Genomic DNA, 72,089 nt, shown 5'->3' on the forward strand with positions numbered 1-72,089 from the left:
TAGGACAGATTCACCCATTCAACTGTCTGTTCGATCTCGGTTATATACAACTCGTATGTATTAAGTGATCATAGGAGGGTAGTATCATAACATCAAGTTTTTAAGGCAAACACATCTTCAGCTAGTTTTTCTCATGAATAAAACTACATATCAGTAAACTAAGTATGGTAATTATACTTGTGATTTTCGGTCTTAGAACGATTAAAACTACAAATCAGTTTTATTGAAAATATAGGATGTTCTATGATAAACATCGTTATTTTAAAGGTAAACAATTTTCGATTTAACTTTCTGAAAACAATAACAATTATTACTGAAAACAATATTTTATAATAAAGTAAGTGGAACTAGGAACATATTTACAAAAGGTTCAACACTTATTTATAAATTAGTATAACATAAAGGACCTTTAATGGTTAATTCTATAATTTCTTAGTTTATACATCAGAGTTATATATAAATAATATCTGATAGGCAGTGGAATGTGTGACTTCCGCCTTACTTCATGTTCCTTGTTTGGTTGTGGGCTTAGGGCATATTCACACATTCAACTGTCCGTTCGATATTAGGTTATATATAGTTAGTATAAACTAAGTAATTATAGAAGGGACTATTATGGTTACCATTTTACCAAGAAAATATAGGATTTTCTGAAGGAAACACATTCATTATATCTTAAAGAATCATTAATGTTAATTTTGTGATTACTTGGTGAATAAACTAGAGTTATATGTAATGAAGATCCGGCAGACACTGGAATGTGTGACTTCTGCCTCATTTCCTGTTCCTGGTTTGGTTGTGGGCTTAGGGCAGATCCACGCATTCAACTGTCTATTCGATATGTATTATATATAATTTGTATTCACTAAATGATCATAGAAGAAACGAGTACGGTCATATTACTCATTAAGAAAATATAGGATTTTTTGGAGGAACATGCGAACTTTTCCAAAGAACAAAGTGTATACTTTTATAACAAAAATACTTATGAAATCACCAACTTTAGTGTTGACACTTTTTCAAACCACTTGTATTCTCAGGAACATTAGTAGACGGGTACCCTCTCAGGCGTTGCGAAGACGGTGTTTTACGTCTTAACTTTTGTTATAGTTTTAATGTAAATCATGAAATGTTTTGAACATAGTGTAAACTTTATATTATTAATACGATGGTTATTGTTACTTTGATTACCATGATGCATGTGTTGTGATATTTAACATGACGTCCTCCGCCCCCAAACATTTCCGCCGTTCCGGTTTGGGGGTGTGACAATTGTTATAGCAAACAATCTTGAATTCCTCCTTGAAAAAACTCTTGGAAGCAAGCACCATAAGTGTCGTTCCTCTAATGGTTCACACCTAAACCCTAGCAACCAAGGAGATTGAAGAGAGAGAGAGAGAGAGGAAGGAGAGAAGTGCAAATTTCATCCCTAAGCTTCTAAAGGAATGTCATGGCCTAAGTCATCCACCCCCATTCTCGTCCTTATACAAGGGCTTGGACGAAGTTCCTTGGGCTTGCCCAAGTGATTTTCGTCCACCTCATCCAGCGAGGTCCATGGGTGTCACACCCCCAAACCGGAGCGGCGGAAACGTCTAGGGGTGGATGACTTCATGTTATGTATCATAACACATGTATCATAGTAATCAAAGTACAACAACCATTGTATTAATAAAGTAAAAATTTTACATATGTTTTCAAGTCATTGTATATATGACATCAAAAGTATTATAACAAAAGATAGAAGACATGACTCTAAACTGCTTCGTCTTCTCAAAAATCCCGGGAATGTACTTGTTTACTGGTTCCCTGAGAATAAAAGTATTTTGAAAAGAGAGTATCAACATTTAAGTTGAGTGAGTGCATAAGTATTTATGTTTAAAAGTTTATTGTTTGTTTCTTGAAATAGTAATCATGTTTATTGTTCCAGAAAATCCAATATTTTCTAATATAACTGAAAAGTAGTTATAATACCATAAAACCATAAAAAGAATGTTTTCTGTATTGTTTATGTTTTTTTTCCAAGTTTTGTAATTGTACTCTATGAAAATCCTGTAAAAATGAATATGCCTGGCTCCACCAACTGTAATTGTAATTACTGTAAATCGTATTATTGTAAAACCAATACTTTGTATTCGTACTCTTTGGTTTAATTAATTATATACTAATCGTGTTTGTTCATATCTTTTTGATGAGTTATTATAACCATACTATGACTAGATGACCTGAAACGACGCTTTGTAGGCGTCAGAACTGTTGACGACATTTGTCACTCATAGGCATGCCTGCCCAACTGTAGCTAACAGTCTGAGTGCGGGATTGTCAAGCCCATATAGATCTATACAAATTTGTCTCGCTCTCTGTCTGGAGATTATGGTTATAATATCAGGACTTTAACTGTATTGCCTAAATAAATAAGCAATTAAACATTGTCTCACAAAAAGCATATTGACGATTACGTATATATATAACGAATGATAAAAAGTCATTTTTAAACAAATGATAAACTGATAGTATGATCTTTCTCTAGTATACTTGAATGTAAAGTATTTGTATAAGAGTAATATGTTAAACTTTGTATAACTTGTTCGTGAAAATAGTTTGAAAGTTTCATAAATTATACCTATTATAATATATATGTTTTCTGTTTGATATGTAATATTCATGAAAGTATCCCCTTTACTCGACATGTTACAAAGGGTATATGAATCTGATTGAATTGACGTTTATATATATATATATATATATATATATATATATATATATATATATATATATATATATATATATATGTATATATAATTAAAATTGAAACGACATTCGGACAAATAATTCTACCCTGAGCCCACATCCAAACAAGGAAAAGGGAAATAAAGCGAATTATCAGTACTAAGTCCTTTAAATCTTATATATATATATATATATATATATATATATATATATATATATATATATATATATATATATATATATATATATATATATATATGATTTTGGTAAAATATAAATTAAAAAGAGTTTATAACACATTTAAAGCCATTTTAAAAATATTTAGAAATCATTTATTTGTAAACACAATATTTTTGTGTTAGACTTGTATTCCCCCCTAAAACAGTGAAAAATAGTAAAAACGCAGGGGTATGAACTCACCTTGTATGTGTGTTATTGGGTGATAACGAGGTGGTAGTGACGATTTCCGGGTTAGCACACGTGTTTAACAAACGTATCCTAATAATATTATATGCATAATATTGATTAATAATGAGTTATCAAGTGATTTGTTATAACAAAACACTAGTTTCTAAGAAAACACTTACTAAAAGTGAAGAAATATGGATGCAGATGTACGATGTGTTCTTGAGTGTTTGAAATTTAACTGAGTATTTGCTTGATACTTGAGAGCATATAAGTGAGTTATGTTTTACTGAAAGTGTATAATGAATCCCATTTATTCCTTAAGTATAAAGGAAAAAAGGTAAGGCGGTGTATGCTTTGGAAAATGTATCTAAGAGATCACCATTGAGGTTTTCGGCCATTTTATGATTTTATCTTTGAGAATTCGGTCCTATATGACCGAATTTACCTTGTGTTCGGTCTTAAAGTGAATGTAAATGGTAGGAATTCGGTTTCTTGGTCAAACTACAAAGCAGAATTCGGTTATGGTGTCAAAGAACTCAATGAATTTGGTTTCAAGTCAAATGGTTGAAGGAAATCGGTCATGGCTTCTAGAAGGGAAGTGAATTCGGTCCTTGCTTTATTCCTTGATGAAAATTTGGTTTTGAGGTTGGGAAATGATTCCTAAAACCAAATTCTATGCATATTTGAGATATATTACTCCCTTTGTCCCATATTAATAGTCCATGTTTCCTTTTTGGTTTGTCCCCAAATAATTGTCTACTTCTAAAAATAAATATGTATTTTACCATAATACCCCTCATTGTTAGTTAAATTACCATAAATTTAAATGCAACTACCATAGAATTAAATGCAACAGAAGGGTAAGACTGTCATTTTATTTAAAAAGTTAATGGTAATTAATGTTTTCTTAAACTGTGTGTTTTTTGTATGTGGACTATTATTTTGGGACGGAGGGAGTATGATTTTAAATAAATAATACTCCATGCCATGCATATATATATATATATATATATATATATATATATATATATATATATATATATATATATATATATATCTTACATGCATATGTGTAGACTTCTTTGAGTTCTTAGTGTTTTGTAAACTTGTATTAGCTTATTATAATTTAAAATAACATAGATTAATACCACACATACTTAAATAACACCCATAAGTATGGTTCATGAAAGTCATATTTCTATTGCCTCTAATTACATTGGCTCGAAATAACGGGTTGTTACAATGGGCTCCTTTCCTAAACTTTCAATAAATAACCAAACAGACCATGCACTTTTAATTAATCGAATTAATCCCAAAAATTAATTCCAATTAATTTCTGATTAATGATTAATTAAATAATACTATTACCAATTAATATATTATTCTCATAATATATTAAAAAATTATTTATTTGATTTCCAGTTATGTTATTAACCAATATAATAAATTATTCAATCAGTCTTTCTCTCTAAAAGCTATCTTATTCAATTTGTAGGCTTGAGGGCAACCCAAAAGGACTGTGCTACTATCAATTTAAGTATATACCAATTATAGTTATGGGCTTAGACACCTAATCCAATAGTCTCCCACTTGGATAAGTCTAATAACTATAATTGCCAATATAACTTCCAAACTAATCAACAAATTGTAGCTTCCAAAAGCTGCCGTCGAACTCTAACCCAGTCAGTTACGTGTCCTAAGATAAGTGATCAAATATTCCTCCATTCTACAAGATATCGTACCGACATGAGACATGGATTATAATCAATCTCATTTTCCAAGTTTTTGTTTCTCGATTTCTGATTTCTGACGACTGAAATCAAACTACCAATTAAACACATGAATTTAGTCCAGGCTTGGCCAATCACTTCAGATGTCGACATCAAATCATCAAGCGGACCAAAGATATCGCTTTTTCCCGTTAGGGAAAAACGAACGAATAAACATTGACTTATATGCTTGTACTCTTTACTCATCAAATCATACACAACAATATGTTTTATAACATCAAGTTACTGATGCGTTTACGTATTATCAATGCACAACTGACTTGTAAACAACTCATATATCTCCATTTCAAGAATATAAGATATTATCGTCTCAGAATTACTCGTGATAATATCCATGAAGTAATTCTCTGAGCGTGGGTTTATCCAATACTCAAAATCCTCATTTTCTAAGTACACATGCATATTCCAGCAAACATTTGCTATGTCTAATCCCCATAGACAATTTACAATTCAATTCATGACAGTCTTAATTCACTACTTACTTCCAAAAGTATGAGTGACTATGGAATTTCGAATAATCAAATTATTCAGGAAGTAAAACATGCGAAGTGAAACACAATAATAAACTAATTACCTATGGTCTCAAAACTATTAAATATAAATAAAACTCTTATTATTTAATCACCATATTAACTAGAATTTATTCATTGTATAATGTTTTGAGTAATCAACTAAACACTAAACTTAACATCAGTCATGCCATGTTTTAAACATGCATACTATGTCTCTCTATGGTCATTCCTTTGCGAACAGATCGACTGGACACTATTCCAATGATGCTTATTTCACAATTCAAATTTTTTGTCACTACTTAGACTAGAATTTCAACCTTACATGCACTGCCCTTCTGTGATGTCAAGGCTTCAAAGTCACAGAGACTTAGCCAATGATATTACAGAATGTTCCATTGGAGCTTTGTTATGAAAAACAATTCCAAGGTAATAAAGTTTCAACTTCAAGGTACACTCCTTGAACACCTTCCTTGCATTAAAGTCTCTAACTCACATGTAGATTTTAATAATCAACTCCCACTATGTAAACATTTCCATATTCCCATATGACCATCAATTTTGATCAAGAATCTTCTCAATCTAAAACATGTCTTGATGGTCCTCCCAAACAATACAATACTTTCAACTGCTCACAAGCAACCAATCTTTTGGTGTAACCTCAGAATGTTCTTGACAGTAGTTTAACAACGTTAGTCACACAAAGTTCTAGTCCTTTTTCCCTTCAATTCCCAAAGCATTTGAAAAAATCAAAACAAGTGAATATTATAGCATATGAAAGGGATCTTGTATCTGAAGCATATGAGACGCGATTCATAATGTCTTACATAAAGACCAGATATCTGATCAGTCTCTTGCTATAATATTTCCATATATCAAATTTCCTATGTTGAACCATTTCAACACGATATTCATATATGTCCAAGACAAAGTTATTTTAAACCCTTCAATCTAAACTTTTATATTTGAAATGAAGTATGAGTGCCTCTCCCTTAAGCCTTACTATAGCGAAACAATTTCCAAACTTTGCAACTTTGCAAATTGAAAACTTTGTTGCCTACGAATAGTATTGCCAACTTGCAATACTACAATAATTATGCTCCCACTAGCTTTGACATGTACCCAAAAATTAACTGGACTTCTAGAAATCAATGCTATTGACTTTCTTACTAAAGTGCAGAATTCTGATATGTGATGCTTCGACAAGTCTTCAACTAGACTTCTCAAGATTATACACCTTCATTAGATAGCATATATGTGTGTGTTCAAACCTTTTCAGAACTTATAGCTATATGCCCTGAAAGTTCAAACAATTCTTTGCCATTTCTCATAATTCGAACTATGAAAAGGGATGTTGTCACACCCCAAAACTGGAACGGCGGAAACGTTTTGGGTGGAGGACATCATGTACAGTATCATAACAAAGCATAATAGTAAACAAGCAACAACATCCATTGCATTCATAGAATAATTTTAATACAAGCGTGTTCTGTATAGTATGTAAGACACCAAAAATGTATAATCAAAATAAGAGATGAGTCTTGTATATGCTCCATCTTCTCAAAAGCTCCATCGGTACCTGACTACTGATGACCTGAGAATACAAGTTATTTTGAAAGGAGTTTATCAGCATAACGCTGGTGAGTTCATAAGTATTTTTAGTGTCATTGCTTGTAAGAATATGTTTGTAACAACGTAGTATAAATGTTCATAGTTGGTTGTAAATATTTGTAAATAGTTGAACTCCCTAGAAAATCCTATATTTTCTACTGGAATGTAGTCTTCTACCAAGACCCGACTGTTTGCATGTTTGTTCCTTATGTAGTGTAAGAGTTTTCCCCAGTGAAACTATCATTATGAAAATACAGTTTACTTAAATGTGTATGTGACATGATCACAAAGTAAATGTTCTAGGAAAATAATGTTTTACCTCAGCAGTGACACTGCTGGTTATAAAGTGATGAAATACAGACTCCAGGTAGTACTAAATGTACAGTACACCTCGGAGAGTCTAAAGAAAATGAAAATGCAGACTCCAGGTGGTATTAAATGACAATACGCCTCGAAAAGTCTGTTTTGCCTTTAATTCTTAATTAGTTAATTAAAGGTTTGAATGTGAACTCGTATGTAACCATGCTGATCGACGGCTGAATAACTGATGACCCTCCGGTGTCATATGTAGTGAGGTCACATTCTATCACCCCTTGGCCTTAACGGTTGGGACCGTAGCTAGCAGTCGGGGTGTGGGAGTGTCTGTCCCGTATAGATCTATACACACAATGCCCGCTCTCCCTCCAGGAGACTCTGGTTACAAGGTGATACCACAATGAAGTGTCGTATCGAGAAGTAGTATGTCACATTCTATTTATAGTGTTCAAATGTTTGTGTAGTAAACCCTAGTGTAGTGATGCTTTCTCTGTGCTACTATATAGTATATTCCTTTGTATAGCGTATAGTATGGTTTCTCATTATAATGTGTATGTAATGACTCATAACTGTGCTGAATCTCATATATGTCGTTGTAATAGTAATACTGAGTAGTAATCCCTTAACTATACCTATTATAGTTAAATAGAAATGTTGTTGGTATGCCTTTGTTACACAAAGGTACTGAACTGTAGTAAAAGCTTTTATATCCACACATGTATATACGATATATAACTAAGATTTCAACGACATTCGGACAAATAGCAGGGTACCCTAAGTCCACAACCAAACAAGGAACAGGAAATAAGGTGAGCTATCAGTCCTAAGTCCTTCAAACCTTACTTATATAAATATAACTGTATAGATATGAGTTTGGCAAGAATGTAAGTTTAAAAGAATTTGAAAATAGTTTTAGCAGTTAAAAGAGTTTTAATAAAAGGTTTTGAAATGCTTGAAATCCATAAGTTTGATAATAACTTGAAAGTAATAGTAAATCTTTCTGTTGGTTCTAGTCATTAATCATATGTGACTAAAACAATGGCTAGAATGTTTCAACTTGTATTCCCCCCTAAAAGCATTTAAAATCATTTAAAAGGTTGATTAAGGGGTATGAAATCACCTGCAGTGAGTAACTTGAATGCAGTGAGTAACTTGAATGAAAGATCGATATAGGATCGTCGGGTGTCAATTGGAGTCTTGAGCACAAACGAACCCTATTTTACATGTAATAACACGTATATGAATTTACTTAGGGTATATAACCACTAATAGGCACATGGAAACGCCTTAGGGACATGGAAACACTTATAATTAAGTGTTACAAACACCTATGGAAGTCCCTACATAAGTGTAGGGTCTTAGATTTGAGTGTAAGGCCACCAAACTCAACTTTTATGTGTGTGCGGCCAGGTGTGCGGCCAGAGTGTGCGGCCAGGCCTGTGTGCAGCCGTACACTCCCATAGAAGTGTGTCCAAACCAATTTTCCAAGCCTTTGTGAGGATCCTAAGAAGGTGTTTTGGCCATTTCTTAGCCGGATTGGGAGTTTGTTGCTATTTTGGACCCTTAAAAGTGTGTGTGCGGTTACACTTGGTGTGTTCGGCCAAGTGTGTGCGGCCATGGTGTGTGCGGCCGCACACTCCTAGCAAAAATGGTCCAAAACATATTTCTAAGTTCGTATCTTGTTTCCCCTAAGTGTCCTTGATCATGTGCTAGAATACTACTTGAGTTTGAGGCCTTAAAGCACCAAAATAAGGGGTGTACGGCCACATGAAGGTGTGTGGCCGCACACTCCTTTCAGATCGAGTTTTGGGGCTTTTAACAAGGCTCTAATATATCTAAACACATGTAGGAGTAGGGTACTTACAGTGTAGAAGCGTATGGGGGTGTTTGGAGCCCACGGACTTAGTAGGTGTTCTTGGTGTTCTTGAAGAACACTTGAAGATTCACTAAAATGAGGTGATTTCATGGATGAAATCAGTGATTTAAGCTAGATGGAGTAAGAGATAAACGAACCAAAGGGGTAAAAACACTTACCACTCGAAGATCTAGCTGAAATTCGGGAGCCACTTGAGAGAAAAACGAGTTCTTGACTAGGAGGGTGAAAAAAGGTGGAATGAAGGCCAAGACTCTATCATATAGGCATGAGAGTGCTGCCAGGTGAGTGTGTGCTGCCGGAGGAGGGGTGTGCGGCCGCACACCCAAGTGTATGGCCGTACACTCCTTATGTCGGAGCTTTTGGCCCATTTTTGTGTCGGGTGAGTTTACGAGATTCCAATCCAAACTTCTAACTAGCATCTACTAGGTTTAGAACACCCAAATGACTCAAAATAAAGCTAGAAAGTAGTAAAAACGAGTCTAACTTCAATTGATTTTGAATATTAGCACAAGATGAAAGCTTCGGGTTGTCACATCATCCCCCCGTTAGAGGGAATTTCGTCCCGAAATTAGAGTTCAAGCAACTAAGTTATTACAAATAACTAAGTAAAAAGATGAGGATATTTAAGTTTCATTTGATCCTCGCGCTCCCAAGTGAATTCCGGTCCTCGCTTGGCATTCCAGCGAACTTTCACTATCGGGATACGGCTTTGCTTGGTTCGTTTGACCTCTCGGTCCATGATCTCTACTGGTTCTTCCACGAAGTTGAGGCTCTCGTTGATCTCGATCTCGTCGACTGGGATTACAAGAGTCTCGTCGGATAGGCACTTTTTCAAGTTCGAGACGTGGAAAGGAGGATGTACGTTACTAAGCTCGTGGGGAAGGTTGAGTTTGTAAGCTACAGGGCCGATTCTGGCGAGAATCTCGAAAGGCCCTATGTATCTTGGATTTAGCTTTCCACGCTTTCCGAAGCGTATCAAGCCCTTCCAGGGTGAGACTTTCAACAGGACTCGGTCTCCCACCTGGAATTCCAAAGGTTTCCTTCGTTTGTCTGCGTAGCTTTTCTGTCGGTCTCTAGAGGCTTTCAATCGTTCACGAATTTGAACGATCTTCTCTGTCGTTTCCTGAATGATCTCCGGACCTGTGAGAGTGTTGTCAGGAACTCGTCCTTTAGCTAACTGTGTGTCACCCACCTCAGCCCAGCACAGAGGGGATCTGCACTTTCGGCCGTAGAGGGCTTCAAATGGAGCAACCTTTATGCTCGTGTGATAACTGTTGTTGTAGGAAAATTCGACAAGGGGTAAATGAGTATCCCACGCCTTTCCAAAGTCAATCACACAGGCTCGCAACATATCTTCTAAGGTTTGGATAGTTCTCTCACTTTGTCCGTCGGTTTGTGGATGGTAGGCTGTACTCATGTCCAGCCTCGTTCCTAAGGAGTTCTGTAGTGACTGCCAGAACCTCGAAGTGAATCTACTATCTCTATCGGAGATAATAGATATAGGGACACCATGCAGTCGTACTATCTCCCGAATGTATGTTCTTGTGAGCTTTTCCATCTTGTCGGTTTCTTTGATAGGCAGGAAGTGTGCGGATTTGGTCAATCTGTCGACGATGACCCAAATGGTATCAAGTCCACCCGTTGTCTTGGGCAACTTGGTTATGAAGTCCATAGTGATCCGCTCCCACGCCCACTCAGGTATCTCCGGTTGCTGAAGTAGACCTGATGGTTTCTGGTATTCGACCTTGACCTTGGAGCAAGTAAGGCATTTACTTACGAAGGTAGAGATCTCCGCTTTCATGTTAGGCCACCAGTATAACTTTTTAAGATCCGGATACATCTTATCTGAACCTGGGTGGACGGAGTAACGAGTGTTGTGCGCTTCTTTCATGACCAAGTCTCTGAAGCCACTGTGTCTCGGTGTCCAGATCCGGTCCATGAGATATAGGGCTCCGTCACCCTTGACTTCTAAGTTCTTATCCATTCCTCGCAGGGATTCTCCCGCCACATTTTCAGGTTTTACGGCTTCGAGCTGAGCCTCCTTAATTTGTGCGGATAGATGCGAATGGATAGTCATAGTTAATGACTTGACTCTTCGACCAGAATATTCTTTCCGACTTAGGGCGTCCGCTACCACGTTGGCCTTACCCGAATGATAACGAATTTCACATTCATAGTCATTGAGTAGCTCGACCCACCGTCGTTGTCTCATATTGAGCTCCTTCTGGTTGAATATGTGTTGTAGGCTTTTGTGGTCCGTAAAGATAGTGCTCTTCGTACCATACAGATAGTGTCTCCAAATTTTCAGAGCAAATACAACTGCTCCTAGTTCGAGGTCGTGAGTGGTGTAGTTGACGTCGTGTGTCTTCAGCTGTCTTGAGGCATAGGCGATAACCTTACCTCGTTGCATCAGAACACAGCCGAGCCCTTGATTTGACGCATCGCAATAGACCACGAAGTCTTCCGTCCCTTCGGGGAGGGACAGTATCGGTGCGGTGCATAAGGCTCGTTTTAGCGTTTGGAATGCTTTCTCCTGCTTCCCTCCCCAGTCAAAGGCCACGCCTTTCTGGGTCAATGTTGTAAGTGGTTTCGCAATTCGAGAAAAGTTTTGTATGAATCTGCGATAGTAGCCAGCGAGGCCTAGAAATTGACGAATTTCTGTAGGCGTCTTTGGTGCTGACCAGTTTTCAATAGCTTTAATTTTGGATGGGTCCACGTGGATTCCTTCTTCGCTAACAACGTGTCCTAAGAATTCGACTCTTCGGATCCAAAATTCGCATTTAGAGAACTTCTCATAGAGCTTCTCCGATCATAGGGTTCCTAGGACTTGTCACAGATGATCACTATGCTCCTCCTCACTTCGAGAGTAGATAAGTATATCATCGAAGAAGACGATGACGAACTGATCCAAGTAAGGATGGCATACCCTATTCATCAAGTCCATGAATACTGCGGGGGCATTGGTCAATCCGAATGGCATCACCACGAACTCGTAGTGTCTGTAACGAGTTCGGAAGGCTGTCTTCGGAACATCCTCCTCAATCACTCGTAACTAGTGATACCCGGATCTCAGGTCAATCTTGGAGAAGTAGCTCGCCCCTTGCAGCTGGTCGAATAAATCGTCTATGCGAGGTAGAGGGTAACTATTCTTGACTGTAAGCTTGTTGAGTTCTCTATAGTCGATGCACATACGGAACGATCCGTCTTTCTTCTTGACGAACAAGACCGGGGCTCCCCAGGGTGAGAAGCTTGGTCTTATAAAGCCCTTGCTGAGCAGTTCGTTAAGTTGACCTGACAGTTCTTGTATCTCAGTTGGTGCTAGACGATAGGGCGCTTTGGCTATGGGGGTAGCTCCTGGAACTAAGTCGATTCGGAACTCGACTTGACGTTGCGGGGGTAACCCTGAGAGTTCTTCCGGAAAGATGTCAGGAAAATCATGCACTACGGGGAGGTCCTTCAGGTCTTTGGTTTTCTGGTTCGCATCGACTACGTGTGCAAGGAATGCACGATATTCCTTACTCAAGTACTTCTGGGCTTGGATACTCGAGATGATACGAAGGCTCGTACTGGGTTTGTCTCCGTAGATCAACAAAGTTTCGTTATTCGGTAGGTTTAGACGGACTGCCTTCTCGAAGCACAGAATATCTGTACGATGGAGACTCAACCAGTCCATACCCACAATGACATCGAAACTCTGGATTGCTACTGGTATGAGGTCGATTGGAAATGAATGATTATCTAGCGTGAGGGTACAACCTATGTAAATCTCGTTAGAACTCTCTGTCTTTCCGTTGGCCATTTCTACGACGAAGGTTTCTTTTAGTGCTTGCGGTGCTCAATTAAGTAAGTGTTTAAATTTTTGGTTTACGAAGCTCCTCTATGCCCCACTATCAAATAGGATACAAGCATATGAATTATCGAGAAGGAACGTACCCGTGACTACGGTGGGGTCTGCCACGGCTTCATTATGGCCAATAGCAAGTAGTCTTCCTTCTCCTCCCGCATTCCCAGCTTTCGGACAGTTTCTTTTGAAGTGCCCTGCCTCGCCACACCCGTAGCAGGCCTGACTTACTCCTGCGCCCAGGACCTGGATGATCGGTTTGGGTGGTGCTTTGCAAAACCGGGCGGTATGGCCCTTCCGGTCGCAATTGGTGCAGTGCATTTTCCGGCAGGGGCCGTTATGATGGAAATTGCACTTGGTGCACTTGGGTAGGGTCCCTGCATATGGCTTGGCTGGTATAGGGACAGCAGGGGTGGTGGCAGCATGGACAGCCACAGTCTGTTGTTTCTTGGAATGGGGTTGAGTCGATTTGCCCTTCTTTCCGTCCCAGCGTTTTCTCTTGTTACCGGCTGCTTTGGTTGGTGCTAGGGCGGCAGTTGTGGTTGTTGTTTGAGTAGCAGGAACTTCATGATCGATAAGCCTTTGGGCCAACTCCTTGGCACTATCAAAGGTCGCAGGCTTTGATGCTAGAACATTCCCTCGATACGGGGGTACCAAACCCCAGATGTATCTCTCGACCTTCTTGCTTTCAGTGGGGACCAGGTTAGGACATAGAGCCACCAGGTCGCAGAACCTGGTTGTATAAGCCACTATGTCGGAACCCTTCATTTTGAGGTTCCACAGTTCCTCCTCGAGCTTCTGAATTTCGTCCCTCGGGCAGTACTCCCTTGTCATCAGGTCCTTCAATGTATCCCAGCCCATGGCGTTAGCTGCTACCAGTGAGAGTGCTTTGACATGGCCATTCCACCACGTCAGGGTCCTTTTGGTGAAGGTGCAAGCAGCGAACTTTATCTTGCTTCCTTCAGGGCATGAGCACATCTCGAAGATTGCTTCTGTTCTTTCGATCCATTGGGACAGCCCAATGATCCCTCCAGTTCCGTTGAAGTACGTTGGTTTACAGCTGATGAAATCTTTATAGGTACACTCCCATGTACGTGGTTGGATTTCACCATGGCTAGAGTTGGTTCCAGTTCCAGCTCCACTTGCACCACCAGAGTTTACTTGGGCCATGGCTGCGGTCACCGCTGCTTGAAACATCACCGCATCGAACTGCGGAGGGGGTGGTGGTGGTGGAGTTTGATTTGCAGGCCTGCCCCTGGTCGGACGCGGACGAGGCGGCATCTTTTACTGGAAGTTTATAGAGATGATGATAATAGTAAGAATCAATTGTAAGTATGATGAGAGTGTTTCATGGACTAAATCGCCATAGTCCAACTATCAGATAGAGGTATAACAATAGAGTAGGGAAACACAAGGTAAATACTTTCCCATAGATTTAGATAACTGCCAATAGTACTGGTATTATTGATGTAAAATGAGTCTGAGAAAAATGACCTAACAGTAGGTCTTACATCACACCATAAGGGAAAATGTTGGCAGTATTAGAAGTCTAGTTAGAGTACTTTAAAAGTTAGGAATATTTTACAGACAAGTGCTCCATAGAGCACGGAAAAGAAAGGCTATTCTTTTAATAAGAGAAAGGATGAGCAGGTAATCCCCTACTGGCGACGGGCACCCCTTGGGCGAACCCTTAAGTCAGCCAATTGGTGTTCCATGTCGAGAAGGCGCCGCTCGTACACTCGTTGGCGTACGCGATGCTCTATGACTTCAGCCCTAGTCTCAGCTAGTGCCTGAAGTAGAGACTCACGGTCTCCTCGAGCCCTCTCGTTAGCATCTTCCAGATGGCGGATGTTGACATTACTCATCCTGGCGTTGGCGTCTAGTTCCGCTATTCGATTAAGGGCAGTTCTACCCTGAATTTCGTTTCGTGCAATCCTGCGGACCAGAATAGGCAGGACCCTGTCCGCTGTGCTTCCTTCGCTCACGTTGTAGAAACCTTCGTCTCCATTGTATGGGATGGGTTGGTCTTGTTCCTGACTCCAAGTCTCCAAACTCTCCACCCACAGAGGTGTCGGGCCTTGAAAAGCTGGGCGTTGGTTAGGGTTTGGAGCTACTAGGGTAGGTTGTTGACCTCTGGTTCGGGGTCAGAGCCATCCGAAAAGCCTTCTGCACGATGATCATCCAAGGGGATTGGGTGATCCTCTTCTGGCTCATCCTCGAGCCATCCACCATTGCCTTGGTTGGGATAGTACGGATCGCCGGGGAGATGGAAGCCAGCCATGTTATCTACGCGAGAATGGGGGAAAAGAATAGTTAATAGACGTACTAATGAAGATCCTTTTTAGTTTGCACATAAGTAATTATAGTAACACAAAATACTCCTATAGTATTTTAGGTTTATGTTCTGTTCTAATGTTCCCGTTGTAGTAGTGTTGGTAAGTTTTTAGACTTGTTGCAACCCCACAATCATTCTTAGGCACATGCTAGTCACTCCTTGGAAAATATAGTTGATTAGGCTATATCCCCCTAGATTTGACTATATGTCTCTAAGCCTAATTGTGTGGTTCAACAATCGTAATACTTTTGTTATGTTCTAGTATGATACTGACCCTAGTATGAATAGATGTATATATACTTAGTTAAATATTTTATTATTTAAAAGTATAAATTCTTGGTCAGAGTGTTTTAATCCCGATGTGTTTATAGTTTGTATATCTTTTATGGGTTGATATACTTGGTTCACTATAAACCATGCTCTGATACCAATCTGTCACACCCCAAAACCGGAACGGCGGAAACGTTCTGGGGTGGAGGACGTCATAGTATCATAACAAAGCATAATAGTAAACAAGCAACAACATCCATTGCATTCATAGAATAATTTTAATACAAGCGTGTTCTGTATAGTATGTAAGACACCAAAAATGTATAATCAAAATAAGAGATGAGTCTTGTATATGCTCCATCTTCTCAAAAGCTCCATCGGTACCTGACTACTGATGACCTGAGAATACAAGTTATTTTGAAAGGAGTTTATCAGCATAACGCTAGTGAGTTCATAAGTATTTTTAGTGTCATTACTTGTAAGAATATGTTTGTAACAACGTATTATAAATGTTCATAGTTGGTTGTAAATATTTGTAAATAGTTGAACTCCCTAGAAAATCCTATATTTTCTACTGGAATGTAGTCTTCTACCAAGACCCGACTGTTTGCATGTTTGTTCCTTATGTAGTGTAAGAGTTTTCCCCAGTGAAACTATCATTATGAAAATATAGTTTACTTAAATGTGTATGTGACATGATCACAAAGTAAATGTTCTAGGAAAATAATGTTTTACCTCAGCAGTGACACTGCTGGTTATAAAGTGATGAAATACAGACTCCAGGTAGTACTAAATGTACAGTACACCTCGGAGAGTCTAAAGAAAATGAAAATGTAGACTCCAGGTGGTATTAAATGACAATACGCCTCGAAAAGTCTGTTTTGCCTTTAATTCTTAATTGGTTAATTAAAGGTTTGAATGTGAACTCGTATGTAACCATGCTGATCGACGGCTGAATAACTGATGACCCTCCGGTGTCATATGTAGTGAGGTAACATTCTGTCACCCCTTGGCCTTAACGGCTGGGACCGTAGCTAGCAGTCAGGGTGTGGGAGTGTCTGTCCTGTAGAGATCTATACACACAATGCCCGCTCTCCCTCCAGGAGACTCTGGTTACAAGGTGATACCACAATGAAGTGTCGTATCGAGAAGTAGTATGTCACATTCTATTTATAGTGTTCACATGTTTGTGTAGTAAACCCTAGTGTAGTGATGCTTTCTTTGTGCTAGTATATAGTATATTCCTTTGTATAGCGTATAGTATGGTTTCTCATTATAATGTGTATGTAATGACTCATAACTGTGCTGAATCTCATATATGTCCTTGTAATAGTAATACTGAGTAGTAATCCCTTAACTATACCTATTATAGTTAAATAGAAATGTTGTTGGTATGCCTTTGTTACACAAATGTACTGAACTGTAGTAAAAGCTTTTATATCCACACATGTATATACGATATATAACTAAGATTTCAACGACATTCGGACAAATAGCAGGGTACCCTAAGTCCACAACCAAACAAGGAACAGGAAATAAGGTGAGCTATCAGTCCTAAGTCCTTCAAACCTTACTTATATAAATATAACTGTATAGATATGAGTTTGGCAAGAATGTAAGCTTAAAAGAATTTGAAAACAGTTTTAGCAGTTAAAAGAGTTTTAATAAAAGGTTTTGAAACGCTTGAAATCCATAAGTTTGATAATAACTTGAAAGTAATAGTAAATATTTCTGTTGGTTCTAGTCATTAATCATATGTGACTAAAATAATGACTAGAATGTTTCAACTTGTATTCCCCCTAAAAGCATTTAAAATCATTTAAAAGGTTGATTAAGGGGTATGAACTAACCTGCAGTGAGTAACTTGAATGAAAGATCGATATAGGAGCGTCAGGTGTCAATTGGAGTCTTGAGCACAAACGAACCCTATTTTACATGTAATAACACGTATATGAATTTAGTTAGGGTATATAACCACTAATAGGCACATGGACACGCCTTAGGGACATGGAAACACTTAGAATTAAGTGTTACAAACACCTATGGAAGTCCCTACATGAGTGTAGGGTCTTAGATTTGAGTGTAAGGCCACCAAACTCAACTTTTATGTGTATGCGGCCAGGCCTGTGTGCGGCCGTACACTCCCATAGAAGTGTGTCCAAACCGATTTTCCAAGCCTTTGTGAGGATCCTAAGAAGGTGTTTTGGCCATTTCTTAGCCGGATTGGGAGTTTGTTGCTATTTTGGACCCTTAAAAGTGTGTGTGCGATTACACTTGGTGTGTGTGGCCAAGTATGTGCGGCCATGGTGTGTGCGGACGCACACTCCTAGCAAAAATGGTCCAAAACATATTTCTAAGTTCGTATCTTGTTCCCCCTAAGTGTCCTTGATCATGTGCTAGAATACTACTTGAGTTTGAGGCCTTAAAGCACCAAAATAAGGGGTGTACGGCCACATGAAGGTGTGCGGCCTCACACTCCTTTCAGATCGAGTTTTGAGGCTTTTAACAAGGCTCTAATATATCTAAACACATGTAGGAGTAGGTTACTTACAGTGTAGAAGCGTATGGGGGTGTTTGGAGCCCAAGAACTTAGTAGGTGTTCTTGGTGTTCTTGAAGAACACTTGAAGATTCACTAAAATGAGGTGATTTCATGGATGAAATCAGTGATTTAAGCTACATGGAGTAAGAGATAAACGAACCAAAGGGGTAAAAACACTTACCACTCGAAGATCTAGCTGAAAGTCGGGAGCCACTTGAGAGAAAAACGAGTTCTTGACTAGGAGGGTGAAAAAAGGTGGAATGAAGGCCAAGACTCTATCATATAGGCATGAGAGTGCTGCCAGGTGAGTGTGTGCTGCCGGAGGAGGGGTGTGCGGCCGCACACCCAAGTGTACGGCTGTACACTCCTTATGTCGGAGCGTTTGGCCAAATTTTGTGTCGGGTGAGTTTACGGGATTTCAATCCAAACTTCTAACTAGCATCTACTATGTTTAGAACACCCAAATGACTCAAAATAAAGCTAGAAAGTAGTAAAAACGAGTCTAACTTCAATTGATTTTGAATATTAGCACAAGATGAAAGCTTCGGGTTGTCACAGATGTCGTAATCATATTGCGAAATTGAGAATGCAATTATCACAACTACTGTCACAACTAGAAAATTTTAGATCAAGCAAGGTCTAAACCTTAACCGAGTACAAGTGAAACTACATTGCAATCCTTGTTGCATTGTATGATCTATAGCCTTAGGGGCATGTTTATAAGCTAGTAACTAAGTATGGATTGAAACCCATATTGATTTAAGTTATTATAAGTCAACACAAGTCAATATGTTAGAGTTTAAACCATAAAATAATGCACCACATTAGGGTTTTCGGTTCAAAGAAGCTAGATCAAAGAGATTTCGATTAGGGAATCAAAGTCAAAAGGGGGTTTTCGGTTTTGTGTATGACCGAAATCTCAAAGTTGTTCACTATGATCGAAATCTCTATCTTAATCCCATTAAGGCCGAAAATATCATAAGCTAAGGACCGAAAACTACTTCATTTTGGGCCCATTAGGACCGAAATCAACTTCTATATATATATATATGCTCAACCGCAAACTCAATTCATTTCTCAATTTCCAAACTGTAAACACCTCAAATTTGCTCTCAAAACTCATCCAGAATCCTCTCAACTATCATGCGAAATCATCATATCTTCAAGTGACTTTACCCAGATTCCTTCATATCTTCATAAAGTTATCAAGAACATTCATAAGGATCTTCAAATCTCCTTATTTTCACCCAAGAACACCAAGAACACTTCAAACAATTTTAAGAATTGTTTTTGTAAGTATTTCTTACATAATTTAGTGTTGTCTAACACTTTAAATTATTATTTCGTTAATTTAAATACAATATCGTGCATAATTATTATTAGGATACGACAACTTTCACGTCTTCTAACGCGAGGATCATTCGCAATCACTTCGTATTCAAACAAACACACGCACTCGAGGTGAGTTCATACCCCTACATTTTCACTATTTTTCAATGTTTTAAGGGGGGGGGGATACAAGTACAACACAAGGAATTTTTGTGTTAACATTCGAACGATTTCTAATTATTTCAAGCTATTTCAACTGATTCAAACCGTTTCTAACTACTTTAATTATTTCAATATTGTTTATACAAAATGTTATATTACAAAAGTTTTCATTACATAAAGAACAAACATATAAACTATAATAGGTATAGTTTGGGAAACTTACATACTATTTTACTAAGGCAGATAACAATACAAGAACAAACATATAAACTATAATAGGTATAGTTTATGAAACACACATACAGTTTATTCAGTACAAAGTTACATTTTCATTTACTAAAGAGTATTACATTTCATTTACTAAAGGGTATAACATTTCATTTACTAAAGAGTATTACATTTCATTTACTAAAGGGTATCACATTTCATTTACAAAAACGGTTTTCAGTTTATTACTCGTAAATTAGTTGAAGCAATTTGTGAGACACCTTCAAGTACTTATTTAAGAGCCCACGAAAGTCTTGACTTATAACCAGAGTCTCTTGTAGGGAGAGCGAGATATTTGTGTATAGATCTATTCGGGACTGACAATCCCGCACCTCAACTGTTAGCTACAGTTAGGCCGGCAGGCCTGGGGTGACAAATGTCGTTAACGTTTCCGACGCCTGAAGAACGTCGTGTTTATGTCATCTTAGTTCATAGTATGGTTATAAGAACTCACATGGAGAGAACAACGACACATTTACGGAGTAATATATTTTCAGACAGTTTCATTGAACATTAACTTTACATGTGATTTACGGGACAAACATACTTTCAGATAGTTTACATTACACGATTTCTCAGTACAACAAGGGTTACATTTCTAGAAACATACGTTTAAAGGGATTACATACTAGTATAACTACAGTGTACTATTTTCCTAGTACAGTGCAACTTACATTTCAAAAAGGGCTATTATTGTTTACTCTATGATGACTTAGCGTATACGTTATGGTTATATAAAATGAGGATCCGATAGGCATTCAAATGTGTGATTTCTGCCTTATTTCTTGTTCCTTGTTTGGTTGTGGGCTTAGGGCAGATCCACTCATTCGATTGTCCGTTCGATCTTAATTATATATAACTTGTATACTCTAAGTGATCATAGGGGAAACACTATGGGTCATATCATTTACATGAATTAGAACTTCGAATTACATATTATCAACACAAGGAACTTATATATTTTGGTCTTAAGGTATTAAGACTACGATACATTTACAACGGAAAATATAGGATTTTCTGGGCGAACACACTTACGTTTTCAAGAAACAAAGAACATACTTTTATATACGAAATGCTTATGAACTCACCAACTTAAATGTTGATACACTTTCAAAATCACTTGTATTCTCAGGAAATTAGTAGACGGGTACCCTCACCGGTGTCACAAAAACGGAGCATAGTAGCATCACGTCTTAACTTTTGTTAATTTTGATACTATACATGACGTCCTCCGCCCCCGAACGTTTCCGTCGTTCCGGTTTGGGGTGTGACAACTACTAACCATAATGATATTTATCAGATCTTTAAAATCTACTAGCGAAAGTGTTTCCTCATAATCATTCTCATGAATTAGAGTGAAACTTTGCCACTTAGATTTTATGGTGTATACGTCCCCATCCATGTGAATCCATCATTTCCAACCTACAATCATAAGATAATGTTTAGGACAAAACCAAACTCAAATTTAGTTTTCCTTTCATGGAATGAACTTTGTTTATTCTTAATTTCTTGCCCTCTGGTAGCACAAGGGCCTACCAGTGCTTCCGTGTTGTTAAGCAGCTCGCCCATATTGATCAATGTACTTCCACTGACTAGCGTGCTCTGCCTTTTGCAGTCAATTGAGAACCATAGATCTCATAAGTATAGCCAACTCAACTGGAAGGTGCAGAGAAACAGGAATGTGTCAACTTAACACGATAGGTTATCAACATCATGTCGTGTGCTAGTGATAACTAAAAGGTTTATTCTTAATTGACTCCTGAAACTTTCAAGATCAATAAGACTCCCACTGACTTCTTGACATATAAGTTTTTCTCTCAAGGAACATTCCTTGACAAGCTAAAACAAATATTCAAAAGTTAGTATGGATTCCCGACACGAAACACTTCATGAATTGGTCTTAGTTTATCCTTTGTTTTAACAAAAAAAAACATCACAACTACCAATTCCAAATGTGCTTGAGTAAGAAAACATTATTACTCCACATTTCATGAGGTGTTGTAAACCTCCTTAGTATAAAATAAGTTTCAAGATACGATGTATAGTAACTAAAGCATTACTCTAAAACTTGATTAGAAACGAAGTATGACTCATCTCTCGATTGAACCATTTCAACAATATCCGATTCCTCTTCTGAGTCATACAATTGCACCAAGATGTTCTTCGAGGATCAATTGTGATATAGTTCCATAATCATTAAGAGGATCATAAAACATGATACTAAAGTGCTCTCCTTTCCTTTTAGATTGGAGAAACTTTTATCTTTCTGCCTAATAGATTCTTCATATTCTTTCTGCTACACTTTGAAACTTTTCAAAGTATTAGAATTATGTTTAACCTTATAAGCACAACCATTTTTACTGAAACATCAGTAAATCATAACAAATAAAGTTACCATCCTTTGTGGTGGACCTGAATAGTCCATATCAACATGTACTAGATCCATTAGTCCTTCACTTGACTCACATAAACGTGTGATTAAAGAAGTAGTCACAATCTTCCAACGATCAAGATTCTCATACATCACGCAATTCAAATTGCATGACTCCCACTTTCTATCCAATTGAAACTTGGGTGATGAGAATTCTTTATCACTTAGTCAATTATGACATTACCACAAGCGATATTACAAGAATCAAATCCACAATTAATATTGCTAATAGTAGAAATGTAACCAACTCTTTCATAAATGCCATTCTAAGGAAATATAAAGTAAACCAATTATATAAACCAAAATTTCACTTTTATTGATAATAAACGAAAAATTAGAACTTGTACTTACAATGCATAAATGAAAACAATGTTTCTAAACATTTCTTAAGCAAGCTATTAAATTATTATAACTCCTAAGTAGTAGCTTCCAAAATCTGATCATCGAACCATGCAACCGAAATTCTTATCTCACGATCAGATTCAGCTCACTCTTCTTAAGCTTCCTTCTTCCTCTTAGATCCTGCAATGCCATCAAAATGTGATCATCACATCATGTATTAAGAATCTATGAATATGAACTTGTTAAGATAAAAGAGTTAGATAATGGATGTACCAGAAGTAGAGCCACATGACTTGACTTTACCATCTCTAAGATCTTTCAGGTAGTCTAGGCATCTTCGTAACCAATGTCCCTTCAATTGGCAATAGAAACATATGGACATTTTAGTATTAGCACATGGAACTATCTCAGAACTAGCTTTTCTCTTTGACATACGATCAAATGGTTTGACCTTGGCCGATCCCTTTCCATTGGGAAGAGAAATGTTTTCTAGACCACCATTGTCAATGTCCATGGAAATTTTGGAATTAGAACATTCAAACACTTTTTCTTCACTTGTGCTCTTAAGCATTTCTGCTACAACAACAATGAACATATGTGTCAGATCAATTAGGGTCACGTCGTGGTCGCTCATATAAAAGTTCTCAATGAACTAACTATATGACTTAGGAAGCAAAAGGAGAACCAAACTAATGGCTTGCTCTCGTGGGAAAACGACACCCAACCTATCCAATTTGTCAATGTACGATTTCATTTCCATAACATGCGTACACACATAATTTCCATCTCGATGTTTACATACCAATAGGGCTTGAGTAACTTTGTATCTTTCGACTCATGGAATCGTGACGTAGGGAGAGTCACTGGAGGAGGAGGAGGAGGAGGAAGAGTTGGAGAAGCATGACGTCCATTTCCACCATTGCTCGAAGAAAGGAACACACTTTCACCTTGATCAGAATGTGGAAGATCATCTTCAGATGGTAGAGGAAAACCATTTCCAAAAGAATTAGGAAGACCATTGTTGTCTTGACTTGACATCTATAATAGGAGAAAAGAGAATTCAAGTTAGTTGATTTTAATCCTTAATTATTAACCCCTTAAATTTAAACTAAGGCTAGGATCCATATTTTCGATTTGAACTTTGAAGAGGGATGTCGTAATCAAATTAGAATCTATTTTAGGTAGGTAAGGCTTTTACCAGTTCAATCTTATGAAACTCCTAGATCATTTGAGATTCATTGAATCTAATCAATGGCATGTTTAATCTTAGATTATGCTCTCACTTTTGTGACTGAGATGCCGAGGATCACAAACGAGATGTGAATAACCATGCAAATTAGCTTGACACTCTCAATATCATTTATCATCTCGTTTTAATGTGCTGGTTAGCCACACGCGCTCCATTAATCAATGATAATTTTCGAGACGCCCACTACCACCCTTTATTTGTCCCCTATTAGTGTGTCGGTTAACCACACACGCTCCACTAACGAATTATAATGTGTAGTGTACAATTTCATCTATTATCATACAAATTCACATTTTTTCTAAAGTAACTAAGAGTGAGATTTTAAAAAATAGTTTAGTTACTTTTTAATCGCATTTTTCCTAAAGTAACCAAGCAGCCCATTCCCTTCCATATACAAGGGCTTGGACGAAATTCATTGGGCTTGCCCAAGTCATTTTCGTCCACCTCATCCAATGAGGTCCATGGTCTCCTTTCCTCAACTTTCAGTAAATAACCAAACAGACCCTGCACTTTTAATTAATCCAATTAATCCCAAAAATTAATTCCAATTAATTTCTGATTAATGATTAATTAAATAATATTATTTCCAATTAATATATTATTCTCATAGTAAATTAACAAATTATTTATTTGATTTCCAATTAATTTATTAACCAATATAATAAATTAATCAATCAATCTCTCTCTCCAAAAGGTATCTTATTCAATTGCTAGGTTTGAGGCAACCCAAAAGGACTGTGTTGATATCAATTCAAGTATATATTTATTTTTTGTGTTGTATAAATATTTAAGAATGTATTACGTTTTATAATAATTTTGCATTAAACTTTGAATAAGTGAATTAGTTGGTTTATTAAATTGTGAATATATTATTTCAGCTCATAATTAATGATTTTATACATAGATCGGATTTGGAAGGAATGATGATTGCGACGGTGGCAAATTTGGTTGGTGGTGGTGGTGCTACAGTTTCAGTTTGACTTCTTTAAATAGGTGAATTAGTGTAGAATAGATTGTATTATGTTATGTTGTGATTTTTTTTAATACCATTTAGTTGTGTCGATAAAAGATTATGGGATACCGACTATTATTTTTAAATTTATATTTGATTTTTGTCTTAATTTTATAACTATACTTCTTTTATGCCGTATTATTGACGACCCGTTAACCCAAACTTTTTAGATGATTTAACTTTGTTACTGTGATTAAACTTGACAAACGTGACTTTGAATCTTGGATTCGCAACTTATTAAACTGTGAATAATAGTATTAAGTTGTAAATTTTATGTATTAAACTGTGAATTGACTGTATTAAGAGTTTTAAATTGATAATATGGTTGTGAATACATATTTTTATTGACTAAACTGTGATTTTATTGTATTAAGATTTGAATTTTGTGTATTAAGATATGGTTTTTGTGTTTTTAACTATGAACTAATTGCATTAAGTTGTGAATTTAATGTTTAAACTGTGAATTGATTGTATTAAGTTATGAATTTTTAATGAATTTTGAGTTAAAATATGAGTGATTTATGTACGAATGTTTGTACTAATTTTCTTATGAATATATTTATTTTTTGTGTTGTATAAATATTTAAGAATATATTACTTTTTATAATAATTTTGCATTAAACTTTGAATAAGTGAATTAACTGGTTTATTAGATTGTGAATATAGTATTTAAGCTCATAATTAATGATTTTACACATAGATCTGATTTGGAAGGAATGATGATTGCGACGATGACACATTTAGTGGTGGCATGTAGTAGTTGATGGTGGTGGTGCTACAGTTTGAGTTTGACTTCTTTGAATAGGTGAACTAGTGTAGATAGGATTGTATTATGTTATGTTGTGAAGTTTATATGCGAGCATTCTAGGAAATAAATAAAGTTTGACCCTAAGTAGATAGCAAATCCTCCTGTGGAACGTCGATCGATCGGGCAACCAGCCCAATCAAAATCAAAGAAGACGTTAATTTTTGAGCCATTTGTACGATGCCAGCCAACATCAATGAAGGCTTGAAGAGAAGAGTTTGAATTGTGACAAAGAAAAAGGCCAAAGTTAGTTGTGCCTTTGAGATACCGCAAGATCCTTTTGACAGCAAACCAGTGGTTCTTAATGGGAGCAAGCATGAATTGACAAACCTTGTCGATAAGCAGCAGGGAATTGGAGAGGTATGGGCTATCATCAGTTGTCAAGACATGGGTAGTACTCATGGGGGAGGATACCGGTTTGCAATCGGTTAGGCCGAAGCGCTGAAGTATGTCCAAGATGTACTTGCGTTAGGACAAAAGGATGTCATGGCCATGGGAAACGACTTCAATACCCAAAAATTCTATTGTTATGTTGGGTTTGGTAAGTGTTGAATGGGATGTTGACTGGGCTCTTGTAGGCCGGTGGGATAATGGTCATGTGCCTATAGTTCACTGGGTGCTGGTCGTGAGTCGTCATGCTTTTGGTGGGATGATGGCGAGGACGGTCTGGAACCGTGAGCTTCTCGTTCCAATGGTTGGATGGTGTCACGGCATATCGTGAACCATCGTGGAATTCACTTATGTGGGTTAGGCCCGACAGGTGTGTTGGAAGACCCGTGTGTTGGTTCCTTAGTTGTTTGGTATAGTCGGTGTTTAAGCGGTATACAATACTACTGGTGACTCAGTAGTCGACATGTTTGAGTCAAGCTTTGGTAGGATGTTGATTGTTGGAAAAGTCATAATTGGGGTCCATGTGTTATATGAGAATCATATGTCTGGGTTACATTGCCAGTAATAGAGTTTGTAGTAGGCCCTTTGATGATATATCAAATGATTGTGCACCTGAGCTGTTATGGGATGGTACATACCACACGAGATTTCTCTTAGATTGATCATTGTTGCGCTCTTAGGAACGGTGGACAAGTGATGACTTGTCAGGAGGTCAAGTGTGCATTTGGGAACTTTTAGGCATAATTTCTGAATTTAGGTTGGGTTGAAATTCATGATTGGATTGGCTTGAGTGTTCATATTTCACGGTCTGGTGGTGTTCCTAGTCATGGACTAGAGGTAGCTACGATGAAGGGATGGTCATCAGTAATTAAGTATAGTTTCTGGAGTTTTTAAGTTGTTCGGATTCTGATTTTGTGAAGTATATTGATGGAGTTGGTTAGTAGGTTCACTTTTAATAGTTTTTCCCAATTTGAGTGGTTATGCTATAATGGGGTCATATCGTTTGGGAGAAAGAGGTAGTTGTTGCAGTCGAATGTTTTCCAGTGATGGGGTTGTTGGCATCAATTAGGTTCTGAATGGTTTCACAAGTTTTCGATTTGGATGCTTCGATTTTATGAATTGGTTGGAGGGAGCTTATGGATGGTGTTAGTTTAGGTTCCAAAAATTCTAATCGAGTAAGATTTCGAGGACGAAATCCAGTTTAAGTGGGAGAGAATTGTAATGCCCGTTTAGATTTAACGATTTCTAAATAGAGCCAATAAATAATAATGAATAATTATATAATTAAAGATTAAACTGAAAGTTCGGCAATTGAGTTAATTAATTGAAAATGCTTTATATACATGTATTAGGGGTTATAATAATAATAGTAATAATAGGCATAATAATAATAATTAAAATAAATATAAAAGTTTAAAGTAAATGATTTTATGAAATACAAATAAGTTTTATAAGTTTAGGGGTTTTATGTTAATTCTGGAAATTTGTTTTGTAAAGGAATTGGTGATTAGGATCGAAACTGTCATTATGCCAAGCCCTATGGACCCCATCTACCAAATTGTGAAACTAGTTTGTCTCATTCTTCGTGAATCAGGCCTGTACGCGAGCATGTGTTCCATTCTAGTTTTGGATGAACAATCTTGATTTCCTTCAAAATTATATCGATCCATACCATGTAATAATACACAACCCATTCACCTCTTAAGCAAATCACACTTCTTTGGAGTCCTGAAAATGAAGGAAAAATGAGGTTTAGAGGGAGAAAGAGATCGGAGGGTGACTGTCGGCACCACCAGTCATCTTCTCCGGTGAAACTCGATTAATGTGGCAATCTCTGAAGTGAAGGAGGCAAATCTTAATAATGTTCAGGAGCCCTGGTGCAGGCAGAGTTTTATGGAAGATGTAGTGTTTTCTCGTGTGTGTGTGTGTGTGCGAGTTGTAATTCTTGGCAGCGGTTCCGGTGGAGAGAAGGCGCAGAAAGGGAGAATCGAAGATGAAGCTTTGTCTGGTTAGTTTCGTGTACCTTAGGTTGATCTTTGGGTGTCACCAGAGGGGAGCAATGTTGTCGGAATGGGTAGTGACGCCGGCAAAGGGGGGGGGGGGGGGGGGGGGGGGGGGGGGAGGTGGGACGAAGATGGTCATGGTTTGTCACCGATATTAAGAGGTACCAATATTATTTGTAATAAATATTTTTGTATGGGATTTAATCGAACACCTTAAGCTTTTAATTTGCAGCGCCTACATGTGTTAGTTTTTCCACTAAAGAAAGTAAGACAATTGAGTAATGGATAACAATTCATTTAATCGAACAACCAAAATGTGTCTTTAAGACGTTTCATAGAATACCATTATATACCAAAATGTCAAATGAAAGCATAACCTTTTTTCAACACCAACACTACTAGAAAAAATACCTTTAATGACCCACGCAAATTTATGACTTGCAAAATTGTGAGTCATAAAAAAAAGAGTCGTATTTCTTTAAAATCTGAAAGGTTTATGACTCGCAAAAATGCGAGTCATAAATATCGGTCATATTCTATTAAATTTACAACTCACAATTTTGCGAGTCATATTCTAGAGTCATAATAAGAAAAAATAGAAAACACGGGAGACATTTTCATTTTTCTGAGTCATGTATTAAAATAATATTTAGTCGTCTTATATCCGACCATGTTATTTGTTCCGCTCAAAACTCCACCATATTACCCCTCTTTTCGCTATCTCGATCATTTCCATTTCAAAATCCACATACCATATCGATATGCAATCTTAGGCTAGGTTTTCAAATCTCCCATTTCATCTCTCCGACTCTTGATCTGTTGTGCTCAGGAATGAAGAGAAGGGAGATGCGATGCAGAAGACATTAAACAAAAGGAAGTAACCAAGTGTTTGAAAAATACTTTACGGAAACAAAACACATGCAAGTTACAACCTGTAAGATACACCAATGGACAATATATTTCTTTGTTTTCTCTGTTTGCTCATTTGTTTTTGAATCGAGTCCTTCTTGGAGAAAGATGCACGGTAGAAGGTTGCGTTTTGCCACGCTTCTTCTTACTGACAGCATTCTTCTTACTGACAGCATTCGAAGGTTCCTCCACCACATGTTCCTCTCTCCTATGTGAATCCTCCAAATGTCTGCCACTCTGATCAAGGCAAAATGAACACAGTGTAATCTGGAAAAAAAGGAAAAGTGATAATTAAATGGATTTATTCAAAATAAACAAATTAAAGACAATGTAAACTTAAATTGTCTTCCAGATTACTTACATCAGCGAAAGCGAGATTACGTAACTTGTCCTCCACATCCGACCACATCCTTTTTGTGCTATACCTTTCAACTGGGAGAGCCTTTTCCTTCCATACACCAGGCCGCACCTTTTCTATACGCCCAAATACAATAACCTAACACACAGTATTAAGAAAAAAACGATGTAAAATTACGAATGGAACTAACAGTCTTGCGAAAAGAATTGTTCATTACCTCAAAAACAGGAGCAACACCTTTGAAAGTATGTTGACCTCGACCGCCTTTCTCCAGCCAATCTTTCGCATCCTTTATAGAGGATATCACTGGTCATTTATCGCTTCGGGTCATTTGACGCGTTCACATTCTTTAAGATTGGTGACCAAACTCCACATTGAATGGCGCAAATTGGTGTCACCGCCACAAAGAAGCTCTTCCTCAATCAGAAAGTAGGTCATCATCTGTTTAAACATGCTCTTTCTTTCTTCAGTATTTACACTGAAGTCTTTTAAAACTTTCTTCAAATATTTAGCTTTGGGCTGAAAATCAGGAAATTCTTCTCTTATCTGCTGTTGAAAATCAGTAAATGTTGAGGATCCCAGGCATCCTTTTTTATAATCATAATAGCTGATATCACCTTATTTCATGCCAAAAACATCCGCAGCCTCTTTCCAACAAAATCTGAAACGAGTCTCGTCGTTCAGCTTAAAAACACCCTCATAAGGATCATATAACTTGCAGAAGGCTGCAACAAAGCTTTGCTGACGACTCCTTGTTGTTGGATACAGATGAAAGTCTACCAAAAATGGAGCTCTTCATCAAATCTAGCTTCTCCTTCCCCAATTTCAGTTCAGCAATTTTGTTCACGTTTGACATGAGTTTGATTGGTTGTTTATTTGCTTTTGTTTTTTGCTGAAAAATGTAAAAGTAAGGATTAAAAAGGCACATAGACAATAATAAAAAAAATAATTTTCTTATAGTAAGATATAATGAAATATTTTATTTTATCCATATAAAATATTTGTCACTCTGCTGACTCCAACTATTAATATCAATATGAAATATTTTATATTGGAAGGATCTGAAACCATTACCGTAATATGTTTCCAGGTTTAATGTGCATAGGTCGAAAAATCTGAATCAGGAACATCCCATGACTTATCGCCAGCTAGACCACCAGGTGCAGTAGATGAGAATAACTTTTGCATCAAGTCATCCACTTTCAAAGACCAATAAAAAAAGTAAATAAATAATATACATCCACAAGAAAATGTATATGGAAATTGCAGTCTAATAATAATCTGCGAAAAGAATCTCATGCATACCTGGTCTACAAAATTTTCTTGGTCGGATTCAAAGTTAGTCGGTACAACAACTTTAACCTGTTTACTCAAGCAATAAGTTCTTATATGATTCAAAGGCATATAAGTGTTGGAAAGTGCTGGAAGCATTGGCAACCAAAGACCCAGAGAAATGTGTAATTAGGTTTTCTATTGAAGACATGTTGAAAGGGCGATTTGTTAGAAGAGATGCGGGATTGTAGGCGATTGAGGAGATAGACAACAGTTTCAAAAGCGAAATGCCAAAAACATTGTGGAAGGTTTGCTTGAGCAAGAAGAGTGAGACCGGTTTCTACAATGTGACGATGGTGACGCTCAACAATGTCATTTTGTTCACTAGTGTAAGGACATGAACATCGATAATTAATTCCAAGAGATGTGAAAAAAGAAGATAGGTTGCGCAGAATTTTGTTGATTTGGACATTAATAGGGTAGGTGGTCAATACATTGTGTTTTGAGTAGAAGCCCAAGCAAATTGTCTAGAACCAGTACCATTGTTGCCATTATCACGCACCTGATTTTGGTTTTGAGATTGGTTGCATGAGTAACTGTTGCAGGTGTTGCCACGTCGATTGTCTCGATTGTTGTTGGGTGGACGTGAGGCATAAAAAACTTGCGGAGAAGATTGTTAGGAGGCGATAGGATTTAGTTGAAAACCTAATTGAGATGCCAATTGTTGAAGAGTTTGAATGGCGTTTCCGGTAAAGGCGGCAAAAAATGTGTGGTCATGTAGTTACTATAACAGAGATGGGTTTGTTGATCATGTGGTCATGTAGTTACTATAACAGAGATGGGTTTGTTGATCATGTAGTCATGATCACCTAGAAGACAATGTAACTTGTTGAATCTGATTGGTGGATGACGAGCCAAAAGAGTCGACTTCAAACCGTTGTATTCCTCCCTGAGTCCCGAGATTGCGAGCATGAGGAGATCTTTATCCTTAATTGGTTCACCGAGGTTGGCTAGAGCCGTGGCATACTCTTGAGCCCTGCTTAGATAGCCTTGTGGAGATTCATCGTCTTTCATAGTGATTTTAAGAAGCTGGGTTTTTAGAGTGTATTCACGAGAAGCGGTGTTTGGCAAGTATGCCCGTTTTAGGTTAAGCCATAGTTCTCTAAAGATTGTCCCTTGAATGTGTTGAAACGAAGCTTCAGAGATGGTGTATATGATAATCATCCGGACATTAGCATCATTAGCTATCCATCGAGGATGACTAGGTTTGTCCACAACTTTAACCTGTTCACTCAAACAATATTTTTTTAAAAATGAAAGTATAATGGTTTATTTGGGTCGAATTTGAAAGAAAGATGAAAATGCAACGTTATATAACATTGATTATAACATAATGAAAGTAGATAGCTATGTTTGGATAGAATTTTAAAAAAAAAGATTGAAATGCATTCGTGTAAAAGAGTAGTTTTTTAAAAAATTTAAAATAAAATGCTATGTTTGGATAGAATTCAAAAAAGTTGAAAATGCAATGGTATTTAATGATATGTTTGGGTAGATTTTGAAAAATGATAAAATTGCAATGGTATATAATGAAAGTATAATGGTTTATTTAGATCAAATTTAAAAAAAAAATACGAAAATGCAATGTTATATAAAATAGATTTTAACATAATGAAAGTAGAATGTTATGTTTGGATAGAATTTGAAAAATGATTGAAATGCATTGGTGTAAAAGAGAAGTTTTTCAAAAATTTAAAATAAAATGCTATGTTTGGGTAGACTTTGATAAAAAAAATGCAACAGTGTATCTTTAAAAAAATAATAAATAATAAAAAAAATTAAAAAAAAAGGTAGAATGCTATGTTTTGATAGAATTCGAAAAAGTTGAAAACGCAATGGTATTTAATGATAGTTTTTTTCAAAAAAATTTAGAATGATATGTTTGGGTAGAATTAAAAAAAAAAAAAGATAAAATTGCAATGGTATATAATGAAAGTATAATAGTTTATTTAGGTCGAATTTGAAAAAAAAGATGAAAATGCAATGTTATATAACATAGATTTTAACATAATGAAAGTAGAATGCTATGTTTGGATAGAATTTGAAAAAAGATTGAAATGCATTCGTGTAAAAGAGTAGTTTTTCAAAAATTTAAAGTAGAATGCTATGTTTGGGTAGAATTAGAAAAAATATATAATTACATTGGTATGTAATGAAAGTTTAATGGTTTATTTATGTCGAATTTGAAAAAAAGATGAAAATGCAATGTCATATAAGGGTAGATTTTGACGAAATAAATTACGAATAAAGATAGTTTTAAAACAAACTAACGTAGAAGGCTATATGTGAGTTTAGATTTAAAAAGAGAAAAAAAAATGCAATGGTATATCAAGGTAGTTTTAAAAAGAAAAAAGAAAAAAGTTAAAGTAGAATGTTATGTTTGGGTAGATTATGAACAAGTTGAACATGCAATGATATAAATTTGTAGTTTAAAAACAAAAAAACAAAGTAGAATGTTATGGAATGTTTGGATGGAATATGAAAAAGTTGAAAATGCAATGGTATTTAATTATAGTTTTTTTTTTAAAAAACGAAGTAGAATGCTACGCTTGGGTAGAACTTGAAAAATGATCAAAATGATGGTTTATATGGGTAGATTTTGACAAAATGAACATAGAATGCTATGTTTGGATAGAATTTTTTTTGAAAAAATGAAAATATAATGCTATGTTTAGGTAGATGTTGAAAAAAGATGAAAATGCAAGTATGTATGTATCAAGGTAGTTTAGAACAAATTGACAGTAGAATGTTATGTTTGGATAGAAAATAAAAAACATCAAAATGCAAGGGTATATAATAATAGTTTTTAGACAAAATGAAAGTAGAAGGCTATGTTTGGATATATTTTTCAAAAGAAATGAAAATGCAATGATAAATCAGGGTAGTAATAAAAGACATAAATGTTTAATGTTATATTCGGAGAGATTTTGAAAAAAAAAATTGAAAATACAATGCAATTTTAGGGGTAGTTTTTAAAAAAAATAAAAATAGACTGGTATGTTGGGTAGAAATTGAAAAGAATGAAATTGCAATGGTAAATAATGGTAGTTTAAAAAAAAGTAGAATGTTATATAAGGGTAGTTTCAAAATACATGAAATTTCAATTCTGATAGATTTTCGAAAAAGATCAAATGCAATGCTATAAAAGGTTATTTTTTTTTTTAAAATAAAATGTTATGTTTAGGTGGACTCTGAAAAGAGATGAAAATGAAAATACAATGAGGGTAATTTTTGAAAAAATTAAAGCACAATGCTATGTATTGGTATGATTTGAAAATGCAAATGCAAAAGTATATCAGGGTAATTTTTGAAAAAATTAAAGCACAATGCTATGTATGGGTATGATTTGAAAAAAAAAACATGAAAATGCAATGTTATAAAAGGTTAGTTTTTAAAAAAAAAAATGAAGATAGGATGCTATGTTTGGGTAGACTTTGAAAAAAAGATGAAAACGAAATGCAATAAGAGGGCAGTTTTAAAAAAGATGAAAGTTCAACAGAATGTTTGTGTAGATTTTATAAAAAGATGAAAAGGAAAAGGTATATCAGGGTTATTTTTTCAAAAATAAAGTGCAATGCTCTGTTTTGGGCATGATACGAAAAAAAATGTAAATGCATTGGTATATCAATGTAGTTTTGAAAATGATTAGAATAGAATATTAGGCTTGAGTAGATTTGGAAAAAATATGAAAATGCAATGCTATATCGTAAGTTCTTTTTTTGAAAATGCAATGGTACAATGGAAGTTTTAATTAAAAAAAGATAGTAGAATGCTATGTTTGGGTAGAATTTGAAAAAAAAAAGAAAATGCAATGGTGTATCTTAAAAATAAAATGAAAGTAGAATGCTATGTTTAGGTAGAATATGAAAAAGTTGAAAATGCAATGGGATTTAATGACAGTTATATTTATAAAAGAAAAAGTAGAATGCTATGTTTGGGTAGAATTTAAAAAAAAAAGATAAATTTGCAATGGTATATGATGGTATTTTTTAAAATGAAAGTATAATGATTTATTTGGGTCGAATTTGAAAAAAAGATGAAAAATGCAATGTTATATAACATAGATTTTAACATAATGAAAGTAGAATGCTATGTTTGGATAGAATTTGAAAAAATATTGAAACGCATCCGTGTATAAGAGTAGTTTTTCAAAACTTTAAAAGACAATGCTATGTTTGGGTCGATATTGATAAAAAAAATAAATAAAAGTAGAATGCTATGTTTGGGTAGAATTTGATTAAAAAAAAAGGAAAATGCAATGGTGTATCTTTAAAAAAATAATCAAAAGTAGAATGCTATGTTTGAATAGAATTCGAAAAAGTTGAAAATGCAATGGTATTTAATGATAGTTTTTTTTCAAAAAAAAAAATAGAATGCTATGTTTGGGTAGAGTTTGAAAAAAGATCAAAATGCAAAAATAAATAATTGTAGATTTTGACAAAGTTAAAGTGGAATGTTATGTTTGGGTGGAATATGAAAAAGTTGAAACTACAATGGTATTTAATTGTAGCTTTTTTTAAAAAAACGAAGTAGAATGCTACGCTTGGGTAGAATTTGAAAAATGATCAAAATATAATGGTTTATATGGGTAGATTTTGACAAAATGAACATAGAATGCTATGTTTGGATAGAATTTAAAAAAAAAAGTAAATAAATAAATGCATTGGTATAAAAGGGTTTTTTTTTTAAATCATGAAAGTATAATGCTATGTTTAGATAGATGTTGAAAAAAGATGAAAATGCAACTATGTATCAAGGTAGTTTAGAACAAACTGACAGTAGAATGCTATGTTTGGGTAGAAATTAAAAAAAACATCAAAATGCAATGGTATATAATAGTAGTTTTTAAACAAAATGAAAGTAGAATGCTATGTTTGGATATCTTTTTCAAAAGAGATGAAAATGCAATGATAAATCAGGGTAGTGTTAAAAGACATAAAAGCGTAATGCTATATTCAGAGAGCTTATGAAAAAAAATTGAAAATACAATGCGATTTCGAGGGTAGTTTTAAAAAAAAAAAATGAAAGTAGAATGTTATGTTTGGGTAAAGTTCAAAAAGAGATGAAAATGCAATTATGAATATAGATAGTTTTAAAAATGATGAAAGTAGACTATTCGGTTTGAGTAGATTTGGAAAAAAAGATAAAAATACAATGCTATAATGGTAATTAAAAAAAAAAAAAAAAAAAAAAAAGATAGTAGAATGCTACGTTTGCGTAGAATTGGAAAAAATATGAAAATGCAATAGTTTAACTTTAAAAAAATGAAAGTAGCTAGCTATGTTCGGGTGGAATTTGCAATGGTATATAAGGTTGTTTTTAATAAAATGGAAAGTAGAATGTTATTTCTGGGTAAATTTTGAAAAAGTAAAAATACAATGGTAGTTTTTATTTTTCAAAAAAGAAGTAGAATGGTATGTTTGGGTAGAATTTGAAAAGAATGAAAACGCAATGGTATATAATGGTAGTTTTTTAAAAAAAATAAATAAAAACTAGATTAGAATGCTATATAAGGGTAGTTTCAAAATACAGGAAATTTCAATTCTGAAAGATTTTCGAAAAAGATGAAAATGCAATGCTATAAATAGTTAATTTTTTTTAAAATAGAATGCTATGTTTAGGTGGATTTTGAAAAGAAATGAAAATGAAAATACAATGAGGGTAATTTAAAAAAAAATGAATGTTCAATGCTATGTTTGTGTAGATATTAAAAAATATGAAAATGCAAATGCAAAAGTATACGAGGGTAATTTTTGAAAAAAAATAAAGCCCAATGCTATGCAATGTTTGGGTAGACTTTGAAAAAAAGATAAAAACGAAATGCTATATGAGGGTAGTTTTAAAAAAGATGAAAGTTTAACAATATGTTTGTGTAGATTTTAGAAAAAGATGAAAAGGCAAAGGTATATCAGAGTAATTTTTTCAAAAATAAAGTGCAATGCTCTTTTTTGGGTATGATACGAAAAAAAATGAAAATGCAATGGTACAGTGGAAGTTTTAATTTAAAAAGATAGTAGAAAGCTATGGGATTTTTTAAAAATGAAAGTATAATGGTTTACTTGGGTCGAATTTGAAAGAAAGATGAAAATGCAATGTTATATAACATAGATTTTAACATAATGAAAGTAGAATGCTATGTTTGGATAGATTTAAAAAAAATGAAAATGCAATATTGCGTCTTTAGTTAGAGAAAAAAGCAAAAGTAAAATGCTATGTTTGGTAGATTTGGAAAAAGATAAAAATGCAATTGAGTAACAAGCTAGTTTTAATAAAAACAAAGTAGAATGCAATGTTTGGGTAGAATTTGAAAAAAAGACAACATTGAAAAAGCATAAAAGGGGAGTATTTAAAAAAATATATTGATAAGAGATGAAAATACAATTAAGAACATACTTAAAAAAAACCACTAAGGTAAAAGGCTATATTTGGGTTTATTTATAAAAAGAGAAGAAAATGCAATGCTATATCATGGTAGTTTAAAAAAAGGTTAAAGTAGAATGTTATGTTTGGGTAGATTATGAAAAAGTTGAACATGCAATGGTATAAAATTGTAGTTTAAAAAAAAAACAAAGTAGAATGCTATGTTTGGGTAGGATTTGAAAAAAGATAAAATTGCAATGGTATATATAATGAAAGTATAATGGTTTATTTAGGTCGAATTTGAAAAAAAGATGAAAATGCAATGTTATATAAAATAGATTTTTAGCATAATGAAAATAGAATGCTATGTTTGGATAGAATTTGAAGAATGATTGAAATGCATTGGAGTAAAAGAGTAGTTTTTCAAAAATTTAAAGTAGAATGCTATGTTTGGTTAGAATTTGAAATAAGACAACATTGAAAAAGCATAAAAGGGTAAAAAACATATATTGATAAGAGATGAAAATACAATTAAGAATAAGGATACTTAAAAAATAAAATAAAAAAAACACTAAGGTAAAAGGCTATATTTGGGTTTATTTTTAAAAAGAGAAGAAAATGCAATGCTATATCATGGTAGTTTATAAAAAAAGTTAAAGTAGAATGTTATGTTTGGGTAGATTATGAAAAAGTTGAAAATGGCAATGGTATAAAATTGTAGTTTAAAAAAAAAATAAATAAATAAATAAGTAGAATGTTATGCTTGGGTAGAATTAGACAAAAGATCAAAATGCAAAGGTATATAACGGTATATTTTTGACAAAATAAATTAAGAATAAAGATAGTTTTAAGAAAAAAAAACTAACGTAGAAGGCTATATTTGGGTTTAATTTTATATTGGAAAAAAATGCAATGGTATATCAAGGTAGTTTAAAAAAAAAAGTTAAAGTAGAATGTTATGTTTGGGTAGATTATGAAAAAGTTGAACATGCAATGGTATAAAATTGTAGTTTAAAAAAAACAAAGTAGAATGCTATGCTTGGGTAGAATTTGAAAAAAGATCAAAATGCAATGGTATATAAAGGAATATTTTGACAAAGTTAAAGTAGAATGTTATGTTTTAGTGGAATATAAAAAAGTTGAAAATGCAATGGTATTTAATTGTAATTAAAAAAAAACAAAGTAGAATGCTACGCTTGGGTAGAAGTTGAAAAATGATCAAAATACGATGGTTTATATGGGTAGATTTTGACAAAATGAACATAGAATGCTATGTTTGGATAGAATTTTTTTTTAAAGTAAATAAATAAATGCATTGGTATAAAATGGTATCTTTTAACAAAAATGAAAGTATAATGCAATGTTCAGGTAGATGTTGAAAAAATATGAAAATGCAGCTATGTATGTATCAAGGTAGTTTAGAACAAATTGACAGTAGAATGCTATGTTTGGGTAGAAATTAAAAAACATCAAAATGCAAGGGTATATAATAGTAGTTTTTAAACAAAATGAAAAAAGAATGCTATGTTTGGATATATTTTTCAAAAGAGATGAAAATGCAATGATAAATCATGGTAGTGTTAGAAGACTTACAAGTTTAACGCTATATTCGGAGAGCTTTTGAAAAAAAAATTGAAAATACAATGCAATTTTAGGGGTAGTTTTTAAAAAAATAAAAATAGAATGGTATGTTGGGTAGAATTTGAAAAGAATGAAATTGCAATGGTAAATAATGGTAGTTTTAAAAAAAAAAAAAAAAAAAAAAAAAAAAAAAAAAAAAACTAAAGTAGAATGCTATATAAGGGTAGTTTCAAAATACATGAAATTTCAATTCTGATAGATTTTCAAAAAGATGAAAATGCAATGCTATAAAAGGTTAACTTTTTTTAAAAAATAAAATGATATGTTTAGGTGGACTTTGAAAAGAAATGAAAATGAAAATACAATGAGGGTAATTTTAAAAAAAAAATGAATGTTCAATGCTATGTTTGTGTAGATATTAAAAAATATGAAAATGCAAATGCAAAAGTATATCAGGGTAATTTTTGAAAAACTTAAAGCACAATGTTATGTATGGGTATTATTTGAAAAAAAAAAACATGAAAATGCAATGCTATAAAAGGTTAGTTTTTTAAAAAATAAATGAGGATAGGATGTTATGTTTGGGTAGACTTTGAAAAAAAAGATGAAAACGAAATGCAATAAGAGGGCAGTTTTAAAAAAGATGAAAGTTTAACGCTATGTTTGTGTAGATTATGTAAAAAGATGAAAAGGCAAAGGTATATCAGGGTAATGTTTTCAAAAATAAAGTGCAATGCCCTGTTTTGGGTATGATACGAAAAAAAATGAAAATGCAATGGTATATCTTTAAAAAAAAAGTAGAATGTTATAATTGGATAGATTTGGAAAAAAGATTGAAATGCATTGGTGTAAAAGAGTAGTTTTTCAAAAATTTAAAGTAGAATGCTATGTTTGGGTAGAATTTGATAAAAAAAAAAAAAGGAAAATGCAATGGTGTATTTTTAAAAAAATAAATAAAAGTAGAATGCTATTTTTGGGTAGAATTCAAAAAGGTTGAAAATGCAATGGTATTTAATGATAGTTTTTTTTTTTCAAAAAAATTAGAGTGCTTTGTTTGGGTAGAATTTGAAAAAAGATTAAATTGCAATGGTATATAATGAAAGGGTAATGGTTTATTTAGGTCGAATTTGAAAAAAAAAGATGAAAAAGGCAATGTTATATAACATAGATTCTAACATAATGAAAGTAGAATGCTATGTTTGGATAGAATTTGAAAAAGATTGAAATGCATTGTAGTTCAAAAAAAAAAAACAAAGTAGAATGCTATGCTTGGGTAGAATTTGAAAAAAGATCAAAATGCAAAGGTATATAAAAGTAGATTTTGATAAAGTTAAAGTAGAATGTTATATTTGGGTGGAATATGAAAAAGTTGAAAATGCAATTGTATTTAATTGTAGTTTTTTTAAAAAAAATTAAGTGTAATGCTACGCTTGGGTAGAATTTGAAAAATGATCAAAATACGATGGTTTATATGGGTAGATTTTGACAAAATGAACATAGAATGTTATGTTTGGATAGAATTTTTTTTAAAAAAAACAGTAAATAAATAAATGCATTGGTATAAAAGGGTATTTTTTTAAGAAAAATGAAAGTATAATGCTATGTTTAGATAGATGTTGAAAAAAGATGAAAATGCAACTATGTATCAAGGTAGTTTAGAACAAATTGACAGTAGAATGTTATGTTTGGGTAGAAATTAAAAAACATCAAAATGCAATGATATATAATAGTTTGGATAGAATTTGAAAAAAGATTGAAATGCATTGGTATAAAAGAGTAGTTCTTCAAAAATTTAAAGTAGAATGCTATGTTTGGGTAGGATTTGATAAAAAAAAATGCGATAGTGTATCTTTAAAAGAATAAATAAAAGTAGAATGCTATGTTTGGGTAGAATTCGAAAAAGTTGAAAATGCAATGGTATTTAATGATAGTTTTTTTTTTTCAAAAAAAATTAGAATGCTATGTTTAGGTAGAATTTGAAAAAAGAAAAAATTACAATGGTATATAATGAAAGTATAATGGTTTATTTAGGTCAAATTTGGAAAAAAAGATGAAAGTGCAATGTTATATAGCATAGATTTTAACATAATGAAAGTAGAATGCTATGTTTGGATAGAATTTGATAAAAGATTGGAATGCATTGGTATAAAAGAGTAATTTTTCAAAAATTTAAAGTAGAATGGTATGTTTGAGTAGAATTTGTTAAAAAAAATGAAAATGCAATGGTGTATCTTTAAAAAATAAATAAAAATAGAATGCTATGTTTGGATAGAATTTGAAAAAAGATTGAAATGCGTTGGTGTAAAATGCAATTGTGTATCAAGGTAGTTTTATTAAAAATGACATTTTTTCTATGTTCTGATAGAATTTGAAAAAAAAAAAAAAAAAAAAAAAAAAAAAAACAGAGGGAAATGCAATGGTACATAAGGGTAGTTTTAAAAAAAAAATGAAAGTTGAATGACATGTTTGGGTAAATTTTGAAAAAAGATGATACTGCAATTATGTATCTAGTTTTACAAAAATGAATGTAGAATGCTATATTTGGGTATACTTTTCAAAAGAAATGAAAATGCAATGATATATCAGGGTAGTTTTAAAAAACATGAAAGTTCAATGCTAAATTCGGGTAGATTTAAAAAAAAAATGCAATGCTATATCATTGGTAGTTTTTTAAAAACTGAAAATAGAATGTTATGTTTTGGTAGAATTTGATAAAACATAGAATTACAAGATACCAACTTATGAGACAAAATGGCTTTTTCATTAATACCCTATCAGACATATTGTATGTATATCAAGTAATGAGCAGAGTAAAGTTTTTGGTTTTGTACCTTATCAGAGGTGAGTGACTTGGTAGGCTTTTTAGGTTTTCTTAAGTGTTTTTCTAAGCAGCATTGTTAGCTTCTTCTTCCAGTTGTTTCTGCATTTGGGTTCAAAGAAAACCAAAAGAATGTCATTTTAGAAAACCAAATCAAGAATGAAGAAATGTGACACCAAATTACCGAAATCTAACACAAATATAAAATGAAGACTCAAAATTTTGAAATCTAAACCAGTTTGCAACTGATCAAAACCAAGTATTTGCAGATTTTAAACATTAATTTTTCAGTCAGTGGATAATCTGATGAACAAACTCACTAAACACCATTTTTTCAAATGAAAAAAACTCACTAGATCTCAAATTAGAGAGGAATTCTCCCAAAACAACATAGGAACGACTATATTTCAAACAGATTCAGCAGAAATCTCATGAAAAAAAACGTATCTCAAGTATTAAAAGGTAGCTGTTACTTATAAAATTGCAAAAAGCCACATTTGATAATCAAAACAACAAACTGAAATTGATCGATTTGAGTTTCAAAACCAAACATGTCAAAACTATTTAAAAATAATAATAATAATAAAAAAAAGTCCAACCCTACATCTGGTGCAGTTAGTTAAACTGACAAAATCAGGGTTTACAGAAAAACCCTCCAACGAAAAGATGAAGAAGAAGGCAGAGTAGTACTAGAAACCCCAACGAGAAGCAAGAGAATCTAAACAAATTAAAAATAGGAATTAACCTTCGATTCGTTCTTACACAAACATCAATTTCAGCTTTACAAGGAAATTGCAATATCTTAATCACAAAAGAACCATGGAGAAAACTTACAACGATCTTCATAATTTCTTGGACTAGAGAGATGAATGAGAGTCTCCTGCGAAGGTTGGAGGCGTTTAAGTCTCCGGCGGCGGAGTTGCATAGATTGCAATGGGTCTAGGGGGTGTTTGAGTTTGTTGATAGATGAAGAAGAAGGCAGAGTAGTACTACGAAGCAATCCTTTCAAACTCGAGGGTTTCTTAGATCTCCAGCGAAGGAAGGTGGTGCTTTGGTCGCCAAGGAGCGGAGGAGTTGCTGGAATCACCATGGGTATCTGGGGATGTTTTGGGATCTGTTGGGAGTGGGATAACTGAAGCTGATAGAACGTATATATTGCGGGAATATTAAGCAAGCCCTTTCGACTTAACGGTTAATTATTACCACGTACAAAAGCTTTCCAAAATTAAGATTTTCTAAATTATGGCTTAAAAAAAAAAAAAAAAAAAAAAAAAAAAAAAAAAAAACTGACATATTCAATCTTAAACTTACAAGAGTACCCAATAACTCTAAGAATTAACTTATTGGTTACCCTTGTAATTAAGTGGTTTGATATATTACTTAGATAATTATTAATGGGTTAATTACATAAAAAAAACTTATATATTAGGCTTTTTCCAAATTAAACTTCAGCTTTATTTTTTTTAAAAACTCTTAATTTTTTTTCCTAAAAAACTCTCACATTTTGCAAACTTTTTTGTTTTGACTCATAATTCATTTGTTTTTCATGTAGTTGTTTATAATGTTTTTGATCATTTTCAATATTAACATTTGACGGACACGTTTGATTTTTTTAAAACAAAGAGAAAATATGTCATGTTCAATTGTGTTGGCAAAATGAATATCAAAATTTATTTACATGACACTCAGATATCGTAGCATGTAAAGAACATCAGTCTAAGTTGTTTCGATATCTTATGTTACAACGCTTGGAGTTGAATGTTGTCTTTCTGTTTGATACTTAACATAAGCTAAGATGTCAAGCTAGCTTAGAGTGCTACTCTTCAACTCTATAATGTCTGAACATCTCATAAAATAGAAAATTTATATGCATTTTGCCTATATGAACCGAAAATGGTAATTATTATGGATCAAATCACTTTTAAAATTGAATATGGTTCTAACAGGGAAAACATAAAAGTTGTAATTAGATTCTAAGAAAAGATAGGAGTTCTGAAAATTATTATTAAGAAAAAGAGAAATTACTAAAAGGTAACTACACCTAAGATAATGTAGAAGTTAGTTAGGGTTGACTTTATTATCACATATAACCCAAAAAACCAGCATTACGCCATGAAAACAATGCACCCACAACCTTCAAAAACAAATAGCCCTAATTTTCATGCAACTCTCACATGGTTTTGTGTAGAGAAAGATGCATATCACGGTTGGAAATTTTAGTGTGTGTGTGTGTGTGTATATATATATATATATATATACATTGACGGAGCTTATATAGGGCCAAGGGGGGTTGTGGCCCCCCTATTTATTTTTTTTATAATTAGTCCATAAGTATTAAAAAGGTTACATATTATGTCCAAAACAACAAAATTTGACTTTGCCCCCCCCCCCATGTTCTTCAATTTTTATACTTATTCTATTTTCGGCCCCCCAAATCAAAACTTCAAGCTCTGTCACTATATATATATATATATATATATATATATATATATATATATATATATATATATATATATATATATATATACTAACTTTGGACATATATAAATATATATACATATGTTGTATATATAATTAACTTTAAGTGGGTTTGTGCTCTTCTCTGTGAGAGCTTCGAAATAATATATTGCATGTCCAAAATGGAGTATAAATGAATGAGATACTGATACTTAAAGTTGGGTATTTGAGAATAGAAGTTCGCAATAGAGATGGTGTGGGAATGAGTCCCACATTGGTAGAAACACCATATGCAAGTGAGTTTATAAGCTTGAATGTATGATAGGCTTACAAATTTGTATCTATGGTTTTACTCCAACTCCTACACGCACACAGGGGATGAAAATCTTGAATTTCGTAGGCAAAATTCACCGAACTTGTGCGTAGGCGCGCCCTGCGGCCACGAACGCAGCTCCGAAAACTCGGGCTCGCCACTCAATGACATTTATTGGCACAATCAATTCCTTGATGACGAATTTATTTCTTGTTGTTCCATAAACCAGTATAAAGCAGATCTCTACTGCCTCATTTGACACAGATGCAAATACTCATCTTCTTCCTCCTTTTCTCTGCAACTATTTTTGGTGATACTTTCAGGCAAGTAGCCATATCCGGCAGTACACATTGTTACGATTGTTGTACCCTGGGAACAGACGACGAATTTGTTTAAGGTAATCGAGTCCAATTCGAGCCTCAGCCACTGCGTTTATTTCTAACATTTTTTGCAGGTTATTTGATTTAGAAACGGAGCCCATAACTAATAATCTTAAACAGAATTTCGTTTCTTTCTGTTCTGAATCGAGTGTGTGTTGATTTCGTACTCTAATTTTACTGTAATCAATTTAACTATGATTTCGATTCTTTCAGAATATCTGGAACTCCTGGTGCTACTGGTACCCTGTTGTGAACTCAATTGCTACCACACTTGTGCCAAACATCATGGTTATTCATGCTGAGCGACCTGAAAAATTTTCTGGTCAGAACTTCAAGAGGTGGCAGCAGAAGATGTTATTCTACTTGACCACTTTAAACTTGGTTTGGTTCCAAACAGAAATTGTTCCCGTAATTGTTGAGGGACAATTATGGCCAACCAAGTCACACAGCTTCAGAGTACTTGCAGCCCAAACGGGAGAACAGTCAACAAAACATTATGACTGATGACATGGAGTTGGTGGCCATGATAACTGATCTCACGACTATGGTCTCGGAGTTGAATTTCATGAATACCAATTCAAAGGAGTGGTGGATTGACACGGGGGCTACTCGCCATGTGTGTCATGACAAGAGAATTTTCAACACCTATAAGGAAGTTGAAGATGGTGAGAAGCTCTACACGGTAAATAGAGCTACCGCGGATATCAAAGGTATTGGTGATGTTGTTCTCAAAATGACATCGCAGAAATATGTGATACTTAGGGATGTTTTGTATGTTCCAGAACTTCATAAGAATCTAGTGTTAGGTGGTTTGTTAAATAAGTTTAGCTTTAAGCTTGTGTTTGAGTTGGACAAGTTTGTTTTGTCCAAGAATGGTATGTTTGTGGGGAAAGAATATGCCTTGAATGACATGTTCAAAATAAATGTAATGGTGACAAATGAAAGAAATAAAGCAAGCTCTGGTTCTGCTTATATGCTTGAGTGTTCAAATGTTTGGCATGGTCGTTTAGGACATGTAAATTACAATTTTATTAAACATTTAATTAAACTAGACTACATACCAAAAATTGATATTGACTCAAATCACAAATGTCCCACATGTGTTGAAGCCAACAAACTAGATTATCTTTCCAAACAATCAAAAGAAACAATGAACCTCTTGATTTAATTCACGCTGATGTGTGTGATTTAAAATCAATTCCTACTCAAGGTGGGAACAAATACTTCATTATGTTCATCGATGATAGCAAAAAATATTGCTACATATATTTACTTAAGAGTAAAGATGAAGCAATGAACAAGTTTGTCTTGTACAAAAAGGAAGTTGAGAATCAACTCAAAAAGAAAATCAAAGCAGTTAGAAGTGATATGGGTGTAGAATATGTTTCTCCGTATTTTGAATTTTGTACGCAAAATAGATTTGTAATGAATTAACATCACCCTATTCACCTCAATCTAATGGCATTGCTGAAAGAAAGAACCGTACCTTGAAAGAGATGGTTAATGTCATGCTAATCAGTTATGGTGTAAACCACTCAATGTGGGGGGAAGCTATTTTGTCGGCTAACTATCTTTTAAATAAGATACATTGCAAAGAAAATGATGAAACACCGTATGAACTTCTGATGGGAAGAAATCCGCCATATAAGTACTTACAAGTTTGGGGTGCCTAGCCAAAGTTGTTGTACCCTCGCCTAAGGTACAAAAGTTAGGTCCTAAACAGTGGATTGTGTATTCATTGGATATGCACAAAATAGTAGTATGTATCAGTTTCTTGTCCATGATTCTAAGAATCTTGGGATACACAAGAATACAATAATGGAATCAATGAATGCTGCATTCTTTGAAGATGTATTTCCTTGTTTAAACAACGAGGTTGAAAGCTCGTCTTTACCGAATAGCAAAGTTGTTTGAGAGGACGAACAAGCTCAATTCGGGGAATAAGAGATGGAACTCATAAAAAGTACGATGGCTAGAGTTGAAAAATCATTTGGTGACGATTTTTACACCTATGTGGTGGAAAGTGAACCAAAAACCTACCAAGAGGCGGTTACTTCTTCTAATAGACCTCAATGGATAGAAGCCATAAAAAATAAGGTAGAATCTATCTTACAAAATCATACGTGGGAGCTAGTGGATCTACCTCTAGGTAGCAAGCCACTTGGTTATTGTTGGATCTTTAAGAGAAAGATGAAATACAATGGTACTATTGATAAATATAAGGCAAGGTTGGTAATCAAAGGGTATAGACAAAAGGAAGGTCTAGATTACTTTGATACGTATTCGCCAGTAACACGATAACATCCATTAGACTAGTGTTTGCCATTGCAGCTATTAGAAACATGCAAGTTCATCAAATGTATGTGAAAACTTCTTTTCTAAATGGGAAGTTGGAAGAAGAAATTTATATGGATCAACCTGAGGGATTTATTGCCTCGGGACAAGAGAACAAGGTTTGTAAACTTGTTAAGTCTCTATATGGATTAAAATAACCTCCAAAACAATGACATCAAAAGTTTGATCAAGTCATGATGGAAAGTGGTTTTAGAATCAATGAGTGTGATAAGTGTATCTATGTGAAAAACACTACTCATGGTTATGTCATCTTGTGTTTACATGTTGATGATATACTTATCATTGACAGTGATGACAAGATGATAAGATCCACAAAATATATGTTGAAATCCATGTTCGACATGAAAGATATAGGTTTAACGGATGTGATTCTTGGAGTCAAGATCACAAGAACCCATAATGGTTTGATTTTAAGTCAAATACACTACATGGATAAGATTCTTGAAAATTTTGCTAAGGGAGATACTAGCATAGCTAGAACTCCATTTGACACTAGTCAACATCTACGTAAAAACAGAGGTGGTAGTGTTAATCAAGTGGAATATTCAAGAATCATTGGCGGCCTGATGTATCTAATGAGTTGTACATGGGCGTGGGCGCGACCTGCGGACACGAATGCAGCTCCGAAAACTCGGGCTCTCGCAACCTTGATTTTTGTTAAATGTAACTGTTTTGTTCCTTGGTTTCATTTTTGTAACTGATGCACTTATTGTGTAATTAATGGCATTTATTGGCACACTCAATTCCTTAATGACGAATGTATTTCTTGCTATTACATAAACCATTATAAAGCATACCTCTACTGCCTCATTTGACACAGATGCAAATACTCATCTTCTTCCTCCTTTTCTCTGCAACTATTTTCGGTTATTCTTTTAGGCAGTACCCTAGGAACATACGGCGAATCTGTTTAAGGATATCGAGTCCAACTCGATCCTCAGCTACTGCGTTTATTACAACTGTTTTTCTTGCAGATTATTCAATCAAGAAACGGAGCCCATAACTAACAATCACAAAACCATAGAAATTACCAACGTAACTGTGACACTAGTCAAATTTAGGTCAAAAATAAATTGATCAATAATCGTGATTGGGATGAACCAAGTGGTAGATATTGTAACAAGGTTTCCAAAAATATAAATAACACTGAAATCCGAGTTATAACGAAGAAGTTATGACCAATCGAAGATCCGCGACAAAACCGGCAAAACAATGTTCAGTGTAAAATGTGAATTTTCGATGAAAGGCTTTTTAGCCTTAACAATCTAAATGAAAGTTGTAGAATATGTTAAACCGAGAACTTTCATAAAAAGAACGTAAAAATCTGACTTCGTATGAGGAAGTTATGATTTTTCTAAGTTTCGGTTTAGCAGTAGACAGCTAAAAATTCGAAATATAAATCGATCGATATTTAGCCGACACAATTTAAACGAGAATCGAAGGTCTCGTAAAAAGTAGTACAACAGTAAAAAGACAGACGAAAACGGACGTCGGATGACGAAGTTATGAATTTTTAACGGATTTCATGTCCCGGTCTGTTAAAAATAATAAAATTAAAAATCAATTCAAAATTAGCCGACGAAGTCTAAACGAAAGTCGTAGAGTATAATTTTACATACGCGTGCATATAAAGAACGTCAAAAACGGAGCTCGTATGCAAAAGTTATGAATTTCGCAAGTTTTTGGCACGAAAATCGGAAAATGTTGAAAGCCGGGAAAAATCGCATGGACACCCTTCGGCCACGTCACCTCGCATGCAAGGCTTCCCCGTGTCCGACGCGTGTCACCTGCTGATTGGACCGAAGTTGTTGTGGCAGCTCCTGATTGGACCGAAGTTCGTTCCTCTCCTGGTCCGACGCGCATCCGAGACCGCCTCCAGCTTCGCTTCTCCTTCTGACGCGTGGCTGCTGACTCCCCCTCGCCCTCGCCACCTGTCCGAACCGAAGCCACCTGTCCGATGACTCATCCCCTCGGTCGAACCCTCGCACCTATATAAAGGGTGCGAGAGTCTCCGGTTCTTAAGCCCTTTTTACACCGTTTTTGCTCCTTTTTCACCCCTTGCACTTCCATAAACTCACAAACAACCCCCAAGGCCCCGATATCGTATCTAAAACCCAAAGCAAGCCCTGAAGCCCCGAAATTCTCGAGAAGCTAACCTCTTTCCAGTCGAAGTGCTGCCCGCATAAAGCCCGATTTCCTTATGTGAGTTCATACCCCTATAATCTACCAAGTGAGTTCACTTGGTAGATTAACACAATATAAATTGTGTTAATAATTGTATGTGATAATAATCACACAAACGGTTTCCTTATGTTTTTAAGGATTACCAAATACTTCCAAAATGACTTAAAGTCATGTTAAATCTTTAAAGTCATGTAAACTCCGTTAAATTCTTTGAAAAAGGTTTTATAAACTATTTCAAATTATAATTGCCAAAATCATGTTTATATATGTATAAATATATAAATAAGATTTGAAGGGCTTAGGACTAATGAATTATCTTATTTCCTTTTCCTTGTTTGGATGTGGATATAAGGTGGTGTTATTTGTCCGAAGGTCGTTTCCTTCTTAATTATATATATATATATATATATATATATATATATATATATTATACATATATGAATATAAAAAGTTACTTCATTCGGTATCATTACCTTTGTATCATGCTGAGCAAAGGTGTTCATCCATGAGAAATCATGCTAATCAGATAGAACATATAAATTATAATAGGTATAATTTATGATTCAAAACTAAATATACAAGTATGATTCACGATTGTATACTTTCCAAGGAAATTACCAACAATTCATTTATCTATATCAGGATATGTATAATACTTTTAGTATAAGGATAATATATTAAAGAAGTAATAATACATCATACCGGGTTTGCATTAACAAGGGTACAAACATACCATTGTTAGCAATCACGAGGTAATAATACATCATATCGGGTTTGCATTAACAAGGGTACAATACAACGTACCAGGGTTAGCAATCACGGGGTAATAATACATCATACCGGGTTTGCATTAACAAGGGTACAATACAACGTACCAGGGTTAGCAATCACGGGGTAATAATACATCATACCGGATTTGCATTAACAGGGGTAGAAATACAACGTACCAGGGTTAGCAATCACGGGGTAATAATACATCGTAAATCTCGTTGAAACAATAAATTTGTGAGACTCTTCATGGTGTACTTATCTAAGTACGACCTTAAGTCCTGACTTATTAACCAGAATCTCCTGTAGGGAGAGCGTGAATTTGTGTATAGATCTATATGGGACTGACAATCCCGCACCTTCACTGTTCGCTACAGTTTGGCCGGCAGGCCTAGGGTGTCAAATGTCATACGTTTCCGACGCCTGAAGAACGTCACATCAGGCACATCAGTCATATTAGTATGGTTAATAGAACTCACATGGATAAAACAACGAGTAAATTTCTTCGTAATATACTTCTCTTAAAACAGTAAGAAAAGATAATTACATCCTAGTTTACTGACCAAATATACCTTCTGTTAGTTTTTACTTATAGTAAAAACTACGTATCATGAAATCAAGTATGGCAAATATACTTGTACTTCTAGTTTTCGAACATTTAAAACCACAAAGCAGTATTATGGATAATATAATATTTTCCAGGATTAATACTAATGTTTTACTGTAGAACGGATATAACTAAGAATAGTTTTACAAATGAAACGGTTTATGGAATTAAACTACTTTTACAAATGAAACGGTTTATGGGATTAAACTACTTTTACAAATGAAACGGTTTATGGGATTAAACTACTTTTACAAATGAAACGGTTTATGGGATTAAACTACTTTTACAAATGGAACGGTTTTATGAGGATTTAAAACTACTATTCAGAAACGGTTTTATGGGATTTAAAACCACTTATCAAATGGAACTTAGTCATTCACTCTCTGTAAACTAGTATAACATAAAGGACCTTTAGTGGTTAATTCTATAATTCCTTAGTTTTTACATCAGAGTTATACATAAGTAATATCCGATTGACAGTGAAATGTGTGACTTCCGCCTTACTTCCTGTTCCTTGTTTGGTTGTGGGCTTAGGACAGATACACCTATTTAACTGTCCATTCGATATTAGGTTATATATAATTAGTATAAACTAAGTAATTGCAGAGGGAACTATTGAGGTTATCAATTTATCACCTCAGGAAATATAGGGTTTTCTGGAGGAACCAACGAACTTTTCCAAGAACTTAGAGTATACTTTATAGAACTAAAATACTTATGAACTCACCAGCTTAAATGCTGATCTACTCTTTCAAAATAACTTGTATTCTCAGGAATCCAGTAGACAGGTACACTCCCGAAGCTTTTGAGAAGACTACCTAGTACCGTACTGCGACTCTTGTCTTCTACTGTACCTACTTTGGTGTTTGAATATGTAATGTTTAAACACTTATGTAAAACTTATACTTATTAATGCAATGGTTGTTTGTACTTTGATTACTATATTGCATGTGTTGTGATACTTACATGAAGTCTTCCGCCCCCGAACGTTTCCGCCGTTCTGGTTTGAGGGTGTGACAGTAACTATGACCCAAAAGAATCTACGAATCCAAATTAATCCCCAAGTAACCCCCTAAAGTCAAATAAGAGTATGTCTTAAACTCAAATAGCATAAATGTCACCTTAGAGCTTCAGTATAGCAAATAGTCATCGCCTAGATTACACTGATGCCATACCTTGTGAAACAAAGTTGGTAAATATTGAAATGAGTGGAAATAAATATTGGAAAATCTCTACTTCAAATACCATTTGACTCCGTTTCTTAATGCGTTGCATCTAAGTACCTTTTCGGTATAATATGAAAACAACCCTAAAACTAAAGCAAGTCCAAGATAATCACCACAATCCTAACGATTTCGGACTCAAATGTGTTATGGTGAAAATGAAATCATTATTTTTAATGAATAAAATAAGGATCTCCATATCCTAAATATTCACTACCAGAATTGGAATGAAACAATATGCAGCGGGTTCAAAAAACACACACATACTTCGAGCAACTACCAACCAAATAATCAACCATTATCACTACACAAACAACATACAAAACAATAACCCAAAGATAAAGAACATACATTAAAAATACTTTCGTCCCAAGGTTACTTGGGTTTTCCTACAACATCTTTCACAATCAACACATATTAGGATTTTTCGATAGTGATTTATGACAAGCACAAACGTCGATGGTCAACTTTGTTCAACATGCTATTAATGAATTAAGGACGACAAACATGAAGAAAACTAAAACTTTATTTTTGATTATGATCATAGAAATAACTATGTCGCGGATAAGATGGAAATGAATGACAATCAGTATCGCATATAGAATTGGATTTTCAACAAACCTAAGCATGTAAGAACAGATCAAAGAATGGAGATAATAAGGTGATCCTTACTTTTTAAAAAATGGAAAAATTGTTAGTATCAGTGTATGTTACAATCTTCCCAACTATTTAGATATTTAAGAACTTTGGAAGGTGTGAACAATATGTTATGGTATCATATGTCTGGCAAATGTTTTGCATTTTTTAAGTCTATGAGATTGGACGATCGATAAAAATTGACCCAAATTTTGAAATTTCAACCTCTTTGATAATGGGGATCAGTTTAATAAAGATGAAGGCGGAAACAAGGTGGGTGAAATTTGAAGTCAATACCTAATACAAGTTGGTGCAAATATAAATAGAGGACACGGCATGTATGCATGTTAATTCTTATGTTATAGCCGTGGGTAATGGAATTGGAAAGAAAATGAATGATTCAAAAAAAATGTTATAATTGACATAAACAACTTGATTGTGGTTCCGGACTAGTAAGGTGTTGTAGTGGGAAAACCTTAAGATGTTAAGTTGATTGAGAATCTTCGTGTGGAATGCAAGAAAGAAGGATTTCAAGATGTTGGAGTACAAAACATTGGTGGTTTGTGGGTGTGACTTAAAGACTCCAGATTCTTGTCTCAAATTAAAAAAAAATGATGATATGAACTGGTACTTTAAGACATTAAACCCAATCAAAGAACTTTGTAGTGGAGGAAAGTATGGTATGGTTTGAGATTGATGCTTTATCGTTTAATGCTTGGATGCAAAATATGTTGAAAAAGAAAGTTGGATGTTGGCGAAGAGGTGATATTTTTGGATGAGGAACAACGTGATGTGATTTTGTGTAAAACAATATATGTCAAAATGAAAAGTAAAGGTCTTATTTCAGATATGGTAGAGGATAATAATGAAGATGTCCAATATGTAGTTTGAGTTCTAGAGATATCAGGGTGGATTACAAATTTTTATGATAATGAAAGTGAAAACACAATGATAATAATGATAAAGATGATCTAGAAAATAGTTATGAGGAAGTTGAGGGTAATTAAGAGGATGACGAAAGGGAGAATGTAATGTCCTTAAACTCATGTGGTGTAGATACCATTTGAAGAGGAGGTTGATTATGAATGTTTGTGTGAAGTATGATATTAATTCAAGAAACTTGTATGGTCTATTTAGACCCATGCTTAAATCTATAATGAGTAATTTCCAATTTGATTATACTAGTAGTACTACTCTTGGGAGATCAGGTGGGCAAGTGTGTATTTGGGACCTGAATTTATTTGTGAAACATAATATTTATTATTCTAAAAATATGATAGTCTTGGGAGGTGAATGGATGTTTCTAAATTTAACTTTTTTTATGATAAATGTATATTCTCGTTAATATAAAAATGGAAAAAAGTGTTTAAGGAATGCGATTACGGATTTTATGAGAAACAATCGCAGTCATTACATAGTATTTGATTATTTTAATGTCGTAAAAGCGTCTTTTAAGATATTGGGCACCCGTTTTTCACAGACTTTAATAGAGGTTTAAATGGGAGGGGGGTTGCTTTCACTAAAATGAGTAGTAATTGTGAGAAACCGAGAAAGCTAGATAGTATTTTGGTTTCATGTGAGTTGTTGGATGTTATTCCTAATCTTTAAATTATGGCATTGGCTAGTGTCTTTTGTGATAATATGTTGATAATTTTGAGGCAATACTTGTATTATTACTATCTCATTCCTTTCAAGATGTTTAATTATTAGATGTCATTGGAAGGGTTTGTTGAAGTTGTGAAGGATAGGTGGATTAATCATGGGGTGACAGAAGAATCAAACAAGTGTATTAAATGATGTGAGAACTCTATGTTCTTTCATGGTATTTTAAAGGAAAATAGGTGTCAAATTACAATCCATGGTGTTAAAGTACATGGGGATTGGGTGTCAGATCCAAGCCAAGTGAAGAATATTTTTTACGGTTTTCTTAAACAAAAGTATGTCTTGTGAAAGGGATTAAGCTGAAATGTCAAAACTATTTGTAATTTAAGTAACCAAAACATAAATGTGGAAGCTTAAACTTTAGATATTGATCTTGAATCTGATTAAAAGAAACTTCAATAAAAGAAAGAATACATACCTAAATTCATTGAGTTTTTCGGATTTGGTGAGTAAAGTTTGTTTCCAATTGCTCTCAAGAACCCTCTCGAAATCCCATGGCATATAGACTCACAAATTCCTTTGTTTATTTTCTATAATTTGATTTGCTTCTCATCACGTGTTTTATATAGATTGAGATATAACTAAATATGAAAGATACTAAAGATTTAGGAGATCTTGAGTCAAACCGAAAACTCCACCCGTAAGATAAACATGGTAAATGTGTATCCTTATTTACTGATAAAACTAGTCCATCATCAATTTAAAATTTTACCATAATAATTCTAAAAATAATGATAACATAATATGTATGTTTATTAAGTGGTCCCGAAATTATCCAACAATCTCCCAATGGACTAGGAATATCTAAATGTACACATAACCATATAAGCGATTTAATATATGTTATCATAATATTGGTACCCTTAAACAATCTCATCCATTAATCATATTAGTATATGATCAAAGAGGTATTTGTTACTGATGAGATTAAAACGTTTAGATCGATAAGATTCTTAAACAGATAGATCAAGAACACAATGAAAGTAATAACACCAGATGAATCAATGATTGTGTCGAATGATTAATCAGTCACGACCTCAGAAGAACTCTATGAAGAATTGCTACTGTAGAGGTGTGCTAGGGTTACAATACGATCAAAAGAATAAAATTATCAAAAGCGTACATTCTAATGTGCATGCATGCACTATATAAAGAAAACCCTAATAAATGTAAACGGCTGGACAGGCCCATAACCGAGAACATAATAGACCTAGACAAAAGGTCCAATGACGCAGCACTTCAAGACTCAACAATCTCCCCCTTTGCGTCAATTGAGGCGAGAGATTATTGCTGCTGAACTTGTGTGGTCTTCTTCACCGTTTTGAACAGCTTCGGTATGACAACAAGAATAGTGCGTCGAAAGTTGATATACCACCAAAGCATGTCATTGAAAATCTTCTTTTCAGCATCATCATTTAATTTACATCTGTTGATTATATCCAGAATATGTTCGAGAGCAACAGTGGAAAATAGATGTTTGTCTGCCAAAGCGAACAAGCACTTTAGTGGAGTAGCCGAACCTCCAATATCTTTAGTAAACATCACCGTCAAGTGTTTGGTGTCAATTTTTCCCATACGCATCTTGTTCACATCACTAGCCTTGCCAATGGGTTTGACAATAGGCTTCTTCCTTAGAGCAGAAGCAATCTCCTGGTCAAGCTTTGCTACTTCATGAATATACGAAACCAACATTCTCTTTATGTGATCAAGAACGTACTTCTGCTCATTTAACAACAAAAAGTTAGTCAACAGAATCCAGTCATAAGGATTTAGATTTGGCAGATCAGCAAGAGAAATGTCATGAGCCGAATCTTTAGAACCATGAGTAACCCGGAATTTCACATTGATGAATTTCCCCGCGGTAACAGGCTTCATAACCTTGACCGAAGTAATCTTCTTTTCGCTCTAGGTCAAATACTGAGGTTGCGAGAAAGCCAGATAATAATCAATCAGGTCTCTGTCAATCTTCGGGTCGGGTGAGGGAACAACAGCAATTGGCTCAAAACAGTGAAAGACGAATGCCCTTCGGGGATCGGCACATCGAATTGCTTGTCTTTAGAATTAACCAAGTCAAAGGAGATGACTGGTTCAAGCCAATAAGTACTCGGGGATTCAATTGCTTCTTTCAGCAGATTTTCCAATGTCCATAATGGAAAGAGAGATTTTCTATGTTCCAAAATGTTATTGGCATCTTTAGCTTTCCTTTCCCTCTCTTCGGTTTCATGGTTCTACTTTAACAACTCATTTTGATTCACATCTTCTTTTTCTCCACTTTCACCAACAATTTTCTTTCCTTTATCTTGAACAGTTGAACCCGAAGCTTCATTATCCTTCGGTTCTGTGGTGACACTAGGTTTAACAGGAGGAGTTGGAAGATTTTCGGTTGTTGGAGTTTGGCTTTTGGGGTTTTGCTTTGATGGATCTTGACTTGCTTCTCCCCCTTGTTTTGGAGGAACGCCCGCCTCTGAAACAACCTCGATTCTGCAGAGAAGTGCAAGAGTTGCACATAATTTTTCAGCCAAACGACGTCTGATGGTGATGGTTACAACCGTATCATGAGCATCCAGTAGATCGACCAGAAGAGCATGAACATCACTAACGCATGTTTTCACCACTGCACGTTCAGACATGAGATCATCAATCTCCTTCTTCGCTTGAGAAAGCTTGACATTTTGAGTTTTGATCAGAGTGGTTTGTCGAGCTAGCTCATCCATCACTTTATTTTCAAAGGCTAGATCAGCCTGGAGTTTGTCTAAACGAGAGTTGATAGACGTAGTGAGTGCCAAGTGATCAATGTGGATGTCTAAGCAAAGAGATTCAAACTTAGTAAGTTCATCTTGAAGAGACGAAACAAGCTTTTCGACAGAAGAAGTCACTGTATTAACATGTTGTTGCGACTCCGCTTGCAGAGACTGAAAAATTTCTTTAGCATCGGCTATTAGTTTATCGACTTTTTCGGTCACTGCCTTAGTGGATTCATTGACGGCTTTGGTTGCTTTCTCGATTGAAGATTCATGTTGTTGTACCAAAGTGGCAACTAAAGCTTTGAGAGCAGCATCAGAATATGCCGAAGAAGAGGATTGAGATGAAGAGGCGAGAAAAGTGTCAAGCTTCGCATTTAACTCCTTGAGATGCCTCTTGGTGACAGGAGCATCATCATCATCATCACTTTAAACCGTGTAGGGACTATAGTGAAAACTGTCAAACTCCATATCAGCTCCACCGAGAATAGTATCTGATTCGTCTGAGTGGATTGGTCACAAAGGTTTTGAGGTAATAGGGGTTTCAACACCGGAAGTTTGTGCCCCCCCCATCAGATGCGTTGACAGGAGGTGTAGGTGTAGGGTTTTGAGCATTCTAACACTTCCTAAGTGTACATGCAACCCTATTAAACCTTGGATCTATGTTTGTCTAAGATACATGCAAAATATTATTTTCCAAGGTTTATAACCTATCTAGCATGTCATGGGGTACATTTAACCATAAAGGAACTAGATGAATTACATACCTTTTGTTGATTGTTGATTCCTTGGAGTTTGAGAGCCAAGCACCAATAATGTGAATGCCTCAAATGGAAATCACAAATCACCCAAACTTGGAAAATATATGAGAGAGTATTCTAACTCTTGGTTTTGGCCACTACACTTACACACACACTTAGTGTCTTTTTCATGCAACATAAGCTTGTTTATATAGTGTACATGGTTAGGGTGAAACCCTAATAACCCATGTCTTTTCCTCTTCTAAGGATCCATGGGTAAAAGCTCCATGGATCATCCATGGACTTCCATATAAGCTTAGCCCATTAACAAATGAGCACTAGCCCACACTATATAAATATAATAGCCCATGATTTAATTAGTCTTCCTTTTAATCACTAAATTAATTCATAATTAATTCAAGATTAAAACTAATTAAGTAACATGACTTTATATTAATATATTATAACTTATAATATATTAAGAAATCGTAAGTATACAACTCTCATAAAATTATCCATAACTAGTTCGGGTGAAGTGCAACCCAAATGGACCATGCCGGGTCGGGTCAAGTATATACCAAATAAGTTATGGACTTAGACACCTTATCCAACAGACTCCCACTTGGATAAGTCTAATAACTGTATTTGCCTATATTACTTCAGGAACCAACCGGCAATCGTAGCTCTCGAAAACTCTTGTGAACTATGAAGCGTCATTTTAGATAAGTGATCATATAATCCTCTGCTCTCATGATATCAGCCGGACAAATACATGGAACAATGTCTTACTTATTGTCTAGCAGTTGTTTCTCGATTTCCGATTTGTTTGACAAAGAACTTAACTGAACACATCAATTTAGTTCTGACCGGGCCCGGTACATGGGTCAACACAAAATCATCGAGGGGCCCAGATATCGCTTCTATTTCTAGAAGGAACAGATAAACTTCGACTCATATGCTTGTTCTACTACTTATTGAATTGCACACAAAGGCACGTTTTATAACATCAAGTTACTGATGCGTTTACGTGCAATCAATGCACAACCAACTCATAGGTAACAACTCATATCTCTAGGTTTGAAGACTTATATGATATTACCGTCTCACGATCACTCGAGATAAATTCCATGAAGTGATACAAGTGAGCGTGGGTTTATTCCAATACTCATAACTTATGAGCACTCATGAACGTTGTAGCAACCATTGCTATGTCTAAACACCTTTAGCCATCTACAAACCCAATTCATGACAATCTTGATTCATACCTACTTCCGACGTATGACCGATTGTGGAGGTTTGAATAAATTGATTATTCTGGAAGTCAAAACATGCAAAACTGAAACAATAGTAAATAATTGACAATGATAGTAACACTTTACTCATAAATAAATCACACATTTTATTTATCATCAAACGTCGATTACATTTTACAAGTTTCAGAAAAGTTATCTAATCTGTAAAACTAATATCGTCCCTCAGCCCGATGCGCCTCGCATGCTGCAAATGCTTAACCCTCGTCAGTCCCTTCGTAAGGGGATCTGCAGGGTTCTCATCTGACGATACCCTCTTTGCCACGAGGAGTCCCTCTTCTATCTTGTGTCTTATGAAGTGATATTTTCTGTCAATGTGTCGGGATCTACCATGATCTCTTGGTTCCTTGGCTAAGGCAACCGCACTATTGCTGTCACAGAAAATCTCCATAGGCTCCTTAATAGCTGGTACAACTCCAAGGTCTCCGATGAAGTTCCTCAGCCATATCGCCTCCTTTGCCGCTTCACTCGCTGCTATGTACTCTGATTCACAAGTCGAATCAGCTACAGTCTCCTGTTTGGAACTCTTCCAAGTGATTGCCCCTCCATTTAAGGTAAAGACCCAGCCCGACTGAGAGCGGAAGTTATCCCTATCAGTCTGAAAGCTAGCATCACTATACCCTACTACTCTCAAGTCATCACTCCCACCAAGGGTAAGGATCCAATCCTTAGTCCTCCGCAGGTACTTGAGAATATTCTTTACCGCAGTCCAATGAGCCTTGCCAGGGTTCCCCTGATATCTACTGAACATGCTCAAAGCGAAGGCCACATCAGGACGAGTACAAGTCATAGCATACATGATCGAACCAACAACGGAAGCATAAGGTAATCGACTCATCTCAGCTATCTCATCTTCTGTACTCGGGCTCTGAGCCTTGCTCAGTTTGGTATTGCTTTGGATCGGTAATTCTCCTTTCTTGGAATTCTGCATGTTGAACCTTTTCAACACCTTATCCAAGTAGATACTCTGACTAAGTCCAATTAGTCTTTTACTCCTTTCTCTTAATATCCTTATCCCTAGGATATAGGTAGCTTCTCCAAGGTCCTTCATAGCAAAGCACTTCCCAAGCCGGGACTTAACCTCCTGCAAGGTTGGGATGTCATTTCCTATGAGTAGTATGTCATCCACATATAGTACCAAAAAGCTAACTATACTCCCACTAGCTCTGACATACACGCAGGACTCATCTTCACTTCTTGAGAAACCAAACTCTTTGACCTTCTCATCGAAACAAAGATTCTAACTTCGAGATGCTTGTTTCAATCCATAAATGGATTTCTCAAGCTTGCACACTCTATTGGGGTACTCTGCACTGACAAAACCTTCTGGCTGATTCATGAAAACATCCTCAGCCAACTTTCCGTTAAGGAAAGCGGTTTTGACATCCATTTGCCATATTTCATAATCATGAAATGCAGCAATGGCTAGCATAAACCTAATAGACTTAATCTTTGCTACTGGTGAAAAAGTTTCATCATAATCAATACCCTGAGTCTAAGTAAACCCCTTCGCAACCAGTCGAGCCTTATAAGTGTGCACCTTCCCATCCATGTCGGTCTTCTTCTTGAAGATCCATTTGCACCCGACTGTCTTACGGCCTGGTACATTGTCAACCAAGTTCCAAACTTGATTGTCATACATGGACTGTATCTCGCTGTCCATAGCCTCCTTCCATTTAGTAGACTCTGGGCCTGCCATGGCTTCCTTAACACTGTTAGGTTCATCCAGATTTACCAGTGTACTGTCACTGATAAATGTATCACCTTCCGTAGTAATATAAAATCCATAATAAAACTCAGGTGTGTTCCTAACCCTTGTGGAACGCCTCGGAAGTACAGACTCGTCAGCTGGATCAACAGGAATTTCCTCCTCAAGTTGATTGCTAGTGTTTGAGGTTCCTTCACCAATTGAGTCTTGAATTTCTTCAAGGTCAATTTGCCTCCCACTGTCTCCTTGGCTTATAAATTCTCTCTCTCGAAAGACCCCTCTCCTAGCCACAAAGACCACATTCTCACTGGGTCTGTAGAAGAGGTAACCAAAGGATTTTTGTGGGTAGCCGATGAAAATACACCTTTCACTTCGAGGTTCGAGCTTGTCATGAGTTTCACGCCTCACGAAAGCCTCGCAACCCCAAATCTTGATATGGTCTAGATTGGGAACTTTCCCAGTCCACATTTCATGAGGTGTTTTGGCAACCTTCTTTGTAGGGACTAGATTAAGGATGTGGGCGGCAGTCTCTAAGGCATACCCCCAAAAAGAGATTAGTAGCGAAGCTCGACTCATCATAGAGCGAACCATGTCCAACAAAGTTCGATTACGCCTCTCAGCTACACCATTCAGCTGTGGTGTCCTGGGAGGTGTCAATTGTGAGACAATCCCACACTCCTTAAGATAGTCGAGGAACTCAGTACTAAGATACTCACCACCTCGATCGGATCGAAGCATCTTAATGTTCCTGCCCAATTGATTTTCTACTTCCTGTTTAAACTCTTTAAACCTTTCAAAAGTTTCTGACTTATGTTTGATTAAGTAGACATAACCATATCTACTAAAATCATCAATAAAAGTCACATAATAGCGATTAGCGTCCCTTGTGGCGGTTTTGAATGGTCCACACACATCAGTATGTATAAGGTCCAACAAACCCTCACCCCTTGCACAAGTACCAGTGAAGGGTGATTTTGTCATTTTTCCAAGTAGACAAGACTCACAACTATCATCCGACTTGAGGTCGAACGACTCCAAGACTCCATCCTTTTGGAGCTGGCCTATGTGTTTCTTGCTTACATGTCCAAGACGACAATGCCACAAAGATGCTTTATCCAAGCTAGTAGAAGAATCAATACACAATACATTATTCCCTAAATTATCTACAACCGATACAGCTTCATACACACCATTACAAGGTAATGCTTTAAAATAAAGAATATTATTAAAGAAAGCATTAATACTACCAACTTCATTATCAAAAGAAAAGGTAAAACCTTGTTTGTACAAAGCATGAAAGGAAATAATATTCCTCGCCATTTCAGACGAGTACACACATTTATTCAAATCTAACTTTAACCCACTATCTAGCAACAAAGTATAAACTCCAATCTTGGTAACAGGTGCAACCTTCTTGTTCCCCATGATTAAGTTTATCTTTCCGTGCTCCACATCCTCACTTCTTCTTAGGCCCTGCAAGTCACAACAGATGTAAATACCACAACCTGTATCAAGAACCCAAGAATTAGAATATGGTGAGTTATTAGACAATATAGTGTAAATACCTGCATGGGATGGTTTCACTTTCCCATCCTTGACATCCTGCAAGTACTTTGGGCAGTTTCGCTTCCAGTGCCCCTTATTTTGACAGTAGAAGCATTCAGCATCCTTAGGGATGGCAGAAGGAGTGATAGAACCACCTTTGGTTCCAGATGAGGAGCCTTCAAGGGACTTTCCCTTGGTACCCTTCGAAGGGTGCTTCCTCTTTTTCCCTTTGCCTTGCCCGATAGCCAAAACAGGGGTAGTAGTAGGAGTAGGAGTAGCAACCGACTTACTCTTAAGACCACTTTCGGCAGTCTTCAGAAGTCCTTGAAGCTTACTGAGTGTGACTTCCTCCTTGTTCATGTGGTATGTCATACGAAATTGATCATAACACGAGGGCAAGGAGTGCAAAATGATATCAATTGCCAACTCCTCAGGGAAGTTCACATTCAGTTTCATTAGACGATCCACATACCTTTGCATTTTCTGCATGTGGCTCGTGATTGGTTCGCTATCCTTCATACGGGTAGTGATCATGGAGGAGATTATTTCATACCGCTCTTGACGAGCACTCTGATGGTACCTTTCCATCAGATCCTGGTGCATCTCAAAAGGGTAATAGTCCTCATAGGACTTTTGGAGTTCAGCTGTCATGGTGGCCATCATGATGCATGCCACCTTGGTGGCATCTCTTTCATGTGCCTGATACTCAGCGACCTCCTCAGGAGTAGCAGTGGACTCATCAAGCTCCTTTAGCTCCTTATCGAGGATATATTCCTTGTCCTCGTAACGAGTGACCATCCTGATGTTCCGGATCCAATCCATGAAGTTGGAACCATCAAAGATGACCCTCCCACAAAGGTTCATGAGGGAAAAGGAGCCAGTAGGGTTAGAGCCCGAAGCTTTGTTGTTGGAAGACATCTGAAAGGAAGAAAACAAGTTTAGATTAGATATATCGAATCCTTAATAATACACCCAAATGTAATATTAAGGCTAGGATCCAACACAATATATTATAACTTAGAAGAGGGATGCCGTAATCTAAGCTATAATATATTTGAAGGTAGGTGAATGACGATTCACCAATTTCCACCATGAAAACGAAATGAATTATTAGGTTTAATTGGTTTTGAAATTCCTAGATTCCTTTGAGACTCATTGAACTTTTCAATGGCATGTTTCAATCTCGATTGTGCCCTTCAAGTTTTGTGACTGGGATGCCGAGGATCACAAAACAAGGTGTGAATAACCATGCAAATTCACTTGGTACCCTTAATATTATCACCTAATCAATGTGTCGGTTAACCACACACGCTCCACCGATCTATGATAAACATTAAGTCACCCTTCGTGATCCTTACTAGTCCAAGTTAGTGTGCTGGTTAACCACACACGCTCCACCAACGACTTGGTAAGGTACAAAGTGTGAATTTCATGGGTTAGCACCATATTCACATTTTCCTAAAGTAACTAAGATTGGGAATTTATATAAGGTTTAGTTACTTTATAATATTCATCATACTTTTAATGAGAATTTATAAGTCCTTGTCCTACCCGTTCGGCTAACGACCCTCCACCAGTCAAGCAAGCGGTGGGTGAGAGTGGATACCCATTAAGTTGCCATTTTATAGGCAACAACCTTATACCCACCTTATAGACTGGCTTCGTGAATGAGGCGTACTAGCGGTAAGACGACTTTGATCTTATACATATATATATAATAATTAACCATTAATGTTATAAATAGTATAAGGGTTGAATTTTAACTTTTAAAACTCTAAGGGTTTGGAATTAAAGTATATTAAAGTGTGTGTAACTTTACAAATTCCAAAACTTGAGGACAAGTTTTGAAACTATTCAAAACTTTTCATTTCATAACTTATGAATTAAAGGTTCATAAAAATGAAGACTCTTCATTTCCATGTAACTTATGTGTTTTAAGTGTGTGTTTAAAAGAAGTGACCTTTGGATATCCATAACTTGAGGACAAATTATGGACTCCATTAAAACACATAAATGATCAAGAATTAATCTTAAACAATTCAGCAAATAATTCCTATCATCTTCTAAATTCATAAGAACATGAACATGATCATCAAAGTTTCAAGAATTATATGAACACATACAAAGCATGAAATTTTGATATAAGCTATTGTAAATGGATTAGAACAACCATTACACCAACTAAAACAAGTTTTAAAACACCAAAACAGTTTAGGGTAATGTTTCTAGTCCATTTCCAGCAGCAAAAGTCGAAAATCTGCATTCTGAGGCTCCTACTCGCCGAGTGCACGAACCTACTCGCCGAGTAGGATGAGTTTACACATGAACTCGGCGAGTCCCCCCATGGACTCGGCGAGTTCATCAGTCAGAAAGCAAAAATCAACCTTTTATCACTATTTTGCATCAAGTATCAAACAAACAAGCCTAGGCTCTAACACCACTGTAGGGTTTTGAGCATTCTAACACTTCCTAAGTGTACATGCAACCCTATTAAACCTTGGATCTATGTTTGTCTAAGATACATGCAAAATATTATTTTCCAAGGTTTATAACCTATCTAGCATGTCATGGGGTACATTTAACCATAAAGGAACTAGATGAATTACATACCTTTTGTTGATTGTTGATTCCTTGGAGTTTGAGAGCCAAGCACCAATAATGTGAATGCCTCAAATGGAAATCACAAATCACCCAAACTTGGAAAATATATGAGAGAGTATTCTAACTCTTGGTTTTGGCCACCACACTTACACACACACTTAGTGTCTTTTTCATGCAATATAAGCTTGTTTATATAGTGTACATGGTTAGGGTGAAACCCTAATAACCCATGTCTTTTCCTCTTCCAAGGATCCATGGGTAAAAGCTCCATGGATCATCCATGGACTTCCATATAAGCTTAGCCCATTAACAAATGAGCACTAGCCCACACTATATAAATATAATAGCCCATGATTTAATTAGTCTTCCTTTTAATCACTAAATTAATTCATAATTAATTCAAGATTAAAACTAATTAAGTAACATGACTTTATATTAATATATTATAACTTATAATATATTAAGAAATCGTAAGTATACAACTCTCATAAAATTATCCATAACTAGTTCGGGTGAAGTGCAACCCAAATGGACCATGCCGGGTCGGGTCAAGTATATACCAAATAAGTTATGGACTTAGACACCTTATCCAACAGTAGGTACAGTCGAAGTGGTGGTGGTGGTAAAGGTGTAGAAATAAGAATTTGAGTGGAAGTTGGAGGAGGGCATGGAGCAATTGAAATCGGAACTGTAGTGTGATGAGGAGAAGGAGGTGGAGATGGAACAGTTTCAGTAAGAATTACCTCTAGAGAGACTTCTCGGACGGAATCATCAGACTTATCTTGCTCTAGATCTTGTTCAACCTCAACATCTTGATCTGAAGGAACGTAGTCACTGTCACTAGATGATGGAGCTCTCGGCTTGCTTGCCATCTTTTTCAATTTTCGCTTTTTAGGAGTCGAAGGGTCTACAGTGGAACCCTTTCGCTTCTGTGGAATGACAGCTTTAGAAGAAGGCCCTTCTTGAATTTCCTTCCTCGAATCCCCTTTCTTTCCCCGTTTGGCTGGTTTATCAGCCGTATCAAGCGATTGTTGCATCTCTAGGGTTAACGGTCTTGGTCCTGAGGCTGGAAGCTTTTTGTACTCATTGATTAGCTTGCTGGCCTTTGATACACACTGATACATGGACTCCGTAATGGAACCGATAAAGGAAAATTTGGTGAAATCAGCCACAATGATGTTGGTGGTGTGAAACGTAGCAATTGCAGATTTCAAAGAATATGCCATAACTGGAATTTGGAACTTCTCCATTGCTCGCTGCTTGATAAGCGTCCAGAACCTCCCACAAGAAATCTCAGTGTGACGAGATGAAGAATTCAAACTTTGAATCAACTGAGCCTAGAGAATCGACCCATAGTCAAGGTTGATTCCATGATACAGACCATAGAGAATGGTCAGGAAACCCTTTCTAGCACCATCAGAACCTGCAACACATCAGAAAAACTCTTCGAAAGAAGAGTGAACAATCCATTCCATTGAGGAGGAAGGCAGGATTTCTTAACCTTGGTAATGGTAGTGAGAATGTCGTTGTACCCCATGTTATAGAACATCTCGAAGAGTTGTACAGTGGAAATCGAGTCGGGGTTTACCAGTGAATCCGCAGAAGGTAGCCCTAAAAGTGAGCAAAATCGAGCCTTCGAGACTGAAGTCTTCTTATCAAAAATTTCAAATAAAATTCTTTCATCGGCCTTGACGTATTTAGCAGAAGAATACACCTGAGAAAGAAGAGACATTGGAACACTTTCGACTTTGTTAAGGGCATTCACTAATGGTGAGTATTTCAGACATTCGACTATCTGCAGCATGTAGGGATCATAAGAGTACGACACCAAGTTGATAATCAGATTTTGGTTGGGCTTGATTGTAAGGTGAGAAGATTGAGCGGTGTTGTCTTGAATGGAAGAAGAATCTGCCATTGATGAAGCTTGGGGAGGAAGATGAACAGTAGAAGAGAAGAAATCGCTTTGGGAAGGTTATAAAGATGAGAACGCAATGGAGGAAAATCCTTTATACGATCTCCAGGAGAGAGAAAGTTTCCTTAATGATGATGGCGTGACGTACTAAAACGCCGCCTAAAAAGTAGCGATTTGACAATATTCGATCCCCAAATGGCGTGTCAGGCGGCGTGATGACAGGGTTGACGATTCAAATTCGCGCGCCCTTTTCAAAATCTTATCCATTCATCTTCTCTTTAGAGTAACAAATCGTTCCAAATTCCCTTTCGAAACCAATTCTCCCATTTCGCCTTTTATGCCAAAAAGATTGATTGAGCAACTGTCACTTCTTTAATTATAAGACCACCATTGTATCGGAGAAGCGAACCAACAATTTTGAAAATTACCAATGAAACAACGAACCAGACTTTGGAAGATCATAAAGAACTTCGTGCAAGAGTGTGCCAAAGAAAAATAAATAAAGTAAGTTATTTATGTGGGATATTAGTGATGTCTTTTAAAGACACAAAATTGTGGATCCCGGGCACGAATCTCTTCTTTCAAAGTCAAGAGAGACTAAGAAGTGTCTGTGTGGTTTCCCATTGAAGTACGATCAAATGCATGTTAAGAAGCAATAAAGGCATCTTTTCAAGATTCAGTTATAAGGGTGGCTTTCGCTTCAACTGAACTACAGACCTTGATATAAGACCGAAAGTTGAGTGAAGTACTTGTGTGGCCAGTGTAGCCAAAAACATCAAGTAGGTGGGTTCCTTTTTCAGTGACTTGGTGATAGTTTGGAAATCTCAGAACAAAATTAAAACTGGATCTTTTGGGTAGAAATGTCATTGTTTTGGAGCATTCCATAAAGATCTCATAAAATAAAATAAAAGAGATTTCATGGTACTGACAAAAAATGTGGTTTCGTTAATACATGGGTGAAAACTAGAACATTTGATTGTTCACCGTCAATTCAGTTAAGGTGTTGGATTGTGGGTTTCACTTAGTACGCGGTGAAACGAAACTAAGATCATTAACACAGATTTTGTGTAACCATAAACCTCAGTGGTAAATATTGAGAGTCTCAAGGGTTACGATTATGAAGTGAAATATGATGGAGAAAAGTGTGAAGGTGGTTAAAGAACTGAAAGTACCTCTGCTATATAATTAGGACTGAGTAGATAACTCTTAACTCATGGAGAGAATAGTAAGGTAGCTCGTGACTTAAGTGATATTGGTAGCCTGATTGGGAAGAAACGGTTTGTATATACCGAATCATTAAGGCTTCACTTGGAGTCTATGAGGCTTTGGTCAACATGCAGCAGCATGCTTCTAGGGACACTTAGCTAGTATACAGAGTAAGAGTATATACCTTCCCCATGGTTCATGGTTGAGACACACAACAAGTTTGAAAGAATCCAAAAAGAAATAAAAGAAAATGTTTTTGAGTTTTTGATAACATAAAAACAAACAAAAAAAATATTTTTGTATTTTAGATTTTTCTAAAAAAAATATAAAAACAGAAAGGAAAAATGTTTTTGTATTTTAGATTTAAAAAGAAAGAAAAAAAAACATAAAGTACAAAAGTATACAGAAAGAATCAGCCGAACGTTCGCCTTTGAATAGATGAGGCGAAATAAACCGAGCGTTCGGTTCAATTCGGTTACCGAAAAATCCGGAACCGAAATAGACCGAGCATTCGCTCTATTTCGCTTGTTAGATTTTAAAGAGGCGAAAGAGAAAGTGAAGTTTAATGAAACGAAGATGGGTTAGGTACTAATTTAGCTTCCATCATCCCTAAACCTTGGAGAATTCTATTGAAGGTTGCTTCAGGCAAAGCTTTCGTGAAAATATCAGCCAAATGATCAGCAGATCGAACAAAGTGAACTTCTAGAATACCATCTTCTACGTGATCCTTGATGAAGTGATATCTTAGTGCAATATGTTTCGTCTTGGAATGCTGCATTGGGTTGTGACAAATACGGATTGCACTTTCTGAGTCGCAATACAGAGGAATTTTCTTCATATTCAGGCCATAATCCCTGAGTTGGCTTTGTATCCATACGACATGTGAGGTGCACGATGCTGCTGCAATATATTCAGCTTCGGCAGTGGATAGGGATACACAAGTTTGTTTCTTGGACTGCCAGCTGACGAGTTTACCATCAAGAAATTGACAACCTCCAGTTGTGCTCTTTCGGTCTAGACCACATCCTCCAAGATCAGCATCAGAGAATGCTTGAACAAAGAAGTCTGATTTGGATGGATACCATAGCCCAAGAGACGAGGTTCGCTTCAGATACCTGAGGATATTCTTAACAGCCATCATATAAGGTTCGCGTGGATTGGCTTGGAACCTGACACAATAGCAAACCGAAAACATGATATCCGGTCTACTAGCTGTAAGATACATTAGTGAGCTAATTATCTGACGATAGAGGGTCATGTCAGCAGCTGGTTTTTCCAAGGATGGAGTCAGCTTCGTTTCGAAAGCCATTGGAACTTTCACTTTTGAGTCTCCCATCATGCCGAACTTAGCCAGTAACGTCTTTGTGTAAGCCTCTTGATTGATAAAAATGCCTTCTGGTCCCTGTCTTATGTTCAGGCCAAGGAAAAAGTTAATTGGACCTATTGAGCTCATCTCAAATTTAGTCTCCATCAATTTTCAGAATTCAGTTGTTAAGCTAGGATTCGTGGAACCGAAGATGATGTCATCGACGTAAATTTGGACTATCATTAGGTGGTCACCCTCTTTCTTGCGAAAGAAGGTTGTGTCAACCGAACCTTGTTTGAATTTAGACATTTTCAGAAAACGAGTTAAAGTTTCATACCAGGCTCTAGGGCTTGCTTTAGACCGTAAACTGCTTTGTCAAGAATGTAGCAATGATCAGGAAATTTCTCATTCACGAAACCCGGTGGTTGTTCAACATATACAGTTTCTTCCAATTCTCCATTCAGGAAAGCACACTTAACGTCCATTTAAAAAACTTCAAAATTCTTGTGTGCTACGTATGCCAGAAAGATACAAACGGATTCTAACCTTGCTACTGGAGCGAAGGTTTCTTCATAATCGATCCCTTCTTCCTGATAATATCCTTTTACCACAAGTCTCGCTTTGTTCCGTATCACATTCCATTCCTTATCCATATTATTACGGAATACTCATTTTAAACTAACTACATATGCATCCTTCGGAGTGGGAATCAGTCTCCAAACTCGGTTTCTCTCAAACTCATTGAGTTCGTCTTGCATAGCCTGTACCCAATCAGAATGATCAAGTGCAGTGTTGACGGTTTTTGGTTCTATTTTGGAGACGAACGAATTAAACATGCAATATTCCACTTGAGAGAATAAAGCAGTTTGTTTCGCTTTAATTTGAGAACGAGTAAGGACTCCCTCAGATGATTCACCAATCACTTGTGTTTTCGGATGATCTCTTGTCCATTTAGTGAGTGGAGGGTAATTTGGATCGTAGGCAGGATCCAATTCAGCATTTATTTCCTCTTCGAATTCTGATTGAACATCCGAATCATCATTTGTATTTTGATTCTCCCCCTCGAATAATGAGACGATTTCAACATCAGGTTCAGAATTCTCCCCCTCGATGGGACTATATATGGAGATGGGTTCTCCCTCTGGAGAGGCGAATCCGGTTTACTTGATGGAAACGAATCCTCCCCTTGCAGTGGTGTGCTATCTTTTGGAATGTTATCAGTTGGCGTGCTTGAAGGATGAGGTTCGGTTGGACTCTGGGGTTCACTTTCCATGTCTTTTGCAGCATCATTGATTATCTTCTTTAGGTTATCGATTTTGTTATCGGCTGCATTCACTTCAGAGTGGATGGCCTTTTCTAGTTCGTCAAAAAGTAACATGTACTCTTCAAACAAGTTGGATATCGGTGCAGTGACTTTACCAGTAACAGGAAAATTTTCCTCCATTGTACCTTTGTTTGATTGAAATTTCTTCATGTAGTTATCATCAAACGTGACATAATAGGTTTCTTCTATCTTCTTTGATCTTTTGTTGAGAACCCTGTATGCCTTGGAGGTTAGAGAATATCCCAAGAAAATCCCTTCATCCGCTTTCACGTCAAATTTGTTTCGGTTCTCTTTGGAGTTGAAGATGAAACATCTGGAACCGAAGACATGAAAAAACTTTACGTTAGGTTTGCGATTATTAAGAATTTCATAAGGAGTGACAGAAAATCGCTTATTGAGAAAGGATCGGTTCTGTGTATAGAAAGCGGCAGCGATAGCATCGGCCCAGAAATACAGAGGAAGAGAAGCGAAGCTGAGCATGGTTCAGGCTGATTCACATAAGGATCGGTTGCGTCTTTCAACCACTCCATTATGCTGAGGAGTGTAAGGAGCAGAGAAATTGTGTGTGACTCCCTTTTCGGCTAGAAATTCTTCAAACTCTTGTTCTTGAATTCCAATCTGTTGTCGCTTCTGCTGTTACGAACTAGCTTCCGCAACTGAACTTCTACTTGCTTTATAAAGTTCTTCAGCTTTGGAGTAGCCTCTGATTTCTGTTTAAGAAAATATACCCAAGTGAAACGGGAAAAATCATCAACAATAACAAGTATAAACTTACTACCGCTGATACTCTCAATTGCAGATGGTCCACATAGATCAATATGAAGAAGCTCAAGAGGCTCGATGATCTTTTTATTTACAAGAGTTGGATGACTCTTTCTGCTTTGCTTTCCTATTTGGCATGCAGCACATAGATGCTCCTTATCAAACGTCAATAGGGAAAGACCTCTCACATGATCCCCAAGCACGAGCTTGTTGATATCTTTGAAGTTGAGGTGCGAGAGTCTTCGGTGCCATAACTAGCTTTCATTAGAGTGAGCCTTAGTTAGTAGACATACTGCAGGCTTCCCTCATATTGGATTTAGATTAAGCGGATACATTTCGCCTTTTCGCTGCAATTTCAGTAGAACCGTTTTCGTTTTCTTCTCTATGATTTTTGATCCTTCATCATCGAATGAAACCTTCAGACCAGTTCCCACAACCAATTATGAAACACTGATTAGGTTGTGTTGCATACCTTCCACATAGGCAACTTTACGGAGAAATCTCCATTTGTGATCATCCCATAGCCTTTTATTATGCCATAAGAGTTGTTCCCGTATTTGATGCATCCACCATCTTTCAAAGCATGAAACTCCCTCAGCTCTTCATTCCTTCCTGTCATGTGACGCGGGCAGCCACTATCAATGTACCATTCGTCGTCGAACTGCTCGTCACGTATAATCTACAAAAATTAAGCAGATTTAGGAACCCAAAGTTTCTTGGGTCCTGGTGAGCCTTTTACAGAACAAGGAAAAGCAACAGAAAGATCAAGCATATACATT

The 72,089-nt window shown here is 35.6% G+C and overlaps 1 long non-coding RNA gene across 5 annotated transcripts; it reads right to left on the reverse strand.

Annotated features, from left to right (window-relative positions):
- Positions 1 to 29,075: 29,075 nt before the first annotated feature.
- LOC145134486 (uncharacterized) lies at positions 29,076 to 42,712 on the reverse strand. 5 transcript variants are annotated; one of them, XR_013719173.1, is made up of 8 exons: positions 42,405 to 42,712; positions 41,584 to 41,672; positions 31,314 to 32,035; positions 30,785 to 30,841; positions 30,554 to 30,678; positions 29,697 to 30,371; positions 29,483 to 29,617; positions 29,076 to 29,388 (listed from the first exon to the last, which is right to left on the reverse strand). It is a non-coding gene; the product is annotated as an uncharacterized LOC145134486 (long non-coding RNA). The 5 variants fall into 5 exon arrangements; XR_013719176.1 differs by having other exon boundaries at positions 29,697 to 29,998; positions 30,097 to 30,371; positions 30,785 to 32,035; XR_013719174.1 differs by having other exon boundaries at positions 29,697 to 30,025; positions 30,097 to 30,371; positions 30,785 to 32,035.
- Between the last annotated feature and the right edge of the window lie 29,377 nt (positions 42,713 to 72,089).

Source organism: Lactuca virosa, chromosome 8 (assembly GCF_052849685.1).
Source record: "Lactuca virosa cultivar CGN04683 chromosome 8, Lactuca_virosa_CGN04683_v6, whole genome shotgun sequence".
Taxonomy (NCBI): Eukaryota; Viridiplantae; Streptophyta; class Magnoliopsida; order Asterales; family Asteraceae; genus Lactuca; species Lactuca virosa.